Raw genomic sequence first — 60948 nt, 5'->3', positions numbered from 1 at the left:
TGCCTTAGTGTAATTCAACTCGGACCTTAGAGGAAATGGTTCAGTGATAACAATAGACACAGTAAAATTCACAACACTTGAACATGAAATATTGTATTGTATGACGTATGAAAGCATCCTCCATTCTGCTGCCAAGTTCATTCAAAGTGACCTGTTAGATATCATCCAAAGAGAAAAAAAACACTGCCATACAACACTGTACTGAATCCCGAGCCCTGTCATAGTGTATTTGTTTGCTCTGAACTGATCTTTCTAGACTAATTCGCCTCGTAGTTCAAAGGGAAGATCAGAATCTCTCTGCGGTTGTCGAACATCCATGAACTGCTTCACTCTCTCAGTGCCCTGCTGAGAAACAGAGTGCATGTGAAGTGTGAATAATGTATCAAATAGGAGCTCTCATCATGGGTTTGGGTTTTGTTTACGGACCTGAGGGTGAGTCGTGGATCTCCGCTCATTCCATTGATGAGGCAATCTATGGTCAAACAAGGGCAGAGGGGAAGTAAGAGAGGAAGCCAGGATGTCCTGGTACAGGCCGCTGTGTCGTACGTCTTCATACAGATGGCTCTGAGAGTCTGCACAGAGGTGGGTGACATCTTTCAGAGCACATGGAAACACGTACGCAAAACATAAATATGGACAAATACATTTAGAATCCTTAAAATTAAATGCACTTGGAAAACTGCCAATTAGGAGATTAATCAGGAAATACTCAAGTATTTGGCCTCAGGTTCAGACAAGGACAGATTTAGCAGTTCCTGATTGGCACAGACTGCATCATTTTGGATGTGGTGTATTTACTGTTGTCTTGTTTACTCTTTTGTCTCACCCAGCCTGCGCATTTCCTCAGGGTGTGGACTGAGAGGCGGCATGTAGTCACCAGTTGGGTAATAATAATGATGGGAACTTTCCTGGAATGAATGAAACATATCAGATAGCATCAGATCACCTTTGATCGTACATGTAAATGACTTTTCCACATTGTGTTACACACTTGCAGATGGGGTTGCAGCAAATTTCGGTCAAATTATTCCCCCAGTGACCTTTAGAACAATTCAAGTGGAGAGGATAATAGATTTGCTTTGACCTGTTTTATTCTGAACTACCAAAGAAGGCAGAAGGAAGTTTTTATGAAAATAGTTGACAGTGAAGTCTGTGGAAAATAGAGTAATAGGGACATTGTTTAGTGGATGAGATGTTGCTGTATACAGTGAGGACCATCTCCATTGTGTTGGGGTGTAGGCAGAAATCGCAAAACCAGGATAATAATGCTGCATTCACACAGATTCAGGCAGACAGTATATAGAAAATTCGATATCATTCGAGTGGACAAGAGCAGGATGGTAAAAAATCCTTTAACATTTTCCTCCTCGATGGAACTGACAGCCAGATGACACATTAAGAAATGGGTGATCTGGACAACAAGCCGCTAATAATTTTCGTTTTCAGTTCTTCTGTCATTATTGGAAATGAATGACTGACCTAATGATTCAGTGGGAATCAACATTAATTTTATTATTGCCAGAGGTTTTACAGTATGTTTTCGGGGTTGCCCATCTGTCAGTCCGATCCTTGTGAACGTGATATCTCAAGAACGCCTTGAGGGAATTGTTTCCACTTTGGTGCAGTATGCCCACTTGGATTCAAGGATGAACTGATTAGGTTTTGATGGCCAAAGGTCGGGGGTCAATGTCTCTGTGACCTCACAAAACACATTTTTGGCCATAACTCAAGAATTCATACATTTATTCAATTCATATGACATACAAATGTATAATAAGAAACAATTATGAAGTTCAAAAGGTCAGAGGTTAAATGCACTGTGGCATCATAGTATTCTGTAAAAAATCTTCTGGCCATTATGCAATGCCAAAGCTTTGGGACAGCAACTTGATTCGCGGAGGCATACAACCTCAATGCTGTAACTCTAGTTTGATATATTTTAGCCTGTTGGTAAATCAAACTCTTACTTCAGTGCTGTTTTTTGCTCTTCTTTCCATTAAATATCTTCTCCAGTTCTGATACACTGATGCTATAGCAGCATCTACGTGAACATCAAAGGAACAGCTGCTTCTCTCACTGGTCGTCACACCTCAAGTAGTTCCTCATAGGGCACTGATTGGTTGAACCATTGGGATTTGACCACAAGAGCATCGCTTGAAGGCTGTCGAGATAGATCGGCGAGATCACGTGATTAAGTGATCTTGCATACCAGCTGCCTCCGAGGTAACAATACAAAATCACCATAGCAAAATTGTCTTGTGTGTTTTGTTTTGCCCTCCTGCCTTTACTGTTGGACTGTTTGTTTTCCTCTTCCATTCACCTTGTGTTGCCTGTCTACCTAAATCCATGTGAATGCAGCATAAAACTGTGACTATCAGCACTCGCGGCTTGATACAACGACAGGTAAATGAGAAAATAGATTATTTTTGGTAATTTGGCTGAACCAACCCTTACAGGTATGTGCTGTTTTAAATTAGGGGAGAGATAAAGCCTGCCTCTGTGGGGATGTGAGCCTTCATTATACCCCCTCCTGACAGTACGCCGCTATCTATTTTCTTCTACCTCACTCAACAGTTTTCTTTAAGGTTCAGATCCTCGTTGGCCCCTTTAAAGTACAAAATGATAATTCCTCGGCGATCGATGCGTATTTTGAATGCTAATTGTGCGGTATTGATCTATGTTCCATCTCTATGCACAGCTAAAGGTTTCATTAGTTTATCTATCCATTTTCCTTGTTATGGCTGAATTCTCCACTTCCTCTCCTTCACCCCCCTGCCTAACCTCTTTCCTCCCCTCATCTGTTTACTCAGCCTTCTCTGTCTCTGCATATTTTCTCAATTGCCCTTTTCTCTCTCTTTCTCATCCTGCTCTTCCCTTTCTTCCTCCGCTCTCCCGCTCCTCTCTTACCGCCCCGTAGCTCTCGTAGACATTGCTGTCTGTTTCAGATCCAGAGTCGATGAGGAGGGTGCGCTGGGCTGCCGTGTTGATCTTTTCTCGGCTCTCATACTTATTGGAGTTGCTTACAGTTGACTGACTGGACCTACATGGAAGAAAATCACTTTGACTTTTGCGATTCATTTCCCAGCTACTGTTAATCCCCAATATGCTAACACAGATGCAAAACACTCAGCACACATGGCAACTTTTTCTTCATCATGTATCACCCGGTAAAAAAAAAACAGTACCGGTTTATTGCAGGATGGTGGTGCAAGTTTGATGCCGCTAATATAAATGGATATTGACAGAGGATTTTTTTAGTCTTTCTGGCTGTTACAGTAGCTGGGTCAGCCAATGGATCAGGTCTTAGACGTCTTAGAGTGGATTGGATGTGTGTCTCTTTATTACTTCTACTGCAGGGCCTTAACTCACCCCTCCTCATTCTTCTTTCCGTCCAACACACTGCCTCCTCTACCCCCTGCAGGGGGAACAGGAACAGGAGGAAAGAGGCTTAGTGTTAGGAAATTAGAACTTGAAGAGGGGAGCATCATCTCATAAGCGCTGAAATTGATCGGGGCAATAACAGGGCCGCAGAGTGAGAGTGAGTGAAAGACACGAAAGCTGTGAAAATCTATGTAAAAAAACCAGAGGGCAGAGCGAGGTGAGGAATGAAAAATAAAAGATAGAGAGGGGCGAACCTGACAGTTGGACTGAAGAACAAATAGAAAGAGACAGAAGGAGAGATAGGAGAAGGGCATAAAGCTAGCAAATGAGATAAAAGATATGGACGAAATGCAGAAGTGACAGCTGGATGGATGAATGTGGCAAGAGGTAGAGGCTTGGAGGATGAGCAGAAGAGGAGGAGACGGGATAGACGGATAGAAAAAGAGGAGATGGAGAGATGAGAGGAGAGTGAGAGGCTGAGCTGACAGTTGCATCATGGTTCGCAGTCGTCTCTTTTGAGTTTTATTGAGGAATCGGGACGTTATAATGACAGGAAGTGATGGAGGAAAGACTTTCACGTACACGGATGAAAAGATCATCACGGTTACCTGTCTGGCCTCGCCTCTTTTTCCACCTCACTCCAAAGAAGCAGCCCAGTGAATTCAACACCAGCACGACTCCAAACACCACTGTGAACACGACTGTCAAATAGGCTGGCAGCCCACTGGTAACTAGTTCACAAAACATTAGAAACATTAGCTCGATGCATAACAATGAAAGTTAAAGAGGAAGTAAAATGGAAATTCGGAAAGATAAAAACTGACTGAGACAGACCCAGCCACTCTCTCAATTGTCTTTATTGATTAAAGACTAGCAGAGGGGAAAAAGTATGGTTGGGTGCCATGACAACCGCTACTCTCGTAGAGCAAACATTAACAGCCTTGGAGGTGCATACATTAACATGATTTAGCCAAATGAAGCTAGCTGCTGTGCAAACAGCAATTTCCAACTGCCCTTAAGAGCTTTTGCAGGGAGTTGTGATAAAAGACTTACTCTGTGAATCTGAGTCATCATCTGTTGGGACTCCTAGTGCCGGTCTCTCTGTAGAGGGAGAAAGACAGTTACAAAAACCTACATGTCTTGCACAAAACGTACACGCAATTGTAAACAAAATAAAATGTCACATCTATTATAGATCAACAGATGGTTGTACAGTGGAGTTCCTTCAGTGTCAAGCAGGGGTTACTCCAAACTGACCCTTGGTGGTGATGGTCAGTACTGCATTGTTGTCAGCATAGCCACTCTCTCCCATTACATTGAGGGCATTGACAGAGAAGTTGTAGGTGGTGGCAGGCTGCAGGCCGGTGACAGTGAAGGTTGTTGCTCTGGGAGGAAAGACGTCTATGTAGAGGAAACTGGCTGAATGATCCCAACGGTATCTGTTGACCAACAGTTACTGTCAAGTACAGTTCATTGATTATGAAAGTGGGTCATTCTTAAAGGCACAAAGGATTTCACTAAAAAAACAGTGTAAAAAACATTTGTACAGAAACTAGAATGACACTCAGTAGAGCTCATACCTCCACCAAGGACCAAGAGTCCCCTTTAATCCATTCAAGACTAATCCAGTGTCAAACTTGATTGCCCTGTATCACTCTAACAATGACAATAACAGAAAAATGGAGATGGAGTCATAATCTCCATTGTGTTGTGGAAGAATAATGGGTTGATATAAAGAGAAAGAAAGTTACACTACAAACACTATCTCAGCTGGACACCGGGGGTAGTTGCAGGTTTCTATCTCTTCTATTTGTTACCATATACTGAAAAAACACTAACCTCTATCACAACATATTGAAATCTGCTAGATCTGGATTTTTATCAGGATTTTTTTTAAAAATGGTCTACCTTGCAAAAGTAAAGAAAGTGACAAAACATTTCTGGATCCGTCCCCTTAAGTTAAAGGTGCAATATGTAAGTATTGGACATGTTGGTGTTTATACTGCTAGCAAGGGAGCTTTGGGCCAGGACTGGCTGATGCTAGCTTGTTAGCATGCCAACTTCAGTAAATATATCTCTGCAACACAATAAATACGTCAAAACTATCATTTCTTTACTCTCTGTTGATGATTACAATTTTGAATGTTTTCTACTAAAATTCTTACATATTGCACCTTTAATGGGGTCAGGGCTGAGATCAATCCTCCATCCAAGGTATGTGGAAATCTCTTCAGTTGTTTTTGTAGAGAGTGGTTAACAATTCAGCAGTGTGTCTTTTCCCACGAGCAACTAACAGCACACAGGTTGTAAGGGCAGGACTCTAAAGGTAGCAACCAGGTGCCAGATCGTATGAAGCACAACCGAGAGGAGCCATTGTACTAGGGATAAGGGACTTATCCCTAGTACAAATTGTACCCATTCTGCCTTTAAACCAACATCTTACCTGATACGAAATCTCTGCCGCAAACCGCCATTGAAGCCAGGGATCCACTCCAGAGTAACCGAGTCGTGGGTAGCGCCGACTTGCCGAAACGATGTAGGAGGATCTGGGTGATCTGAGGCCAAAAGAAAAGAAGGAATGTGGGAAAAAAGCAAACGCGCTCTTGATTTTGAGAGAGTACTAACAAAGAGCAGAACACCTTCACTCGACAGGTGGATATTTGAAAAGGCTTTAGGCGCTGAGAGATGGAGATAGTCAAGTGATTATATCTGCAGAAATAACACACAAGGCCCTGCTGGCCTATAGGATCGTGCCTCCCCTCCGGCCTTCCTCTCTGCTTCGGAGCGGTTATAAATAGACGAAATGAGTTTACTAAAAGTGAGTGCAGAGCGGATGCTCTTCTGTATAGAAATAGAATGATTTCAGGTATCCTCACATTTCCCATTAGTCATACAATTGTGTGTTTGTAAACACAATCATTCTCATCAGACGTGCACACCAGAAGGACCAGAAATAACTGTTTACATCAGAGACAAATGTTTGATTTGTTATTGTTATTAACTGTCTCACTCATCACATATTTTTATATATACTACAACATTTAATGTTAGGAAGATTTAATGATGAAAATTGATGAAAACAAGCGAATGAAATGAAATCAGGAAGGAAAAATGATCACTTCGGTCAAACTTTTCAGTGATCTTCCAGAGCCTCTTTGTTTTTTAACAGTTGATCTGGTCTTAATCATAGTTTATTCCACCGACTCCACAGAACATCTTTTTGACAACAACAGCTTTTTGCATTTTATTTAAAAGTGCATCACCCCTTATCCGCTCTTTCTTAAGGTTGCGCTTTGTTGTATGAATGACCAGGAAAGTGCAGTGCTCCGGCTGATCCCTCTCAAAACAAAGTGGCTGATTTGTCCAATTTAAGTCATGCAATGAAGGATGAAGCCTCTTGATTATTATCAATATTGTGGACGGAGATCAAAGGAGGCTAACCAGGGCCTTCGGTCTGACACGAGGCACTGCTTCAGTCAGGGTAGCGAAGGGGAAAGTGGATTATTTTGCATTTGGAGCATGCATGGAAAAAAGAAGGGTGGTTTTGGGGGCAGAGAGAGAGATAGTCAAGGAGAGGAGGAGGAGAGATAGTTGAGCAGCAACATAAGAAGGGGATGCTCTGCTCGTCTCTACCTCCGGGCTGCAGCCCAGTTTGCAGAGTAAATAATTCCCACTATCAGCTCCACTCATAAGATTCCAGGGCAAAGGGGTCAGCCTTATTTGGATCTCGTCTCCTTCAGATCCAAAAAGCACCATGCTAAGAAGAAGAAAAAACCCTCTCTTCCTCTTGGGCTCTAAAATGATAAGGAAGCATATAAAATTTATTATCACTGCGTCAGATTAATTATGAATATTCACAGCGCTAAAAAACGACTGGGGAAAAACAGGGCCAATATTGGATTGTATTTTATGGTTTTTACAGTAAACATTAAATGTGTCCAATGATGGCTGTGGGCCTTTGCTGAGAGCACGACTGGGCTGATAATGGCAGTTGGTGCAAGGATACAGCGGTAGCTTCAAGGCAGAGAGGTCTAAGCACGCCGGGAGAGCAAAGCATATCGTTTCAGCATTATCTGAGGGAGAAGTGAAGTAGTGCTACGGGCTAAACGATAAGGTAGAGATAGAGCAACGGAATGAGTTCCTTAAAGGGCTGACACTCAGGAGCAACAACTCTCTCCAGTTTACAGAATTCTGCATGTTCAATGGCCCTCCCACACTATTGTAATGTTGCTGGAAAAGGCTGATAAAGCTTGGACAAAGCAGCACAGACACAATTATTTTGAGATGCTGCCAAATTAGAACCAAAGGAAAAATTTGCATGCTGGTGCCAAGTACGTGATATGCATAATCCCTACATGTTGTGTGCCCTAACCACTGACTTTGATCATTTGCCATTTAAAGCCGCATTGGGTGATTTTAGACCACTAGGGGGCAGAAATACTCTAAAAGAACTGATAACAACACAGGCTTGACGTATAAATACTACAGGTTTATCGGGTTGCTTTAGCAAATAATTACCAATGCCAGTGAATATCCCACATACACTCATCTTGTGGCTCTGGTTTAGTCCGCTAAATCTGGGTCTTTTTATCACTAGATGCTTGACTTTCTACATAATCCACTGCTTTAGCTAGGCTCGCTCACATTTCATGGTGGGCAGGTAGCGTACACGATGCTTGTTTAGTGGAAATAGCTGCCGGCGGTTTGCAGATTTGGGAGAGTTTTTTGGTGAGACTGACAAGACTTAACTATATAGTCCACAGGCAGGCCAGATAACCCCCTAAAAAAGTGCAAAAAGTGGCCAAAAGCAGCTAAAGCTTTGTGGAACTGCAGAGTTGGATGTTAATTCTTAGTGGCTCAGCATTAATATTTTATTATTTCAATGTTACTCCCTCACTAGTGGACACCAGAAATACTGTCTGTTGAATGTACTGTTAATATTTCATTAATCTACACAAAAATCAGTTGCATATTTACATAATTGAAACTGAAATGTCTTCTCAGTCAAATTTCATATTCATAAATTCATATTTACTTCATAAAAAAACAGGCAACTGTTATCAATGTTCGGGACACCAGTTAACTGTTGCGTCTAAGATGTAACAGACAATGTTTTAAGGTGCACTGTGTAGTTATTGGGACACATTCTTAACTAGATTATCTTGCCTAAACAAACTAAATAAACAATTTTATGAGTGAATAAACTGAATGAACAAACTGACCTTAAAGACAACACAATTTCATACTGTTTTACACATTTCTAGCTTCAAACAGTGTTCTGGTCCTTTTTTTTTTTTTTTTTTTTTTTTTAACCTTTCTGAGTTTCTGAATTTATTCTACAAAACTGCATAGTGCACCTCAGGTTTGATTGTATTCTTGGTTTTAGACTGGTCAATTAGTCTTTTTAATCTTAACATCAGGGAATGAGTCATTAAAAACATCGCTATTTGTGAACCTTTCACACAAAAGAGTCATTTGATGCAATTTGAAAAGAATCTTGATACGTTTTTATCATATTGTTGCAGCCCAAGGACAAACCACATATATCTGAATTTGGTGAATATGAAACTCAACTGAAGGATCAAGTGGTCCTTTATGAAATAAGAAAACTCTCTTACATCTGAGGTCAACTAAACCATTAAAAGACCCATTGGATTATCTGAAAAATGCATCACTACAACCCTAAGATAGCGCTCATGAAAAGTTGACCTTTTGGACACATGGTTTTCGCAGGACATCGACCAAGGCTGTTGTGGAGAGAACCTCAGCCACCCAGACACAGAAACCCATACACACACAGAAATCCCCATATATACAGTACTTGTGCTGACGAGCTGGATGTCTAGCTTGTCTTCCCCGAGTGAGTTGCGAGCGGTGCAGCTGAACACAGCATAGTCCAGAGCCGCGCTCACATTAACTACCCGAACTGTGCTGGTGTGGAAGGAGCCCTCCCTCACGGTCCGCTCCTCATACCTGCAGCATGCACGTACACGCACACAAACACACAGAGAAAGAGAGATAAATCCTGAGCAGGCAGACAGCAGGGATTGTGATGTCCTGCAGATTGCACTAAGTCACCCAATTTCACACATCAAAGAAGCATTAAACAGGTATTTGCATAGTGAAAGGCAGAGTATGAAATGCACTAAATCTGGATTTAGTGGTGAAATGGCAAGAAATAGCAAAGGAATATATTATATTGGGGTAAAAATGAATCTAATTATAAGGATTCATCAATATGTAACCAAATGCTGACAGAAGCACTGAAGTTAATAGTGGAAAGAATGACAAAAAAAGAATAATGCCTCCTCTCTGACCTGGGGTTTTCAAAGTCCATGCGAACACCATTTTTCTCCCAGGAGAAGTCGACACGGGGAATACCTTCTGCCTGACACACCACCTCAGCTGTGGTGGTGCCGTCCCCTCTACTTGCTACCTTCTTCCATTGGGCTCCTTTCCGAAGCTCCGGTTTGACTGCACAAGACAAGATGAGCATGGAGGCTAATCACGCAGACACCAGACACAATTGACAGGTACATGTTCCAACTAATAAATCTTTATGTATGTCTTGTTGAATAAATACTACAAACTCACATTGCACCACCAGCTGCACGTCCACAGTGGCAGCAGGTGCTATGCCATTATCGGCCGTGCACTGGTAAAGACCAGCATGAGCCCGAGTCACATCATGAATGGTCAGAAGGCCAGATTCGTCTTCCTGAGTCACCTCTCCCATCTCCACCTCCCCTTCTCCCTGTGGAAGACAGAGTGAGCGGGAATCAGCGGCAGACAGCACCGATCCCTCAATACGCACTCCCCTCCTCCTGGGTGAGGGAGGGAGAGCAAGACAGGTATGGAGAGTGGAGCAGGAAACCATCAGGGCTTGAGGTGGGGATGAGAAGGGCGTCGGGGGAACGAGCTCCGAGGACAGAGAAAGATAATGCCAAGGGTTGGAGAGCCACAGGGAAAGAGAAAAAGGAGGGGCTGTGCAGGTTGAAAGCAGGACACGCAGTACTGCCAGGGGGTGGGTTAGACCGGAGAAGGCATCAGTAGATACAGAGACCACGCCACATTGACGAATGTGCCCTTTAGTCACGCAGCAGTAATGAAAGCTATTTTTCTGGATTTGGGCTGAGTGTGGAGTAGGAAGAGGTGGGGTGGAAGGATAGTTAGAGCCAGTGAAATATGGTGCATCTGTGCATTTAGAAAGGCCGGTGATAAACGGTACAAAAGGATAAAATAATAGAAAGGAAGCCAGATAGAGCTAATATAATTCAGAGATGGCCGTGTTTCTCTCTGTGGGTGAAGCTCTTACCAGAAATTTCCAAGAGAACATGTCGTCTGTAACAGGGTTGGCATCTGCCACACATATCAGGTCTGCTGTTTCCCCCAGCTTCGCAACCACAGGGTCTTTCTCTGCCTTGACACTGGGAGCATCTGGGAGGAAAAACGCGGGACAAGGCCAAGGCAGGAGCAAAGGTTAACAGGCCAACCTGGGACAAATCATTTGCCGAACCATTTAACAGGAATGCTGCATTGCTATAATTACTCTTACACTCGTCTGCCTTTGAACTTGTTCATAACCCTGTCTTAATTGGCCTCTGTGTTTCAGATGCTGTGCCATTAACCTCTCTATATGTTGGAGGATCACAGATGCTTCTGCACCCAAACTGAGAATCAGCCATGTGACCCACAAGGCCCTCCGCTGAGAGCACATCGCCCCACAACATATGGACTATGACAGACTGACCACTTCTCCCTCCCTTGATTCCTCTCTGCTGCAGTGCTCTTCTTCTTCTTCTCCTTCTACTTCACAAGCTTTTTATACTTCCCATGAGTGCCATGTACTCGCAACAATAAGACCATTAGTGCCTACTTGTCTAAACCTATGTTCACACTTGAAGAACAGTAGAGGGAAACACTAGAGAGACACAGACCTCTGGGTTGGTGGGATCCACCCGTGTTGGCCTGCTAACCAAGACCGACGTTGTTAAGTGGGCTACACCGCCACCCATAAAAGCTACTACAATCCTCCATACATAATGAATATCTACAACTGTCAGGCCCAGTCAGATCAGGATGGCGGAATCCATTAGGCATGTACCATGGGCTTTGGTGAAACGGGCAGACCTACATTTTCAACACTTCCATTATTAAATCATCAGTATCGGGGCAGAGGGCCTAGAGCTCGAGGCTGGGCCCGGGGCAGCAGTGGAGGTGCACGGCCTTGCATGGAGGCCTAATTAATGAGGCATGTTTGCTGGACAGGAGCTGAAAGTCAATGTTGTTGTCCGGGTGTGTCAGGGTGTGTGGATTCACAGACGGTTCTGATGCTTTACAGCTTCAAAAATGCTCTTTGTGGCATACAAATTCAAATCCAGTGCATAGTGTGAAGGAAAATTCTGCTCGTTCTCGATATCTTAACGAAAAGAAGGCTACAACAGAGATAAATGATGTGGTTGATTTGTGACCCTGACCGCCCTCAGGTATACCTGCAAATATGACATGATAGAACCTGAAAAAGATTGATTAATTATGAATGGATTGCAGGAAGGTAAAAAAATAAAATAGTTTCAATATTATCTCTCCCTTTGCTTTCCTTTTCAGGATGTGAGGCTGCAGAAATCACTTCTCATGTTTCTTTAAAAAGCTTTTTATCAGTGCTAGCACAATGGTTTATCAATGTCCAATCTGTTTTAATAATATTGTTGCTAGTGCTTTTATGTTATTGTTGGGTGATTTACTCAATTTCATTTACACTTATTATCTACCTCATTGCAGTCCTTAAATGTTTTAAAACTTGGTTCAACAATTTAAGGCACTTTGTTACGTTGTTATGAAAACAGCTGTATGAATAAAAATCATTATCATTATTATTACTTTCATTTCTTTTTCTCTTTTGTCCATTTTCCCTCTGGTAGGTGCTCTGTGCTCTATTTCAATTAAGCCCTTTAAACAATTGTAAATATGCAACAGAGATACATTTTTGATATATGTAGATCAAGTATATTGACATTCTGGGTGTTTCCTTCATTATCCGTGTCAATTTAACAATGGTACTACAATATTTTTACCCTTTAATGATATGTTACACTGATATTAAGAGTTGAAACAGGTTTATGTTTGAAAGTAGTGTCATCCTCATATATATTTAAATTTATATTTAATAATGTTCTTGCTATTAATTATTGAATATATCAAATTATATATTCTCTATACAGTATATTGACAAATATACCAATTATTGTAGTTTTTCATATACTGTATATATATGTATATATATGTATATGTATATATATATATATATATATATATATATATATATATATATATATATATATATATATATATATATATATATACTGTATGCTATGTAATGATCAAAACATCTGTGAAAATAATACAGTTGCACGATACAGTGCAGCCGCCACCTATGTCATCTTAAATATGTACAAAGTAATCTACAGGTGTGAGTATTCATTTACATTTGTTTTGTTTTCATGTTAAGTGGAATCCTGTCTTCAACATAAAACATAAAAGCTCTTGATCAGAGCACACCTGACACATGTGTGTGGGCTGATGTGTCTGCTCATCCACTCTCTGTGTGTGTGTTCTTACACTGAACGTCCAGCGTGATGGAGGTCTGGTCGACACCCTCCTCATTTGTGCACTTGACTGTGTAAACGCCGGCATCTTTCCTTGTCACATTCTTGATCTCCAGTGAATTGTCGTCCGGCCAGTGGTACCTCAGATCCCCCTCTTCACAAAAGCATGAAACACACACACACACACACACACACACACGCGCGCACACACACACACACACACACACACACACACACTCACGCACACATGCAAACCAATGGTAAATTAAGTATTCATTACACGCTCATCAACCGCATGTCCTCTGGCCACCGGTCTCTAAGTGACATCTAATCCTGCATTATTGATTGGCCTGGCTGGATTCCCACATCAAGCCAACAATGGGCTGCGTGAGAGACACCTTCTGTACCACAGCAATCAAAACGTAGTAATAGCTGGGTTTCTACATTCAGGATACAGTCATTTCATGGCGGGGGCTGTGTATGATGGAGCTAAGAGAGTTAACAGAGAAAGGGAGTGGGTGCAGCAGGGCCCCGATGACACCGGCCTCGAGGAGAAGCCAGGTTTAGAAACGTTGTGTTGTATTCAGTGAGACAGCAATCCTCATTTAGGCTGCATACATTAGAGCCATAATGAGAATCACATTTGGCAGGGTCCCATGCTGGCTAACCTGCCATGTTTTATTCAGGCCCTGAATGGCAGAGCTGAGTGCTTACTTGCTGGCTCAGCTCAACTAGGACCTGGTTTATAGAGCCATCACACAGCCCAGGATCACCTTTGACCAGCTTCTCCCTGCGGTGCAGCCAAATGCAGGAGACCTCCTCTGGGTTAGCTGAGACCAGCAGTGGGATGGTTGCCATGTCATCCTCCATCACCTGGACCTGCGATGGCTGCTCTGGACTGAACTCTGGCGGGTCTGACGCACACAAATACAGAGAGAAGAAGCTGGAGTTAGACCAAAAATACACAAGTAGAAAATTCATGCTCACAAAATGACAACAAGAAAGAGCACAAAGACCCACAAAAACATGTTGAGCATGAAAGCGTTAAGAGACACTAATGAGAGTCAAACCGGTAGAAAGCCGACATCCCACCAATAATTCCAGATCTAACCAACTTCACATACTTAGACGACGGGGGAGTAAGGCAACGAGGGAGGGAGAGGGACAGGCATTAAAACGACGAGTGACAGGACTGTTGTCCAACTGCAGCTCTGCACAAACACACAGTGACATTCCTTCATGCTCATACACAGCACCAAGCTTTGAAGCAGTGGCTGGCTGCTGCCTGTGAAATGGCATCAAAGACAAACATGGCCATGCAGCAAAGCAAATGCACAATTAGGACACGCTGCCGCAGAGCTCAACAGACCCACAAATCACAACAAAGGTTTCCAGCAAACAAAAAAACGCACACATACACATAGTGTACGCTGACATTTCTGTGCAAAAAGTAGCCCAGCAAAGCAGCTTACACCCGCGCCATCATGGATCATCATTATGCATCGTTTAGATTTTATGCAAACCACATCTCCTGGTCACTCGCCAGGAAGCAAAAAGGAAACAAACCAAGAAACAATTCGCCCTCTACTTACAAAACACATTTAGTTTGAAGAATGTGTTGGCGCCCTCTGCTAGCACTGGACTGAAGGCCTGGCAAATGACCCTCTGGTTGTGATGCTGTGAAGTCAGGTTCAGGGACAGAGAGCTCTGCACTGACACACCACCAAACTGAGCCGTCTTGGGTGGCTGCTCCACTCCCTGGAACCTAGGGGACACACCCCATCCAGGAAATTCAATCAACAGGGGAGTTAAAGTTCACAAGGCAATCATGCATAGTGCCAAGTGTAACAGGATGAACATCTCCGATACGGATTCTGAATTAGTCACATCATTTTTTCTATCAACACCTGTCATTGTCTGAGCCTGTCCAACCACTGACCTGAGTGGGCCCAAGCTCCAGGAGATGCTAGCCTTAGGGTTACTGCTTCCAGACACACACTCCAGAGTTAATGTCTGGCCCCGACGTAGCTCCGTCTGTTTGGTTGTGATCTTGACACTTACTGCTGGAACTGGAGAATTATGGAGTGAGCAAAAAAAAAAGACACTGTTGAAGGTGCACTATGTAGTTTTGGAAAATAAATTCAAACCCAAAATGTAATATTTACAATATCATTAAGGTAGTAATACAAACAAGAAATATTTTTGTTTTCCATAATTGAATAAACAAGCTGTTCTCAGAGGAAAATAAGGTCTCCAGAACAATGTTTGAAGCTAGAAAGGTGGCAGGGTCCGCCAAATATAAACAAAGTAAAACCACATATCCTTTGCAGGGTTATGGGGGGCTGGAGTTAATCCAAGCTAACACTGGGAGATTGGAAGTCATATGCCCAGATCGTCAAATACCAAATCGGACCTCTGGTGTTGGACCTGAACCATTAACCCAAAGCGTTGGTATTTGTCGATCTTGAAACGAGACTCAACAATGATGATTTGTTGTCTCAGCTGCCTGGAATATCGTGTGTCTTTATATGTTAGAGCTCCAGTCTAACTCACAGTGAACCATGAGCTTAGTGTGGGCAGAGATGGTCTTCTTCGCCACATTTTGGGCATCACAGCGGTAGGTGGCCTTGTTGTCGCTCGCTGTCAGGACCAGGACCAGTTCTTGAGCCACACCACGATCGAAGGACGTCTGCTTCAATGCATCTGGCACGACCCTTCCGTTCTAAAACAGGAAGGAAGGATATTACATGGAGAAGCACTCTAGACAGCTACAACACACACACATTTATACAGTACACACACTCACCTTGAACCAGGTCAGAGTCCCTGTGGGATTCCCCCCAGTGGAGAAGCAGATGAGACGGACCGTGGTCCCTGAGCGAAGGGGGACATCTTGAGGAGGAGCATCGAGCCATATCTTTTGAGGGGGGTCTGTTGTAAAAGGATGAACAAGAGTTTGAAATTTGGGAGATAATCTTTACAGGATTTTACCTGATTTTGCTGACCATTCACATTTAGCAAACCATTTTTAAAGCTGTATTTAGAGACTTTGAAAAGCAGCTGAAGTCAATACCAGAGACAAGAAATATTTTCAAATAGAAAATCTGCACAGAAAGAAAGTCCTCCAACTGGGAGAATAGTCACTTATTCTGTGTCAGTGATTCGATGTCATGAGCTATCGCTGCCTTTTTTTGCATTTCTTGACATTCAGAGTCTAATTACCAATGACCTCTCATGAACTAAGATGAATATGTGTTTGGTAAAAAAATAATTGTGCCAAATCTAATTTTATTCTCATAGTTCACTCACAGTAGACACTGATTTTTTCGACCTGGGTCTTCGAGAAGTGTGTGCCCTTGTTGAAAGCCTCACAGGTGAGTTCTAGCCCGTCCTCCTCCCGGGAGACTCTGTGGGTCATGTTGGACATGGTTGTCATCCCGCCATTGTCTCCCTGCAGACAGAAAGCACACATGGCATTTCAGTGGGGGGGGACAGACAGCCTTGGTCTCTGGCACTCTCACTCTTCGTAAAAAAAAAAATCAGAGAGAAAAACAACCCACAATGGTTTGTGCTGGCGAATACAGATGGCAAATTAGCCGCTGTAATAACTGATGTTGTGCATGGTCTGTGATAAATAAGCATATTCATCTGACTCTTTCTGCTTTGCACGCTGTTATAAATTGAGCAAAGCGTCATTTTGCACCTGCCTGATAGCGGCCATGCCTATGCAGCACATCTGGTTATTAAAGCTATTATTGTGGTGATTACTGTAAAAGCCACAGTCAGAACGACTAACAAAGACACTGGACAGGAGCGTCAGTCTTCATTAACCTCACACTGTTTCAGATGCATTAAAGCTCACACACGGCACACTGAGTGCCTTGTGTAAGATCAAATGAAAATGCTGCTGCCAGATGAATAAAGAGCTTGTTTAATAACGCTCATCTTCTGTGTCAGCTTTTATTCACTTTGATCTTATTAACATACACAAAAGAGGAGAGGAGCTGCAGAATACTCCTTTTGGAATCGGCTGCTGATTCATTTGCGAGGCTGCAGCAGGGCCTATTCAGACTCTGCTCATGGTCATACTGTTTTTCTTTCATCTGAGAAAGTTCACATGAGGTCACATTTCATACTGGGGATTCTTTTAATTCAATGGGAGGCATTTTAAAAGTTTTTTGTTGGTGCAGTAAAGGCAAGCTTGAGTGAAGGGCAAAGCTTTTGCACTTTATCTGTTATGCTTTTTGCCTTGTGTTCACAGAAAAAGAAACAAAAACATGCCCTTTTCCAGTATCCTCTTTACTGGCCAGCATGATCCCCAATTATAACTCATTGTGTGCACTGTCTCTTGCTGGCATCGCTCTCTTCTCTTTGCCTTCTCCTCAGATACTGTAGATACATTTCAACTTTGTCTCACCTCTTCCATGGTTACAGCAGACGTGTTGAGCTCCTTGTAGCCTAGCCACCAGCGGATCTGGACAGGGGGATTACTGGAAGTGGCGTAGCAGCTCAGAATCAAGTCCTGCCCCTCGATGGCTGTGAGCTCACCCACCAGCTTCACCTCTGCGGGCTCGACTAATGTGCACGCACACACGCAAAGACATGTCAGTAAAAATATTGTGCCGTGAGTAGCACATTCAACAGCTACCTATTCTGATCACGGTGGCAGCGCAGCTATTTTCGGATGTGAAACATTGAGCTGTATCAAGGGGGAGAGGGAAAATCACTTTGAGTGGCAACTTGTTTTCTCAGGAGGTTTTCAGTGTGGTTTCTAAAGTCTGCTTCGTTTTAACCACAGGGGGAGACGGGGTACAATAGCTGCAGGCAAAGTGATGCAGCTGCATAAAGCCTTCAGGGGAATACAAAGGCTGGGGACTGAGCAGGCAGACACAAGGAAGGATGGGGTCATGTATGTAAATCTTATCCCACATGAGGCACAGGATGGGATGCATTTGAGCATGCCACACACAAAGACTGTTGAAATTACGCAGGTGCCGCGAGGTAAAAGAGGCATATTCATATTACACCGGTGAGACGTATTCTGTGCCCTCAAGCCTCTGCCAGTGCCTGGAGCATAGTCAGGCAGTCAGCGGCTCATTTTCAAAATCCCTGAATGGATGACTGGGAGGCATGGCACCAGGGCCTTGGTGAGGAAAGCACTGGAGTACCTTCAGCCACCTTTACATAGCATGAGCAAGAGATTTCTTTTAATTCAGAGCATATTTACATAAAATAGGAGCATTAATCGCGCAGCATTTAAAGCTCTGACTTACATTGTCTGGCTCTGTAGTGGAAATCAGGCTATTGTTAGGCTCAACGCACCAGGGCTGCTGAATATTAATTCTGTATTTGTTTTATTGTTGCTGAAACAAACATTTTATATTCAGAGAGAAAAGTATAATCTATTAACCATGGGCGTTACTGTCGCACAAAGTGTAGGCTTTACTGCCTCAGGACTGTGCATTGAAGCAATTCAGCTGAATTAGTGTAGCAGCAATGAAAGAGCACGCTCTGATACTAATCTGGAGGCAGTGGGAAATATGGGCTGCAGCCATAATAACCATTAGTTTCATTAATGATATTAGCATTAGAATTTATGCTGGGACAGCAAAAGAATTGGTTTTTGGAGGTAAGACTCTTATTATATTCCTCTGCCTCATGTCCATATCCTTAATAATCCATCGCTTTGAGTCCTGCCAGGGCTTTGTGTGTGTAAGTGTGTGTGTGTGTGTTTCAGTGCAGTGCACGATATTATGCATTATTTTCACTCACAGAGCACAGTGATTTTGCGGCTCACAGACAGAGGGGATTGGGACACCAGATTGACGCTCTCGCAGCACAGCACTGCCTGGTTGTCCTCCGGGGTGATCTTCAGGCGGAGGGCGTTGCTGGACTTCTGCACCACGATGTCCTCCTCCCAAATTGTAGACAGAATTCCACCATTCTGACATGAAGATGTACACATGAAAAAGGCAACATCAAGAACATGTTTGAATATTTGCAAGGCCCCCATATGGTGAAGTACAGAAGCGACTAACAATGGGATGCTTCCACTGCAAGTTTTCCAACTAAAATAGCTCATTTTGTCGGTGTGACAGCCTGCTTACAAAGCCTCCTTAACAGATGGTGCAGAAGATTTACCTTGGTCCAGTGGAGAGTGGCTAGGGGGTTTCCACCATGAGACACGCACTCCAACACAAGCACTCTCCCCGCTTTGACTTCCTCTCTCTCCAGACCCACAATAACTGGAGGCTGAGGTGGGACTGCCAGGAAGCGAGAGACAAAAATAAAAAATGGACTTGACAAATGGGAATAGCAAAGGGGACGATAGAAAACTAAAGAGAAAAAGGTGAGATGGGAAGAGAAGGGATGTAGTCACTCAGGGGAACAGCAGGATAGAGTGACCATCAATGGGACGACATAAAAAAGAAACTGCGCTGCGATGAGAACGCTCTCTGCAATTGAGTGGGAAGCATGCCTATTTGTAGCGACAAGGCCAATAAATTGGGCACATTGAACATGACTGTGGGATAAGAGGTCCAGATCTGATGAAAGCATTAAGTATTAAGCGAGCAGTGAGCTGGATCAAGTCCATAAAGCAAAATAACAGATGTTCAAACAGTAATAAGGCAACGTGAAATATGAATAAATTACAACCTCCTTGAATAAAATATATACGCAGTAAATAGGGGAGGACGGGCCTTTGTTATTGCAGCAATCAGTTTCAGAGAGCCGTCTGCAGACCCTGGGCCAGTGTGACAAATTGCCACCTTGCTAACAATCTGCCTGGCTGAAAATGGCCACCGCGCTGGCTTTGATGGGCTGGCATGCTGAGTAAGACTGCAGCGGTGGTCCCAAGTTCTGCAACATTAGCACTTAGCACAGAGCCCGCGTTGTTTAATACCAGGCAAAGGGATGGAGGGGAAAGGAGGAGTGCTCACGGTTATTGGTGATTGTTAAAACAGCAGCGGCGGCCTCTAATGTGGAGGAGTATAGATAGAGACAACATTAAGGTGTCTAGTCAGCCCGTGGATAATACGGCAGCCGAGCTGGAGGCTGCAGAAGGTGTCAGCAGCCACGCTCCACTTTAATCAACAACATGATTTAGGCCCCGGAGAAGCAGGTGGGTGGACTCTCAGGCCTAAACAATCAATTACTTCAACTGATCAACAGACTAGAAAATACTAAACCTACTGTAGTAAACAGTAGCTGCGGTGTCACACTGTTTGTGGATTTAGCGGCGATGGCTTTCATTGTTACCTCGCCAAATAAGAGGAAAAACGAAACAAAGAGGCACAGAAAGCAAGTGTGTCAGCTCACCTCTGTGTGCCGCTGTAACCGTTTTATTATATAATGTCAAGCGGTTTGTGATAATAACATGAAAGAAAAGGCAACAGCAAGTGCCTCCCCCCCTGCCTCAGTGGAGTCTAAATTTAATTTGAGCTGATGAGCACAAAAGTTGCCGGGTTAGTTTTGCAGGATTCATCATTATTAACGGCGGTAGCCTTAGCTTCGCATATTAGTTATTATAATACTGTTAAAAAATTCAGAACTTGAAGCCTCGCTGATGTAATCCATCTCAGTTGGTAAAATAATTGGGTTATGTGTTTTGGTTAACATTGGGGAAATGAGACTGAGGGTGTAAAAAAGGTTACGATTACTGAATAAAATAAATCTGAGCTAAACTAATTCAGAATTAATTGTAGTGTTGGTGCATGAATTTACATCGCGGACACTTTTACAGTAGGAAAACAGCCTGGACCTCCTGTTTTGGTCATATCAATCTCAGTCCACCAGGGGAAAGCTTTAAGAACTGGAGGCAGTCACACTCATGTTGTCTTGAAGTAGGTGTGAGTTTGCCTTCAGGTTCAATGTGTCTCCTCGGACCACTAACGCAGACTGAGTGCACAAGTCCGGATACCCTTGGGCCTCCCCGAGGTTGGGTTCCTGTGCGGTTGAGTGTGTTTGTATGCCAGTGTGTTTTTGTTAAACAGAGAGGGTGTTGACTGTCACTTTACAGACAGGTTGAGACACTCACAGTACACACTCATGGTCACTGTGGTCTCCACAGGCCGGAAAAGGGCGGGGTTGTTGGCGTGACATGCCAGCTGCCTCCCGTTGTCAGAGCTCAGAGCAGTGACCCTTCGAGAGGAAACAGAAAGAAAGAAGAAGAGAGAGGGATAAAAGGCAGTTCAGACAGAGTCATACAAAGTGCTAAAGCTCAAAATATCACAAAATGATAATGTCCGGCCACCAGTGGAACAGTTATTGTGCAATATGTAAGAATTTTAGTTTAAAACATTCAAACTGTACTGAAACGATCAACAGAATATGACGAAATTACAGTTTCGACATTATGTCAAAGAAGTTTATGTATTGTGTTGAAGAGATATCTACTGAAGTTAGCATGCTAACCAGCTAGCTGGGGGCCTGAAACCTCTTTCTCCCAGCGATCCAAAGCTCCTGTGCAAGTGGCGTAAACACCAACACTCCACTGGTAGTCCAGCTAGCTGCACTGCTAACTGGGCTAATACAATAACAGTAGCTTCAGTCACAGATGTGAAAAAAATGAAAATGTGATTAAAACTACTTGTTCTGCAGTAAAATGTCCCCTGTTACTGATTCATTATTATATATGACGTCATTGGATCATTATTACTGTTGTAGCTGGTGGAGGTGGAGCTAGTTTTAACTACTTTATGCAAAAAGTGTCTTAAACTTGCATTCCTTCTAATGGCCAGCAGGGTGCAACTCCACTGGTTTCAAAAATAAGTCTGATTGAATGTAAGCTTATGAGAAAATGACCCTACTTCTTACTTGATTTATTACCTCAATAAACTGTTTCTTAATGAGTTTATAGTCTCAATTGCTTGTTTCAAAGCTTTGTCAACACAGCATAATCATTTTGTCCCATTTCGAGTAAAATAAACAATAAAGCAGGGTATGCTCTAGGGCATCCTCAGGTTCTCGGTGATATACAATCTGTATCCTCCCCACCATGACGGCGACGGCTGTAATGCCAGACTCAAGACTTCAAAAATGGAAGCCCACAAATGTAATGGATATCACCACAGCGGGTTTACAATTACTAATAACTCACAGACATCTGAAGTATGACAAGGAGTCTCAACTAGACTCATATTTCCCAAAAAGTTGTGAACCCCAGCTTTAATCTTACACCATGTGTGGCATGTCAATATCTTACCCTGCGATTTTTTTCCCTTAATTTTCTCAATTTATACGTAAAAGAATTTTTATAAATCTAGTGGAGTAAAAAGTGCAATATTTTTCTGTGAAATGTAGCGGAGTCGAAGTATCATTTAGCAAAAGATGAAATGACTCAAGTAAAGTACAAGGCCCTTAAATTTGTCCTTAAGTAGTGGACTGGAGGACATTTGTGATGCACATTGAATGAGCCACTTGTCCCTGCAATGCAGTGCATTTATTCGAAGCCTAGTTTGCTTCTTCAGTGTACGTCTTCTATATCAAATTACAGTACAATGTCAAGCGTAACAATCACACATGGCCCACTGCTGTGTACGCTCAGTGTGAATATGAGGAAGAAGCATCAATATTGCTTAAGGCCTTGGCTGTTCTGCAATAGAGCTGAACAACGTTGCAGCTCCTCAGTACCAATGTTATCTCGGGATATGACAAGAGGTTATTATCTCTGACACAGAGGAGACAAGCAGGATTAAAGCAATCTATGGCCCTGTTTAATGTATAGGCACCTGGCGAACCGGCGAGGATCGGATCTGTCTCGCTGCTGGAATGTAATTTTGTGCATTTGACAGAAGCTAATTCAATCGCACAGTGCCAAGTAACAGTTCGCTGTGTGCAGAAATTCATTGTACTCGCTAAGACAGAAGGAGAAAATAAGAGCCGGGTGAAAACAAGGGAAACAAGAAACAAAGACAGGCTCGGAGAGATTGAGCAGGTTGGTGAGGAGAATGAGTCTGGCAGGCAGGCGAACACATACGTTACTTCAGCATGCGTGTTCAGGAGCTTATCCTTTGAGCCAGACATGGTGAAAGACTCTGCACCTGTCAGCTCGACTCCATCTGAAAGACACAATGGGGGGAAGGCACACAAAAAGGGAGAAGGCTGTGTGTAAACTTGTTCACGTGAGACGGAAACATCGGTGTTATGGAAATGGTAAATACTGGGATATTATGTTAGAGGTGGAGTATCTGTACGTCTAAACCTGTCTTTGAAATTAAATCAAATCAGTGTTATGTTACAATATCAAAACAACAAAATGACATTGTGCTGAACACAATAAAGATGTATATTTCAACAAGAAAAAACAGCACATGTATCAGCGTGTATCTCAGACCTACTGCACAATGCTGTAGATAAATTCACACCAAGAGAAACAAATAGAACATCTCTCCCTCTCTGTTTGAGCAATATACAGTATAATAGGTGTGACGGGGGAGCAACAAGCAAAAAGAGAAAATGAGAAAATTGCAGTTGTTTCTGTAAACAACTGGGAACTTGTCATACACTCACTGTACATGTAATTGTAAAGTCAGTGGAAATTGGAAATTCAAATGTTCAGGCTATTTCCTCCCACACAGAGTCTGCTCCTTTCAACTCTGCTGTTCGAAGAAGTCTTTACTGAGCTTGAATGTTACCATATGCAGTGTTCTTATGTTTATGCATTCAGCTTGCGACCTGTGGAGATCCAAGAATATAAAACAACGGAAAGGCTGCTGCCCTCAGATCTCACCCGTCTGGCTGACCATCTCTGTCACACTCAGTGCAGTTGAACAGGTGACTCACCTTTAAAAAGTGTGATTTCCGCCACAGGCTTTGCATCAGGGGCGACGCAGGTGACCGTGTATTTCTTCCCCGCCACCCAAGGTGTTGCCATGTCCATCTCGAAGTATGGCTTTGAAGGAGGAACTGAATGAAAGAAACAACAGCTCAAGTTGCATATTTATGGTAAAATGGTAAATGGACTGTATTTATATAGTGCTTTTCTAGACTTAGCATCCCCTTACAGCTCTCATACACTGGTGGCAGAGGCTACCATGCAAGGCGCCATCTGCTTATCGGATAACCAATTCATACGCATGGACACAAAGAGCTACTGGGAGCTAACGGGGGTCCAGTATTTTGCCTAAAGTCGCTTCGACGTGTAGACTACAGGGGCCGGGGATCAAACCACCGACCTTACAGCTGGAAGATGACTGCTGTAGCTCCTAAGTCCACAGTCAGATTGTTTTGAAATGAATACAAATTACATAGCTTTTTGTAATTAGTAACATAATCAGGCTTGGAGAGCAACGGAATACACTTGACAGGTGTCTCACACAACATCACTCTGGTCTTGAATTAAACCAAATACACAAATATGTATGTATCCTTACAGAATACATACTCGTTAAAAATCAAATAAAAGTCATCTTATTGATATTTCTTATCTCTATTCTTCATTTGCATATGTTTGGTTAATGGGTTTATTTAAAAGTAATGGAAAGTAATCAAGTCACATTGTGATACTTGGATTACTACGTTTTTTAACAGGTAATTAGTAACTGTATTGGAATACATTTTTAAAATAACCCTCCCAACTCTGAGCATAATGCATTCAATTACAAAAAAATGCAATCTAGTCAGAATACTTTTGGATTACTTCCAAATTGATCATTGAAAATATTGCACCAGATACTAAAAAAGGGCACAGCCACATGTTTTTATTAAACATCTAAAAACATTTTCAATGCAATTCAAATGCATTTTGCTTATTCAGCATTTACAGTTAAAACAGAAAACATTAAAATACTAAAATTATCAACAGATTATGAGGAAATAACAGTATATTTATATATATATATATATATATATATATATATATATATATATATATATATATATAAGCTCCTGTGCTAGCTAACATTCCGCCGGTTCTCTGAACGCCCAGTCCAGACTTCTAGCTACATGGCTAACTGAGCTAACTAGCTACCAGCAGCTATAGTTAGCTGCAATTACTGGTTAGAGTACTCAAAAACAGTACTGGCACAATCTACAGGTATACTGTGTGTATTCTTCAACACGTGAGATGCTACTTTACGATATTTAACTATTTTAACTACAATCCAATTAGGCATTTTTTCAAATGTAATCTGGTCTTATTACAGTTCCTTTTTGTAATCTGCTTACATAACCCTGATTACATGTAATACATTACGACCCAACTCTGTTTATCTCATAACTCTAATATCCATCACACTAATTTTGGGTTATTGGAAGCAGGCGCTATCGCAGATGGATATTAGCTTATGCAACGATATGATAATAAGGGCTGGTAACATTTGGGAGTGACTGGAATGTCATGCTGTCAGCTTTTGAGTGATTTACTACAGCGAGGTTTGATGTTCTGTTGAGTTAGAATACAAATTGTCTACACGAGGAGAATCAAGAGATGAAATAGTGATGAAACCAATCCAGCGCTAATCTATCATAGCAAACACCAAACACTTCTCTTCTCAGATCACCCCCAAGCTAAATATGTGCTTTCTAGATCAAAGCAGGCTTCACTTCTCCACTGTTCTACTCTACAATCCTTTTATCTGACCATAAATAGGAAATTCCAGGAAAGAAAAAAAAACAAAAAACACAGCTTTTAACACAAGGGACTGAAAATTGTTTGGCAGGAAATTGAGAAATCTGTCACCAACTAATCATCAAAGAGATTTCTGCAGATCTGTGAGCCATTCTTAAGCTAGACTATCAGTTCAATCATGCACGTGCCACAGAAACCTGAGCGCTCATTGTGCCAGCTTTAAGAGAGTAGATGAGCCCGTAGAATTAGAATCCATGTTTAAGGTTGTTTTTCTTTCATCAAAGATCAAGTGCAAAGGCTGTCTGAGTTCAGAAACAGAACAGGGTGTCTGCAAGTACAGGATTGATACATGCGTGTGAGAGAGACATGAAAGACTCTGGAGGAGACGTAAAGAGACACGGCAAGAATGAAAAGTGAGTGTAAGACGGGCTGCAGGGGCAGGTAGATGGCTGCTGTTGAATATCTGAGATAAACCCACAGCTAATGTGTGGGTAAAAAAAAAAAAACAGCTGGACCACAAGCAGCCACGCCAGCCAGCCATTTAGTTCCCCTCCATCTCCTTTGGCACATTACAATCAATGCCTGGCCACTAGGAGGAGCTGTTGCTGTGTGCAGAGTCGCCCACTGGCTCCAGTCTGCTATTGAGACAGATGAGATGTGGCTGCAGCTTCAAACTGATTTAAAAGAAGCAATTGAATCTGTGTGGACTGTGATGGGTTACCCAGAGCACTGCAGAGGCGCGCGTTGCAATAATGAGATGCATTTGTTTGTTTTTCCCCCCTCTTCCCTGAGAAGATGACTGGGCCATGCATCTATTGACAGCCCCTGCACTCTCAATCTACTCAGGCCCGCACGATTCACATAGGCGCGCCACTTGTTGTGCTCGAGGAGAGTCTGGCAGCCTAACAAATCCTAAAATAAGAATAATGATATGTTCGCAAATGAGGCAGGCAGGTATCTAATTTTTCCCTCGCTCGCACATGCTGGCCCGTTCCTCTTATCTCTCATTCACTCCATCATCCCTCTCTCCAGCAGCCCGGGCCCCTCCACCTCTCCACCCCGCCCATCTCCCACCCCCTTTCTCCCCACACTATCCTTCTTGACCACTGCAGTTAAACTGCAGAAGCGCGCGGGGGGGTGGGGGTGGGTGTGGTGGTGTGTGGGGGGGGTGGTGGTGTGTTCCAGCTTGGACTGGGAATTACAGCATGCCATCCATCACATCTGCAAACCATGTGACCCAATCAGCCCAGTCAGGATGAACTTACACGAGCACACACATTTGTACAAATGTGATAGCACATGTGGACGACAACAAAACACACATCCTATTCAATTTACCAGACATGCACTCAGAGCAAGGCACAGACAGCAAACAAGCTGTTCTCTTAATTAACTCCTTGTGCCCCTTCTTTGTCTACTTGGCTGTCTGCTTTTTTATTTTCTCTCTCTCTGTCTTTCTCTGTGTTTCTCTCTGCTTTCTAGCCCTATCTCTCTTATTAAGGTACATACCTGTATATGAACACAAAAATAGATAGGCATGCAAAGACTTGCTCCTGACGCTCAGACGAGGAACAGTGAGCCGCAAAATTCGATTCATTAGACAAATACAGACGGATGGATGGATAAGGCAGATAAGAAGCAGATTAGCAGACACACATCAATATGCATAAGCAGCTCTTTCCACCTATCTTTCTCTCTCATTCACATACAGATGCACACACACTCCTTTCTCTCCCTCGCACACAAACACCCAAAGATGAACTCGAGTCTACAGTGCATGCAGATTTGCACGCACAAACACACCGACACGGGCGAGCGAACGTGCAGGCAGAGCGACATTCATCTCACTTCACTCTCAAAAACAGGCGCCAGTGTGTGCGCACAGTAACATGTGATACTGATTCTCTGGAAAACATTGGAGAAGGCCCAGAGGATAAAACAGTCTCTTAAAAGCTTATTATGCTGAATTAAGGAAATAATGGAGAGTGGAAGATCAGACTTCTCAACACCAGGCAGACACAACTCATCGGTTTTATCTCTGGAAGACAATGATTGGCTAAATCTACATCCACACACATGCACGAGGATGTATTTTTATACTCGCATGTGCATGAAAACACATTCACACACGCGTTGTAGGTCTCAGGTGTGTGATCTCTGGCAATGAAAGCCTCTAAAACAGCACTCTCTTTCAGCTCTGTCTCCCTCTTCACGTCTGCGTCTCCATTAACAGAAATTATTTCACACGCATGCAAGGCCTGAACTGACTCGAAGGTAAATCTACCTTATAGCAGAGAAACAGAACATCTCAGTTGTCTCCTTTAGTGTCTCATTTACCATTTAGGAGAGCCTCATGTGGTAATTGTACAGACCCTGACACTGTAACATCAGTCTGGCGCTGTGATATGCACACCAGTGTACAGTATAACACACCGTCCTCTGATGGGGGTTATATCTTGGGCAACTGTCAGAACTTTCCGTGAACGAAGATGAATAAAGTCACCATGTTCTACGTTGCTTGTGCCCCCATTTATAAGTTGTTCCATTATTCATAACAGGGAATCATAAAATGAAGGCTCATTATATACTCTTCAAGTGCTAAACTCATTAGCTACCGCAAAAAACCTCACCATAGCCCTGGTTCCTAAAATGTCCTCTAACCTCCAACCAACACTGATAATAAGCTTACACACATGGGCACACTCACTCACACACACATATCTCTCTAAGACCCGGCTATGGCAACTGAATGAGTAACACAGTCTAAAACCAGAACACATCAAATGACTGTTTTGAACGTTTGCAGGAGGCATCTGTACGGGCGTGCAATGCGGCGAGGGAGAGAGTTGTTCATTAATAGGATTAAATGCTAAGGCTAATGGTATAAACCGAGACACAGGATGTGTCAGGTATGTGACGGGCACAGTGCGGGGTAAGTTTTAGCAGAGGAGGGGGTTTCAGGGGAGGGGGTAGAGGTTGTTATTGTCATGGATTACTCACTGCCACTTGATCTGCCTATTGCAGTAATCCCCTATCTAAGCTCCGCAGGAAGGCAAAAACACACAGGAGTTATGTTGCACCAATGGAAATGTCTTGAAAACATCTCTTTGTAAGCCCATGGATGGGGCTTATTGACATTTTTCCCTCCATCTCCGCTACTCACTGCCTGTGGTGATCCATCTTGAATTAGCCAGTCATGATAGCACTCCCTCTGACCCAAGAATCCAATTATTTGACCAGCAATCTCTGTTTTGTTTTCACATCCCTACCATCTTTCCCCCCTCCCACTGTATCTCCCTCGTAAAGAGTTTATAGTGTTTTGATTTGATGCAGGGCTTGATGGGATATGGCCACGGCTGACTGGCCAGGGGTGTGGGGCCTTGGGAGCTGTAGTTCAGTGATGGAGAAGTCCGTGGGGAACTCATCAGAGACAGTGCTCTTCAAAAGGATGCACAGTTTCCAGTCCCAGTTCAGCACTAACAGGAGATTGAATTCATCAGCTCATTATAAAGCCCCAGATTAGTCACGTATTTTGAATCAGTTGAGTTGGTGGTGTGGAACAAATGACCCTTTAGGACCAAGGCTGCGGAGTGCTTTTTAAGTCAGTCGCTTCACTCTTTGCCCTTTGCAACCGTACAGCTGCAAATGTCCATCTCAATCGGTCAACAGCTGGATAGTGTTCCCCGGACGCTGAACAAAAACACCAGCTGAGGCGTGTGGAAAGGATTCAGATGTGAGGATCACAGGGCAGCAGTAGGTTTCAGTCATGGTAAATACGACTACCAGCAACCGCCTGATGCAACACGAACATAATTCCCACACATTTTGACCTTTCTCGACAAAGCCGAAAGCAATTTGTGTTGACTTTGTGCATGTGGGCGCACATGCAATAGCCTTCTCAGATGTGATAAATGTGGGAGTCAAGCCTGCTGCGGCTGCAGGTGTAGGCCTGCTGTAGGACATGAGACTGCTGCAGTGTAGAGCAGAACGTAGCCATTCAAAGGAGACGTCTGCGGTCTATGCCTCTTCCTACCCCACACCACCCGCCATCCCTCCCACCGACCCATTGATGTCAGAAAAACCTGCCTTCTTCCCAGAGGAGAGTGAGGCGGCTAGAATTGCCCCGGCAACACTCCCTCCCCTCTGAAAAAAACCCTCTCCATGGTCACCAAAGAGAAAGCCTGAAAGCGAGGGAGAGAGGGTGAAAATGTGCACCGGCGAGAATGGGGAGGGGGATGTAAGTAAATGAAGTGCGCCTGGAGAAGAAAGGTTCTTTTAGAGTCCTTTCCTTGCCACATATGGGCTTGCTCCCACAAGCAAGAAGGGAAAGGGAGAGTGAGATACCGGTTGTTATAGAGCAACAACAGGTGGTCCAATGTAGTCGCACAATTACATCTTTTCCAGCACATGTCTGAGTGGGAACTTTTCAATCACTCCTGTTATAATTTATTCCTGTGCGAGGCAGAGACATGGATCACCCCGAGGCTGCCAGGGAATCCAGGCTCTACTGATACTTTATATTGTGCAGCTGCTGGTTAGAGCCACAGACCTACTGGAACATGTGGGGATGACACAGTGCTTGTTAAAGGAATAAATACTGTCCGAAAAGTTGGAAAAATTGCGACTTTCTTCATGGTTCATGCATGCTTCAAATGTGATTTGCGCTTGAAGGAAACCGCTGAGCTCTACTGTGCCAAGGACACTTTCAATTTAGTCCCTGTACTCAAGTGTGCGACTGCCTTATGTTAAGCAAATTGAAGCTCTTTATCAATAGAAATGAATATTTAACAGCTCTTTATATGCTGATTACTGGTCAAGAGGTTGTGTATGTTACTGGAGTACTGAGGATGCTCACTGTGCCACATTGTTTTGTTACTGTCTGACCAAAAATACATGTTTATGAGACCCCAGCTCACTTAGCACGTTGACCCAGGCTGTACTGGAAATGATTGCTCCACTGTCCTCAGAACGACCTGCTTGACATTCGTAGAGGGTGTCATCTTCCAGTTGTGCTTTTTCAATCTGAAGATGATACTGTCCTGGAATTGACAAGGAGAGATTAATTACGTTTGTGACACATTATGTTGTGATAAGGATGTGCTCACTAAATACATGTATATAATTACAAAGAGGAGGGTTTCATTTAGTTTTTCTTGTTCACACCCCACTGAATACAACACTCGCTGTTCAGAGTTGTGGCATGTATATCGATAAGTACCTCCTGCAGGCCCCGTTTCTTCTGTGTTGATTTCAGAGTGTCTGAATTACAGGCAATTTCCAACTTGGGAAATGGGAAAATTAACAATAAAAGCAATTTGTACAATGACATTGGCATTTCAATTCAGTGCAGTAATATTCTCTACGACTGACGTATGGCTGTTTGATTTGATTATAAATAGACTATTTTCGTATTTCTGTAAAAATGGAAACATCTGACTCGCTGAGAACCTCCTGCTGCAGGCATTTCCATTGACATGCAAGTGGTTGTCTATACTCATAGCAGAGGCATTTTGTTTCAGAATGAATTTCCAGTATGGTAAATGAAATCCAATCTCGGATTCACAACGCTGACTGAATAAACTGTCTATTAATTGATGCCAGGCAGAATCCTCCTCTCTCTGTCTCTCTTCTGATAGTCTGGTACGCCAACAGGGCTTGATTTGTTTGATGCATTGCCATAACCTGTGGGGATTAGATGATGTTCAGTGTTGGTTTTCCAGCTCCTGATTCTCTGGCTCAGAGCCTACTAACATGTGCAAAATAGTATCTTGGTCTGACAACCGCCCAGGCCTAAAAATGCATGTGTCAAGTAAGCTGGCAAGATAATTAACACCAACCAGAAGCAATTTTCACATCTAAGTTATCATTGAGTGCAGGGAGAGAGAGACATTGAAGTTATTAATCATATTCCTCTTTCCTGAAATTACTCACAAATAGTGCAATCAAGTTGCAGAAAGAGTGTATTTATGGTAGGGGCGATGTCGGATGGCTGCAACGAGATTTGCTTATTTGTCCATTACCCTGTATTTATTTCAGCTAGGGCCTTCAAAATTTTGGGATACAGTATATCTGCATAGCCATTATGCCTGCAGTGCATATTATATATAGTATATTCTCTCCTCTGCAAATCTGCATTTGTGTATAGGCCCTAAAGCTGGAAACACATATTGTTACGTAATTGGAAAAGGCTAGTCCCATAGCAAAGGGATTGGGAAGGAGAACAGCCCAATCGCCAGGATATAATTTTAGCAATTAACGTTTCTGCAAACCACAGATACTACCAAGATTCTAATTTGTAGTAAACGTCCCATATTATGTTCATATTAAATGCTTATTAGCTGACTTTAACATCAGGAGGGGACAGTGGCAACCTTTAGTACAGCCAGCAAGGCTACCAAACGGTCGAGTGCAGTTTGACTCACAAAAGTGGATATTTTAAAGGACGACTGTGGATATTTCCATTCATTTTAGTCGCGTCAAAAGCAAGTGTTTTTAAGGAGACCTGGGGTCATTTTCAGAGGTTTTTGTGATGACCAAAACTGGCTATTTTTCACGGGAGGTCAGACCATCTCAAGCCATGATTGTGCTGACAAAAACATGGTATTTAAAGCCAAACCCTGATGTTTTCCTAACCCTGACCGTGTGCTCTTTGTGCCTTAACCATAGCAGAGCATAAGCACAGTATTGTGACAAGACAGAAATACAAAATTCAACCTAAACAAACATAAAGTTGCAACATAAAGACCTCTGTGGTTTTTTTATCATCTATTTTTGCGATTGGGATGAGTAGAAATCTAACTAGTGTCAAGGCTGTTGATCTTGATTCAGACAACTTTTTTCCATCATTCAGTCAGCAGAGTATAAGCTCAGTTTCTCATAAGCAGGCAGTATGTAACAGTAAATATTCCACCATTTAAGACCAGACCCTTTCCAGTTTTTATATCATCCAGTTTGCTGGTGCTAATCTTTTACACCTTGTACAAACTGATTGAATGTTAAGATTGTGCAATGAAGGCTTAACTGTTTCTCAATCAAGAGTGAAAGCATCTACACAATGTGACAGGCGCCAACCAGCTGAAGGGTCTTTATCGCATCTTTTTCTTGCTCTGTTCGGTTTTACATACTTCAGGGTCAACGATATTTGGGCCTGGGCCTACAACATTCATTTAGCTTGATGACAACTTAATTTGCAAAGACGTTCTTCTGTCGCCAACATGCCACAAACAAGAAATATCGGCAAGTGGTCAAGTTGAAATTCATGTGTGACTTTTGTTCACAAATTTATAAATGTTTGATGTTGATAATAGTTAGCTGTTATTAATTTAAGAAAAAATATGCAAAACTTGCTGTGTATGTGATGTCATGTGAACATGAGTGTTCATTCATAATTGAATTTTGCCTGATTGACTGGCTGCATGCCATGTATTACAATTAAATTGCACCTTGTGGACCAATCACTGAAAATAAATTCTCATTTAATGCTTTGGTGCCTTGAACAAGCTGTTTTATCTGTTCTGCTGTGTGTTTGTCTTTACAATGCACATTGTTACGCACAAATGCATGAAATCCCAGATCTGGGCTCACGTCCATACACATTTACATTATCGCTTTGGTTTGGGGGTAAACTGAGGGTGCTACATCCACTGTAAGTGCGTGTTGAAATCAATGCTGGTTTTCTCCTGTGGCCGTGTGATTTCCGACTTTTTTGAAGCATCGATAAACATCAGTGACGGTGACAATCAGTGAAAACTGTTGGAGTATCAAGTGCAGTCAAGTGTCATCATAAATGATTTTGCTCTTTCCGTGCAGCGTAAAGTGATTGCATACATCAGTCTGTAGTTGCTTTTCCTGATAAAGTGTACCTGCGCTGATGGCCATTTTATTCATGAGTGTATGTTGGAGTGTTTGACAGCTTGTGTGTGTTTGTTTTCCTTATGTTTGCGAGTAGATATTCTTATTTAGTAGTAGCTGGGGTAAAAATAGGCCCTACCTTGTGTTATACCTCTCATAATTTGCTCACTGACAACCAATCAGCTGACAAACAACTTTTAAGTGTTTTGTACGTTTGTTTTTCATGTAAACTCTCTGCATTATCAGCATGGACAATGTGTGCATGGGCATCTATGCATGTCTCAGTGTTTATGTGTCGCTGGCGGTAACCCACACTGTGAAACAGTGAAGTGCGGCTTGTCGAGTTGCGGGCTGATCAGGAACAGATGCTCTTCTCTTACAAGGGATTGTCTTCTAATTGGCTATTACTTTTTATAGACTGTGGTGCAGATTCTGCAACACACTTTATTCCCTGCCACATTCCACTGATTTGCTGACACTCTGTTGCTTTAATTTAATTTTTTTCTGCCTTTACATGTGAGTGACAGTGAGGGGGACGAGTGAGAGGCTGTTAACAATCACATCACCTCCTCTGTCCCAGATGCTCCCTATATAGAGAGCTACTGTGCCATAAGGTTCTTGTAATGTCTGTGTTGCTTTATTACAGTACTTTTGATGCTATAGCAACAACATAACCTCATTGACTTTTAGAGTCGTCAACACCAGGTTTCCATAATTAAAACAATATGACCTGCATTTCACAAGAAAATACTTCATTTATCCTTTTCTACATCACAGTTGCTCATCTTGAAGGCAGTTTTTCTTTTCTTTTTCTACTCAACTGCATCTCCTGTTGAGTTGAGTTCATCATTTCCATGAGATTCTTTATTTTTCTGCCAAACTGTCAAACTGAAAGCCTCATTCAACCATAGGCAATTCATGATAATAAATTCTGGTGTCTTTTTAGTGATGCTTTTATCAAACAAGTTCATTTATGTAGCTCGAATAGGTCCATCAAAGCCCAATAGGCTGGAGACCTTATTCCCTGAGTATCCCTGTTTACCTCTCTTGGGGTTTCCAATCATGCTGTAGCGTTGAAAGCCTGGCAGGCTCCTCTCAGGTCCCAGGAGGAGGCCATCTTTCACCCACTGCACAGTCCCTGAGGCCCGCAGCACCTCACACCTCAACACAGCTGTGGCTCCCATCCGCACAGTCAGGTTCCTGGGCTCAGTCCTGAAGGCCTGCTGGGCATGCGTGCCTGGAGACATAAAAGGAGAAGGAGGAGAGGAGTTGGATCGGAATGGTGGAGCGGGGAGGGGATGTGATGGGACTTAATGTAAAGAGGAGGAGAAGAACAAGGGTTGAGTATGTCTGAGGAGTGCGATGGAGGAAATAAAAGGAGCACAGGGAGCATGACATAAACATACACCACAGGGATGCAGTCTTGTGGTCTTTTGTCTGAGAAGGCGCCCCACAGTGTCTGGCCACATTATTCATCCTGGCATATGTTTTATTGATGGGAAACTGCAGTGATACGGCCCTGAAAATGAGTCAATAAAGTAATTACTGCGAATTAAATCCCCCCTCGGCCATGCAGATAGGGTATTGGGAGGAGGAAGAAAGCATGGGGTATCAGAGACCTCGTTCACCTGCGGTTTTTCTTCAATGTCGATGTCCCACCAGCTAATTCCTCCTGGGAAGAGTAATGATTATCACTTTAATCCCCCTTGTTTGTCATAGGTGGGGTTGGCCATCCTTCAACCCGGCTCTTGGGTGACATTCTGTGGCGCAGTGCACTTGAGTCAGGAAGGTAACCTTAATTCAGACCACCCACGAGCTACTAACACTCGGGCTAGGATTATATGATTATTAAACATGGAGGTTTATGAATAAATTCAGTTCAAGTTCGAGTCAATTGCAACTGCATACTCCAATTAATGCTTAATATCAAGGTGTGAATCTCGTTTAAACAATGCCCCACAGAGAAGCCAGCCTGATTCCGCTATGGCTGTTTGAATCTTGACCTTCATTGAAGCAATGACCAAGTTGTTTGTGAAGTGCATGCTCTGTTGCGTCTGACAACATGAGTGAGAGGCAGAGCTCTCAGATCAAGGCTGAACCAGTCACCTCACGTCAAATATGAAGGGCAAGATTGGCCATTACACAGGATGCATACAAACAACCAAACACAGAGGCACATTAGCATACAGTTTACATAAATGAATACTCAACAGTGATCTACAGTGGCTGCAGATAGAGTATCACTGTATTATTCAGAGATATACCATACCAAAATGTAGAGATAAGACTCGGTTTTCATGTGTGTAACTTTTGAATGAGGAAATAACACAATCTTTCAAGATTAATTAGCTTAGCAGTCGATAGTGCTGGCTGGCAAGCGGGTACCGACCATATTATGTCGTCACTACAGACAACTGATTACGTTAAATCAATCTGTGTCATATTTTGGTACCTAAGAGCACTTCAGGGTAAGAGACCAACTTAAAGAGAAAAAGGCAGCTGGTAGAGGGGGTTAGACCTGCTTTTTGAAAGCAGAACAGCAGCTAACTAACGCTTTGTGCAACACTAAGCTAAACCGTTATAGTTTGCTATAGCCAAGCTAGCGCACTGTGCTTGTGTAAACCAAGACTATCACATCGCAGTGAGTCAGGGCAATGGCAAGCTGACTAAACTTTTCAAAACTCGACGCAAACAACACTTGTTGCAATATTTGTTCAGCGAAATGGCAAGGGTAACATGTCTAACTTGAGGAAACACCTGGTCACAAAATATACAGTATCCAAAACGCTGAAGAGTGTAGGCCTACTGTGTTTGATAGCCTGAAAGCCAAGTTGCTCCCTAGCAGCAGCCGCAGCTAACATTAGCTCATCCGCAGCCTGCAGTGAAGAAGTTGAACCCTCCATGGACGATGAAACTTCATCGACATCTTTGGGTAATGAATTAGCTAGTTGTATAAGTTGTTGTTGGAGATAACTGGGCTTTTGTCAAGTTGACGTTCGCTTCGCATTTTTACTTGTGTGAGCCAAAACTAAAGACGCTGGCATCTGTTTGGACTCAACGTTAGCTTTTACAAATGAAATTACGTTTTTGTTTTTACAGAGATAGCGAAGTACGTTTGGTACCGCTGCGCCACCAATATCATTTCAAATGTGTACGGTAGCTATAGCTGAGTCAGTTAACTAAATGACTCTTCTCTGTTTGTGCTACGGGTACTTTTAGCTTACATTTTAGCATGTCACAGATAAACATTTCAATGGTTGTCTCACAAACATAAAACAAGAAGTTAATACCTCATTAGGAGACGTGTTTGTTGCTGCCAGTAATGACATCTTTGAACCATCTGAGTCACTTGAAATAAAGGGTTATATGAGGTTTTAATGTTCTTTTGTTTTATCATCAAAAATGTATTATCATGAATAGTCATTTTTGGGGCAAGTAAAGCCAAGGCAGGTGATAATTCTCTGTGACTTTGTTGCTGCAAGTGTCCCCTGTCACATTACAAGTGTTTGACCCATACAGTTTTAAGGGGAGGAGGAAGCAGGTGTATTTTAATGATAAACAGTTTGACCTGATGTTTCACACGTGTAAACAAGTAATAACATGAATGACTGCTCAATTCCAGTTCAGTGCCTCGGTAAGCCATTCCAGGACGCAAGCATGCACATTCCCTGCATGTGCTGGAAGTGCAACACCTAAACAGAATGCATCCATCATTAATTAATGTTATTAATTATACCTGTGCTTTCCTGCTGTAACCTGTCAGAATGTCTGCCATGAAATATTGATCTCCATTCGTTATTCAAGAGTGGATGTCTGCAATTATACATGCATGCTTCCCTGCCCTTATTTCTACATTCATTTTGCCTTCTCTAGGTACAGAAGGCACCTCATATTCAAATATTATCAAAAGGTATTTATTTGTCTGTTGTTTGTTTAAAGCTAAATCTTCCTCTCCTGTTATTAGGTAGCAGTATATGTGATCAGCATCATGTTGTCCACTATACTGTCAACTGACTTAGGGTTATGTTTAGTGAACTCCTTGAACTGGAAGTCATTGTGGTAATCACCATGGAGACTAGTAGGGCTGTGCATATAATACCAATCGGAGAAGTGAAATTATGCCTGTGTTATTTATTTCTGTATAAACTATTCAATGTCAGAGGTGAAAATGGGAAGAACATACCCAGTGTATTAAATCTGTCAAGGTAAACATGCACAGCACCACACAGCTCATATTGGATAGCTTTACCTTGAGCTAAGCCAGGCAATACAACAACCGCTGGTAGAAAAGTCATCATGGTCACATAGAATAACCCTATCTGCCACGCTACAATTTGAGCAGTAGTCGACTGAGGTCCCTGTTTCTATGAATAAATTGGTTAATAAAATGTTCCTTAATATTGTATGAGGTCCTGTTAATAGGGAGGATGGTAAGTGAAAGCTGCTGAGATCCTATTTGACTAGGAAATAACAGAGGCAGGTAACAATAATCATGTTAGTAGTTGGTCCTGTCAGAGACGCAATTAAAGAGGAGATAAACCACTTGAAGTATTTTGAATAGAAAAGTCCATAATTCCAGAGATCATCTGCTTTATAACAGCTGAACTGGCAAACAAAAACCTAAAGGTGCAGTATGTAAGAATTTTAGTTTAAAACACTCCTAATTTCCCAAAAATTATCAACAGAATGTGAAGAAAAAACTATTTAGATTTTATGTCAAAGATGTCTATGTATTGTGTTGCAGAGATATCTACTGACGTTAGCATGCTATCCAGCAACCCCCCGTGCCCTCGTTCTTTTTCCCAGCGGTCAAAGTCTCCTGTGCTAGCGGCGTAAACACCCCTGGTAGTCTGGCTAGCTGCACAGCTAACTAAGCTAACAAGCTAACCGTAACTACAGTCATGGATGTTTAAACAGAATACAGTTAGTACAGCAGCAGTTAGCAGTTACTCTGGTGATATGTTGTCCCGTATATGTTGGGAGTATGAATATAACAGGTAGTCAATTCTTACGCATTGCACCTTTTAAACCTGTTGTGGTTGGAAAAAGAAGTTGGTGTCGTGACACCGTGTAAATTCATAGCAGAAGTATGACCTGTGGGGAAGAGTGTTCTAACCTTTTTGGAGGCAAAAATGCAGAAAGTTGTTCTTTTAAATGATTTTTGTGGCTTTTGTGCCTTTATTTCATAGGACAGCTCAAGATTGTGACAGGAAAGTGGTCAGAGGGAGGAGGGACGACACGCAGTGAAGGGCCACGGTACGGGCTGTACGTGGAACGTCTGCTCTACTAGGTGAGCGAGCTACTGGGGCGCCCCAAAGTCACCAAACTTTTTAAGCAGTATTTATCAGATTTGATGGGCGATTCTATACATGCAGTTTTTATGTCCCGGGGACCATTGAAAGTGAAGTAATGGCTCTCTCCGAGTGACTGTTCTGCGACTTGCTCAGATGCTGGAAAAGAAATATGTGAAAGGAGAAAGGTAAATAGATGCCACAGTAAGCCCAATACTGCAGGAACGCTAGTATCTTAAACAGGATTTTCATAGTATGAGATTAGGAAGGTTAACTGTTCAACATTTACAGTACATGCATCACTCTAAACCTGTGTGGCGTTATTCAGTTAAGGCTTTAGTAAAGTCAAGGTCCCCGCTGCTGAAAGGCCTGAACACATATGGGACTTGAAAAGGCCACAGTTACTGTAATGATAGCACGGTGGTGACATTTGATTCTCTTACCCCAGATGAGACAGAGAAAGGGTAGAGCTGAAGGAGACGCAATCCATGCTGACAACAAGTCCATTTCACCACTGACACCTGACCTTCGACAATCCTGGAACGACCATGGAAAAAAAAAAAACAGCGTAAGAAATAAACACAAACATAAACTCTGTGACAACCACAAGGTGAAGATAGGTACGTGCTTCTAGGAGACATTTCTATTATGTCCAGCAGCGAAGCTACTAATTTAAATAAGCCTTTTCACGTTTACATTTTCGTATTCATTTTCAAGGTTCGACTTCCTGCAACGTAGTATAGCTTGTGTTTGTGGTACTATTTACTATTCACTTCAGCTAAAGTCACAAGCTTTTGCGTACGCATGAGTACAACACAACAAACGTTTTAAATGAATCAATCTATTGCTGCGAGGCATGTTAAAAGTATTTATAACCATCAAATCAAAATCAGAGTGGTACTTGGAGTGGAAATCAGTTTGACATGCATAATCTGTGTTTTAGATGGGCAGTAAATGTAGAAGAAGTCTGTGCTTGAGTGGTTTGGTTAGTTTTAGTCTCCTGATGAGTCACAAGGGCTGCACAATGCCCTCAGGACTGTGCATTTGAATTTGTGGTAAGTTGTTGTGAAGACATCTGTGTGGCCTCGTTTCAGCTTCTCCTCCCACAATAATTCAGGATCAGCTGAGGGAGTGACGAACAGAGCAGGTATGATCTCCCGAGAGTCCCGAAAAAGGTCAAAAAGACAAAATTCTCAAGTTGATTTGTAAACCTGCAGTGCAGAACTTTTGTCTCCCCCTTCTGGCAGCGAGAGCAATTACACAAATGCTGTTGCTGTGCTTATGACACCACGCGTATTTGCTGTTGCCCATCTCTCTCTGGGATCACTGCCCACTGCAGCTCTTTGCCAGTTGACATAAAATGCATCCCTACCAGTACGCCAATGCGGAAAGTCGCCTCAAACTCCAGATTTAAAGGTGCATTAACTATTACGTTTTTTAACAATCTGATGTAGTCCATCAACTAATTACATCGGTACTATAATTGATCTGTACACCTGCCAACTTTAAGCCCTGATAATTAATACGTTCCCATAAAATCCACGTCTTACTAACATTCATGTCGTACATGTGCCTTTACTTTGAGGACCACTCGCTGTGCAGCTAACCGAGCTAACTAGCAAATGGCTGCTACATTTACCAGCAATTAGCTGTTAGGTGATATGCTGCCAACTACTTCTTTTGGAATATGAATTTGACCGGTGGCAAATTCTTACATATGTTACACCTGCTGCAAAATACAGAGATTATCTGGCGGTGATAGGCTTAATCAACAATGTGTGAACTCGTTTGACATGGGCTTGAAGGTAACAGGTTTTCATTTATGTGAGAATTTAAGCTGACAGCACTCAAAATGTAACTACAATGCTCAATAGAATGTAAAGAAATACTAGTTATGATGTTATGCCTTCTACATATTGTTGGAAATCTATCTACTAAAGATAACACTGACCAGCTAGACCCGGTCCGTCACAGTCAACAACTCCTGCGCCCGCCTAGCTGCTCGGAGCTCCCAGCGCGAACCATTAGCTGCACGGCTAACTAAGCCAACTAGCAGATGACAGCTACAGTTAGCATCATTACTCTGGTGAGATGCTGCCCCCCTCTAGTTTGGAGTATGAATTCAACGGGTGGCCAATTCTTACAAATTGCACCTTTAATGTCTTGCACTGCAGCTTTAAATGAATGGAAACCAATTGCTGCTTGAGCAGGATATGAAATATGAATCTTGGAGTGAATAGAGAACAACCTATATTCATAATTAGTGTCAAGGCAGAATGTTACGTTTCCTGATGTAAATGACCCCTTCACATTATGGAAGGTCGATCAGAAAAGTCGTGCAGATATTCTCTTTTCACGTGTAGATGTACTGTATGTATAAAAGTGTGATCGACAGAGGGTCTTGCCGTGCTCTTGTTGTGAAGGATCCAGTTTAGAATTTAATCAGTAGGCCGTGCTGTGGGTCTGTACCCACTGCATCCAATACTCTTTTTGACCTGGAAGAGCCCTCTGTGGATTTTAAGTCAGTTTGTAATCACTTCAATTTATCTGCTGCAGGAGTGGAACAAATAATAGTGATTTACTTAATTGAAAACTAAATATTTTCTCATCTGAATAGACAAAATGAATTGAAGGCAACAGCTCTTTGACGCATCTCCCCTCAGTCGATTAGTTGCACTCCAACAGGCTTTGATAAGAATTAACTCACACTCAATTATTTTTTTTTCGCTCGCAAAACATTTGTGTATTTCAGAGCCCCCAGTATACTCTTTGAACACACAAGGGCAATTATTTCCCTCTTCAATGAATAGAAAATCTTTTCTGAGGTTAAAAGTGCCCGTCTTCTCTTTGTCTCTATTAATGCTTCATGTTGGTAAACACAATCACAACCATTATAGTCTGCATAATGTTGACACTTTATCTCAAAGGCTTTGGAATTTAAAGTCATCCATCCACTGAAAAGAAGAGCTGGGTTTCCTTCATTTGTCTAGTACAATGAAAAAAGACCAATTTTGATCTGTACCTTTGGGATTTTTTGGGAGCTCAAACAGCAGGTATTCCCTGCAAAAAAAGGGGTTTGGCCGGCACAGAAAGGCTCATGAGTCACCATTTTCATTCTCTTACTGAAGGCATACACAACCTGCCTGACCTCCCCACATTCCCATTAGTTAGCCAAACCTTGAATACTTTAAAAATACAGTGAGTCGCAAGCATGTTGCTGAAACATGTTTATTTTCCTTGAATGGAAACTCTGGTACGTTGTAGCATTTGTGGAATAACTGTGATGTGACATTTAACAGCTGCTCAAAATGTAAAATTAGATAAATACCAGACTGAACGACAATTTAATTTGTCTTCAAATATAAGAAAACCCCATATTTCACAGCGGCATTCATTGCCACAGGTTTTCTCTTTTTTCCCTGCCCTTGTTCTTTACCAGCTTCTTACAAATGCAAATTAGGAAGTTTGATTTGAAATTTGATTCGCTTTCAGAGACAAGGCTGCCACTCTCCCCGCAAGGGCATTAGAGGTAGCTGAACCATTCAGCGTGACCCCGACAGGTAGATTTTTAATGCCGTCTTTCATAACATCATCAAACGACTCAATACACTCAATCCTGGACCAATTTAACGTGAAACCCCATGAAATCAGTCAATGTGCAGAAAATGAAGTTTCAACCTCCATGCAGCCATCCAATTCAGACGTGGTCCTACATCTTAATACCGACATAACTTCTCACCAATCTAACCAGTTGCCTGTGGGTCTAATTACTGTAGCTTAGAGAAGCTGCGTTGTGAGCCATTACTGCTTTAACACTGAAGTGCTGATAAAGAGGGTTTTCTAAAAGATGCAGATTAGATTATCAGCGAGAATCTAATCACATCCGAATCATTGATTGTGCATTAAAACATGGCATTCTTTAAGCAGTCTGATTAAGACCCGGATGGGAGTGCTAAACACTGACAGACCAGACCTCAGGTTCAAGGATAGACAGGCTAAATCATTTACTATCAACCTGCTCTAGCGGTTCAGCAGCTTGACAATGTCCAGTGCAGATTCAAGGCACTCAAAGAAACCCAAGGTAGGTGTTTGTGTGCTCGGTTCCCTTCAGCTCACAGTGTTCGAGTTTACTGGATTACTCTGACTTCGCTACACACACTCAAACACCTGCTCTCCTCAGGAAAAAGTTGAGAGACAGAGAGGCAAAACCTTCTTTCAACCTCCACCAACTCAAGCGCATCTGCCTGCCTAGGGTGCACAGAGAGAAAGAGAGTGAAGCAGGCAGACAGAGAGGGGGGTACCTCCTTGTAAAAAAAAAAAAAAAAAAAAGAAGAAGCCAAAAATCTTTGAATAGGTGTGTGGATTTGCATGAGAGAAGTGGAGCTGTGCTTACCTGTTGAGTGACGCCAAGGCTCAGGAGCGTCTTCCTGATCTACAGATGGCTCTCTGAACACAAGTGAGCAGCGGAGATGTTAAAGAATGCCAATGGGACTCCCCCTTCTCTCACTCCTTAGTCTAAGACAGAGGCAAACAGATGAAGAGAGGGGGAGAGGAAGCGGCGGAGACTGAAGAACGAAGAAAGGTGCGCATATGAAAAGTGTCGGTGACGGTGGTTACAAGCGGGTCACCTGAACGGGAAATAAATGCCAGAAAACAATAACAATGCCATGGCAATTCAAAAGATTCAGAGAATTTTTAATAGTTTGACAGCCACACTGCAGCAAAGTGTTGGACCTCTTGTCTCAGTTGCAGCAGAATTGATTTAATTAACTCAAACAGCTTAATAAAGTTGCAGCGAGCGGAGGAACACGGCTGCAGTTTCTTTCTTCCCTGCCTTCCTGGGAAGTATTCATAGATCCCATTATTTAGCATTTCACTGTGCCGGGTTGGAAGGAGCAGCGCAGCCACCAAAGATACAGATGCGACATGGACGTCTTCACAGCTGCTAGTTTGTAACATTTACTCTCATACATAATGAATGGAATCGGGAGTATCCACATAACTGTATTTCCCACACTGAATACTCCAGGGGTGATGTGCTCGGCTGCAGAGATGGAGACAGAGACAGGCCAAAGAATTCACTTTCAACCGAGGAATATTTGATTTGATTTTTTTTTTTTTTTCAAAATATTGCCTCACCCCCCCTTCCCCCCTCCACATCTCCCTTTAGTCAATTATATACTTCCAACTGAATGGTGGCTGGAGAATACCACCATTTGCTCAGTGGAACATACTGAAAGCTCTTCTAGCAAGACAACTTAAAGGTCATGTTTATTTTCCACGTGCATGTATTTTTCATTTGATCTGCTGATAGTCCACACTTGTGCTCTGGCTCCATGTTGACTGTATGGACAAGCTGTTTGCTCAATACAAAAGCAGTTACGCTGCTGCATCTGTTGTTCCACCATGGGTCAGCCATGCAGTAATGAAAGAAAAGCCAATGTCTGTAAAAGAAACTCCCACATTCGTTTCGCAGGCAATAAAGGATGAATGATAATGACGCACACTCCTATTGTGGCACAGGACTGTAACCTGATGTTGTGCATGCTGCAATGGCTAGTGTCCATTGTGTGTGTGTGTGTGTCTTTGTGTATGTGTATAGGCAGTGTGAGTGGGTGTGTGTGGCCCAGATGTTAGCAGCTGGGTTGTGTAGTCGGAGCCGGCCCCACAGACAGTCATTAAGCCCAGCAGCCCGGGGCTGGAAGGTTAATTCCCCTGCCTGGAGGGGTATGTAGGTGGGAGGCAGGAGGAGGAAAGGAGGGAGAGAGGGAGGGAGGGTGGAGGATGAGGAGGAGAGGCTGTTGCAGAGGGGAGAGGGAGGGGGGGGGGGCAATGGGAGGCGAGGGGGCTGTGAAGCTCAGCACTCAGTTCACACAAATAGCACTGTCAGCAAGAGTGGAGCCGCTCCACTGCCAGACGAAGGAAGAGGAGGGAGAGAGCTGGGGCCTGACAGAGAGGTGGTGAGGGAGGGAGGGAGGGAGGGAGGGAGATGGACAGAGGACCTGAAGATGAATGGCGAGTGGGAGAAATGCAGGGAAGAGGAGGGGAAATACAGTAAGAGGGTAAAAAGAATTCATGTCAGGAGGTTGGACAGGCAGAGGGTGAGATGAAGGGGACACGGACGGGTAAGGTAATGGAGCGAGAGAAACGGATGGAGGAAGGAGACAGAGAGGTACTGTAAAATGGGCTGCGGAGTGATGAATAGAAGACGAGGGAGGATCAGGGGAAAGGGGGGAGATGGGAGGAAGGAAGGCTGACATGAAGAGTTGTTTTGAAAACCAACAGGAAGTCTACTGACTCAGACCAGTGTGGCAGGGAGAGCGAGGAGGAAGATTAATCAAAGAAAGCAATAAGCACTACGGTGGAAAGCAACACAATATGTGGAAGAGGGAAAGATAGGGTCATGTCCAGGAGATTGATTCAGATATGTGGAGTAGGAGTGAGACTGCCTGGGACATTTTTTTGTGTGTTTGAGTTCCTGTGCATGCCTGTGGGTGTGTACAGTATTTGTGCCGAAGGTGCACGGAGTAGTGGGCTTATTTCAAGACACAGTATGTAACATTTTTGCATTAAAAGTGCAATATGTACACATTTTAGTTGAAGACATAAAAATTAATTAAAAAAATATTAAAATGATCAACACAATGTGTAGAAATAACAGTTGTTTGACATTGTTACGTCTATGTATTGTGTTGCAGAGATATCTACTGAAGTTAGCAAGTGCGGACTGCTAGCTGTACAGCTAACTGAGCTAACTAGCTAACGGCGGCTACAATTAGCAGTTACTCTGCCCGATAGTTGTTTTCAGTATGAATTCGACAGGTGGCCAGTTCTTACATATTGTACCTTTAAAATGTCTGGACCTTTGTTGTACATTTGGTTGAGTCGTGTACTTATTATCCCAAATGTTTTTTAACAATCTTCTTTCCAGATAAATCCATAATTTTACTCAAGATAACGGTGTGTTGCATTTGGTCGCACTAACTTACGGGGAAACATCAGATGATATATCACAGAGTGAGGAAGGAAGTCAGAATCCAAAAGTGACTCAACGTAACACGAATACATAAACTCATCCATTAATATTTCTGCCTGAGTCATGTAGATACATTTTCATCAGCAAGAAGACATATTATGCTCATTTTCAGGTTCATAGTTTTATTTTGGGCAATTATGAGAATAGGTTTACAAGCTTTAATGCTCAAAAAACACTGCCTGATCTGTCTGGTCAGCTCACACCTTCCTGAGCCAGCACCTCTCACCATGTCTCCGGTCCGCTCCATCGTGTTTTCAGCTAGTCAACTACACTTCTACCTTGAATTTGGTGTAAATTATGCAAATGTATGACATGGTGATGAAGTGTGATGTCAAAATGTCACAGAATTACTGATGAGGTGTTTCTTCAGGAGCAGTGTTTTCTGTGGGAGAGAAGCACAGACTTTGAGTGTTTTTTTTTACATGCACAAGAACCTATATAACACAATGAAGGAAAGAAAAAAAACATAAAAGCATAATAGGTCTCTTTTAACAATAAAGACTACAACTTAATTAACAATTTGGCAGCTTGGATTCTGTCACTTGTCAAAATAAAGAAAAAAAATGCTTAATTATAGAATGAGAATATGACAGCTTGGAGTCAGTAGCTTACAGTCTAGACAGGCAGAGATGTTCAACGCCTGACATGCGATCCACACCAAGAGAAGGGCTTAACTTCAGCACCCACAGTTCTTAGGAAGTGGTTAATTTAATGAAAAAAAGCGGCCTTAGTAACCCTTCAAGACTTCTGAGGGCTCTGACAAAGGCCTGCAAAAATTGTCTTTGTGCATCGAGCTGGAGCGTATTACATCCACACTCTGAGCCTCGGCATTAACTACAGCCATCTGACCTGATGATCTGATTGGAGCCCTGGCTTCTGTTGCCTGCCACAGTACAGCTGCCATATCAGTGATGCTTCTGTGTTCTAAATCTGTAGACAAGGTCAACATGTTTTTTTTTTTTTACCCCAGCCAATCTGGCTCCCAGTTGAACACGGAGAGAAGGAGATTTAACAGGCAGCCGCAGACTGGGAGCATGCATCACCGGAAACCAGAAATGACAATTACAGGCATCACTAAAATAACGGTCGCAAACAGAGATAAGAGGACTTTCAAAAAGTCTGACAGCATAGATAGTTGCTTAATCCCCTGCAGCGGCACTTTCTTCAAAAGTCTGTTATTGTGATGAAGTCTGAATAGGGACATGAACTTTGTCCCGCTTCTGCTGGCAAGTTTGCAAGAAGGGATTCTCAAGTCGCTGTGCTGTGGGTGACCTGTAGACCAAGCGATGCCGGAGCATGTGGAAGGACATGTATCGGGGTTAAGACGGATTTTGGAAAACCCAATTAAACACACCGACACACTCTTTTGCCGTTCCTCCTCAATCCCCATCCCTGTGTCCCTTTGCATTTTGGCAGCAACGTGGAGTTCAGAACTGGGCGTGTATGCGTGTGTGTGTGTTCAAATGTGTGTATGAGTCAGGATGGATGGAGAGGCTTGAGACAACCAGCTGTGGTGCCCAGATTGGGGAAGGATTATTTCCCAAATCTCCCCCATTTACCTCAGCTGCCTAACAAGCTCCTACATAACCATGTTAATTCACTGATATTGCAACTCTGATTCCGCTGTTAATAACAAACAAACACTGTCGGCCAATCAAATGAGATTTTGTTGATGAGGTTCGGTACAGATCTTTGTCTAGGTGGAGTACAACATGAGGAGGCTTACTGAGCGTGTGTGAGAGGGGCTATATTTGATAAAAATCTTAATCAGACAAATAAACAGCATTAGATACAGGGATATAACTGATGGCTGCATGATGCTAATTCAATTGCAGTAACATTTCGATAGACTGTAAAAATAAAACCAGCCCGCCCTCAACAGAAAAATGCACATTTTCATCTTCTGTGCATTGCAGCTTAGTACAACGTTTCTTGTTAGGCAGCGACCTCTAGTGGTAATAATGTTGGGAGCTAAGGAGGAAGTCAGGTGATGTAGTATACAGAGCAACATCTGCTTATGGGGAAGGTGGGATGGCTGGATGGTTTAAACACACTCAGATTTTCAGGCCTTGCGAGGCACGATCACGTGATCTCGCAAATGCATCTTGCCAGGTTTCATTAAAGTGGTTCGACCAGTCAGCTCCCTATGAGGAACTCTTGGCAGCTACGGGCTTGGTATAGATAATAGACGTCCAGCGAGAGAAGGCAGTGTGTGGAAAAAGGAATGGCGGCTCCTCAAGACGTTAGCATGGATGCAGCTATGGCATCAGTTATATCAGAACTGGAGAGTATATTTCACTGAAAGAAGAGAAAGGAATGCCACTGAAAGCTTTTCTTGATGGCAAAAGATGTTATTGCTTCGGTGGTAGCGCTGTCCTATTGTTGATCCGACTGGTCGAGGTTAGCCCATGACAGATGGTTCAATCACCTGCCAAGTATTTTTTGAAAGCGCCTGCCGTTTTCAAAACAGTTTTGGCGCATCAGGTGTCCCGTGTGAAATCAAAAGTCGAGGCTGACCAATTTTAGATTATGTAGTGTACTTAAAGGGGCTCTATGTAACAATTTGGAGCAATTTACATGTATTAATCACTTTTTTATTGGCCACATGTGAGCGGATGTGCCCTTCCCCGTCTCCCTCGACTGCCTGCACAAGCCTATAGACGTTTCATTTGAGTTGTTTAATGCCGCTTGACTGTGGATTTCTTTGTGAAGGACTGATCTTCTATCAGAGAGCAACAGTAGCTAACGTTAGTTTAAGAAAATGAGTGACTAATGTCTTCCCACATCCCAAGTTCCACAGAGCCCCTTTAACTAATGTCAGGTACGTAACATAACTGAAGTAAGCGTACTTATTATAACCCAAACTATGGTCTTTTACCACACCTTTCACAATGTTGATCAGGTGACAACGAGGGCCCAGTTCGCCTAGCAATAGCAATCAACCTATTCAGTCGTTTAGGTATGAGGACTTGTTAAATAAATCACTAAGTTGCCATTGATCAAACCAGGGCCAAGGAAGTAGCAAAAGCAACAACCCCCCCCCAAAAAAACAAGGAATCTCTGGCAAAGGGGAACTCTTCATCTAACAGATTCCTGTGTGAGCTCATGAGGTCAGAGGGCCGGATTGGATCGCTGAAACAATATTATTAGGTCAGTGAGGGGAGAGGAGCAGGGTCAGATAATAAGACTCAATCCGATGGAGTGAAAATGCATGGGAGGGAAAGTGCTGACGCCTCCCTCGCTCTCGCTCATCCAATTCCCAGCGCTTACTCTGTGCCACTGATATTCATGCCGAGCTGTCCGTCCACGGCCCACAAACTTTAACGTTCGCAGTCTCCACCACCCCATCTATCATCCCACTGTGGTGATGGACGAATGGAGAGCAAAGCAGGGAACACAGTAACGGGTTGGGAAGGGAGCGAGCGAGGAGGCATAAGGGGACAATATTGAAATTTGAGGTCAGAAAAGACAATTGTTGTATCCACTCTGGTGTGTCCCATTCACTTATTCAGAGGCACCTCATCCATGCACAATAAATACACACACACAAACATATGTGCATGGAGGCACACACGGACAAACCCACACACACACACACACACACAACACCAGAGCTTCCTATCACAAGCAATTCAATATAAAGATACACAGAGCTCAGGCAATAACCTGATCCTGGCGAGAGATGTTATAGGCTTTGACAGGCGGGCTGAGCCACACAGCCCAGGCTGTTCTCCCAGTGTCACTAACAAAACAGAAGGATTAGAGGATGAAACTGAGCTAAATCTGGGGAGCTAAAAATGAGGGCAAAAACAAGGCATGGAAAGAAACAATATTGAACGGATCCAAAGCAAGCCTTTAACAAAAGCTATTAAACAATAAAAGGCCACTTTAATAACAAAACCCTTGTGTTCTATTATTTATGTTCTGCTGTCCACCCACATACACTGCACACGCACAAACAAATGTGTATGCGCCTCTGCACACATATTTCTACTTTTATATCTTCTGTGAAAGAACCTCCGTAGACTGGATTCATTCCTCTACCAACCATTAACCATAACTCTCACCACTGTGGCTTTAACTATAGTGAGCCGAGGTCAGCAGTAATGTTCCTTCCCACCTCTCCCTCACGGCACTAGCATTACCACAGAGGTGAGGATTTGGCAATTTTTACCTCAGGAGAATAGTTTTTTTTTTTCCCCCTTTATGACTGAAGGTCAGGAAGTGCAGTTTTCAAAGGAGTGATTCGATGATTCAAATTCAGTTTACATTTTTTGTGATTACCGAGTGAGAACGCCTGCTGGAGGAGCTTTGTCACGTCGACCTGACACCCAAGGTAAAGCTTCTGTTAAGATGGGTTCTCAGTTCAGCAAGCATTATGTATTGAACGGACAATATGTCTTGAAATGAGGGCAACAAGTCAGCGTTGTCGTCTGGAGGTTAGACATAGTCTAGCAGATGGCCAGGTCATTTTGGTTGCTGAGTTGAAACTAAATCTGCTGTTTTTTATCGCAAAGAGTGGCCGTGTTTGTCTTTTGTAAAGAATATTATTCTGCTTTTTGCAATATGATGCGTAGGCAGCAGACTGCAGGAAAAAGCAAGAACTTTAAATTAATTAAACATGATTTATTTCTTTAAAAGGTGCAATATGTAAGAATCCTCCTTTTGTTGAAATTATACTCCAAACAAACAGCGGGCAGCATATCGCATATACAGTAGACCATATTCACATAGTGGCTATTTTCCTCTGACATCACACTCAAGGTGGGAAGCTCAAATGTCAAACTGCTGTGTTTTAGGTTGCAACATATGTAAAAGTAAGGTATTTGACAAATTGTTATCATTTCAACCGAAAAGATGTTGGATAGTGAAAATACACGGGGAGATCGGGCCATATTTCAATGAAAAACAACATATTTGATAGCCCATTAGCTTCTTAGACAACAGCTAATGTTAGCATTCCACCACTTGCTCGCTAACATTGCTGTTTCATGGTGTTACAGGATATGCTAGGAAAGGCGTCAATTAATTCTAAATAACAACGCACATCTTGGACATATTTATTTTAACCTGAAGGTGGAAACACACAAACCACCCCGGTGTTGCTGGACCTAGGGCCTCATCTTTCTCTTGATGATTTAAGTTAATTTTCAAATGTTTTTTGTTCAAATGTTGCTCCTTTAATAGCTGAATTTACCAAAAGACAAGTAATAACAAGTAGGAGTGGTAGAGAGTGTTTGAGTCAGCTCCACTGTTGTCACAAGTTTTTTGTACATGGTGTTCTGGCTCTTACTCCTCATTACAAGGATGTTGACTGTGAATTCACATCAGTAAGATTTAATACAGCCAGTAAATAACGCTAGTAAACCATCTATTGGCAAATATGTAGGAAATGCTCCTTCCATATCCCTGTAGCTGCAAGAGAAAGAGCTTGCCACCTGCAAGTGTGCCTCATATTTTATCGACTCTGTCGTCAAAAAAAAACAAAAAAACTGACCAACTTTTATTTTAGCTGTGCTGGCTCACAGCGACAAGGCAAAAAAGTCAATAGGCCAGTGCAGATTGACCTGCACACATACCGAGCCAATTCATAACATAAGATGACCAAAGCACAATGCTGTTATGGTCAAATATAACATCAGACACATTATATGTTTTACAGAACACATTTATTTCTCTCCTTCTTTTTGTTGTATGTCTTAAACCACAAAGCTATCATGACAATTTCCAACAGAGCAAAGACTTTTGTGGATCCTTATACCCTCAAACCCTTCAACCCTACCCTTTCCAACTGGTCTCTTGCAAAAACCAATCACAGGCCAAAATGACCTCACCTCACAAATACGTCCTCATTCTGAAGGCTCAAACTGGTTCTCACAGGGATAGAAGCACAACAGCACACAGACATAAAAAAAAACAAAAAACACACCACACAATCAGGCCTAAATACACCTCTGCCAACAGATGGGCTTATGGCTTTGTTGAGGTGGAGTTGCCATGCTGCCCGTCCCATTTTCACAAAATCCACTTTAATTAACATATCAGAGCTCCAAACGAGGCTAAACCTCTTCTCTGCAAACTGTAATCTGCCCAGTTTGAACTGGCCAACCGTAGAGCCTACATGATAAGGCTTGCCAACCGAAACACAAGGATAATCCAGTTATACCTGCTTATACGGCGGACAGCAAAAAGCACTGATCTGACAGGCTCTCTCTGAAGTGGTGGAGCTTGCATTTTTGATCTAACCAAAGTGTTTTGATTTGCTTATATCACGCAGCTCGATCTGATGGGATTCTCTAAGTCGTTTTGGCCGCATTATCTGGCCTGTGCCTCACTTGCACAATAAGATTAAATATATGGACTGCTACTGGTTTGCAGAGCATATGCTTTTCTTTTATTCTCCCCTTGTGCCGTCTTCCAATTCCTCCCATTCTGTCATTTTGGCCTAATCATCCAAACTTTATCCACCCTTACATCTATGTTACTTCATCCCTCATACAATTTTCCTTCTTTCAAGTTTACTCTCCGAAACATTATCGCACTCCACTTCCTGCCCTCCTTCTGTGGATCTATTTTGATCTGGAGGTGTCACAGGAGCAATGGCAGGGTGACTGTGATTTCCTCCACCTGCAGACTCACAACCCCCAGAGGACCGCCAGGGAAAGTTGAACGGGCCAACAGATGGAGACTATTGTGAAGGCAGGGTGAGGGGTAGAGTGTGGCAGCAGCGCCGCAAGACGTGGGGAGTCGTGAGAGTGTGCGTGTGCACGTGTTTATGAAGGCTACACTTGTTTTTGTGCGTGTGCAAGCATGTTTTGTGTATGTGTGCGTTTGCGCCTTTGTGTTTGTGTCTGAGGGGAGGGTGTTGGCGGGAGGAGGCGGGGGAGGTGGGGCATGGCGGTTTAACACAAGATGTTTGAAATCTGTTGGCCTGACGGCGTGTCACAGGACTGCTTGGTTAATAGAGTCTCCTGGAATGTCCTCTCCTGCAGTTTTAATGAACCCCAAGCCAAAAGGCCTAATGAAGCGTGCGCCGTTTGCCAAAACAGTCCCTCGGCTTGACCTCCCCTGACCCGCACCACTCCCACGCCACTTGAGGGTGGGTCTCCATGGTGACCGACCTAAAGAGTCCACTGGGCCGAGGTTGTCAAAGGGGACAAAGGAGGAAGTTAAGTTAGAGAAAAGCAAGCAGTTAAGACAAAAGACATCAGCACATGTGCCTGCATATGTTTCAGCAGTTTAAGATTTTAAATGTCGCATATTTCCGCTTCTCTTTGTTATCCTGACAAAAAAGGCCAGTTAGCAAAAAGCTGCTTTTTCCTGGCCAAGAAAACATTTTTCTTAACAAGCTCTTCCCCCTTGTCAGCATCCCAAAAGATACACACAAACACAAGTGCGTGCACACACACAAGTTGGACCTCATTGCAGTTTAACTATTCTTTGTTGGAGCCGAGCAAGAGCCTCATTATTCAATAAGTTAAGACTATAACGCAGGCAGTGTTGTGTGTATTCGAGAGGGATGCTGGTGTGTGTGTGTTGGTGTGCGCGTATGTGTGTATGCATGTGTGTTAAGTATGAGTTAAGGACTAATAAAGTGCAAGGCACCTAATTAAACAGTCTTTGTTTATGCTCTATAGCAGTGGTATAAACTCAGCAGGCACTGTACAGGGTGGTATGCCAGGTCGCCATGCTCTCATTTGAATAACTACAGACAAAAGCAATGAGAGAGAAGGGGGCAATCGACTTCAAAAGAAATTCTTGCTTAATTGCAAAATTGTGAGAAAACCAGCAAAGACAAAGGAGAATGAGCTGATTAAAGCTGCATCAACAGTGTTTGCAAACAACATTTGAGTCTGATCTTTTAAAGGTACAGTGAATATCCGTAGGGGGTGCAAGAGATAAATAACATATAATTCCATTAAAAGTCTTTATATTCCATTTCTGACTGCATCATGGCAGGTATGAAACAGAAGAGTGTGAATTCTGTCAAGGCTGAAAATGGACCAAAGATAAACAGTTTCCAGACTGAATAACTTTTGATTAATGTTTTTGTTGTTTTGCTTTTTGCTTCGCTGCTGTGAACTGTTGAAGCTCGGCGCTATGAAGTTAGAATAACAAGCACGGACATGCAATGGTTCCCTTCCAGCGCCGAGCAGATAAAGAAACAAACTGCACATGGATGGTTGGACTTTTTTAATTATAATGTGAATCAGTCCTGAGACCCGTCCACCACTCCCCCAGTGCACCCCCCCTTTAAGAAAACAGGCTGGAAAACCTGAATGGCCAATCAGTGCTGTTCCGCCTGTGCACATTCCTGAATCCAGCACTCTAATAGTGCCATTCATTATAAGCCTTATTAAAATAAACATACACTTTATGCTACAATAACAAATAAGCAAGGCTGCACATGCTGTCATAATCGACAGAATTTATAAGTGCCAAGGAACAGTAACCTGTCTCTTTCTCTGTCTCTTCTCTCCCACACACAAACACATGCCCCCAGTTATACACACACACACACACACAAAACCACACACATACGCACAAATATTGAAATAAAGTAATCAAGGTTATTTAAATGAGTGTGCTGGCTGCATAAACACTGCAAACGGTAAAGAACATTACTGGTTATGCTTTCCTGATCTCCCAAGGTGGTGAGAAGGGGGGTGCTGGGTGGGTGGGCGGTCAGGGTCCATTTACAGACAGTTGTAACCTGAAGAGAAGGTATATGCATGTTTAAAGACCAAACACTGCAAAAAATTGTGAGGATTCGTACACACTGTCTCAATAAACAATATTGACGACATGCATTACTCTGCTTAATCCGTGCAATATCCTTATTTTCACCAGTTTCTGTCACCGATATAAATATTTCTCATAGATTATCCAGGAAGCTTGGTGTCTGAGGATTGGAGATTTAGTGTGATCTGCCTGTGTGTGTGTGACAGAGGGGAACTGAAGGGGTTCATGACTGCTACCAGCTGACATTCCCGTGCAATCCAAAGACTAATTGATTAAAGGGTTATGAACATGTGTGTGTGGAGGTGCTATTGGGTGTGCATGTGTGCATGGCAAATATATGCCATATGGAGGAGGGATTGCACCTCAATTACTGTGAATGGGGTAAGTGTGCTATGTATCTGCGCCGTCTGTTTGGCTCACATGCTATTTGCTTAAATCTTCATAGCCGGGCTTAGGTTATTGTAGGACTCCCAAACAGACATGCCAGATATTTCAACATACGTACAGTAATAATGGAGGCCAGAGTATTGATGTGAAAATGCAAGTCCATTCATTGCTCTTAAGCAGTGTGTGCTATTACAGCTAGATAGATGGACACAAAGACGAACACACACAGCCAGCTTGGCTCTGTCCAAAGGTGACAAAATCCACCTTCCAGCACAAGCTCAGTAATTAACACGTAACATCTTGGTGGTTTCATTTGTACAAAAACTCAGGTGTAAGAACAAGTCTTGTTATCACTGCAATGTTGCAAGGCAACTGGAACCCACCCCGGAAGAAATAATCTTGGACCTTTAAAACCACAGAATGTCATTCTTGGGGTGTTGAGCAATAATGTGTTAATTAGTGAGTTTTGGAAAAGACAGATTTTTGTTACTTTTGTCCAGGCTACACATTTCCTCCCCATTTCCTGTTAATATCCTGTGCTATATTCCTGTGCTTCATATTTAACAGATGGACATGAAAGTGGTATTGATCTCCTAAACTACCTCTTGGCAGGAGGGCAAATAACTTTCCAAAATATCAAACTGTTCCTTTAAATGCATATATTGATGTCTTAAAAAGCAGTTGTCCCTCTGAATTGAAAAATCCCAACTCCCATAGCCATTGACTATACAGTCAGTGTGATCTCATTGATTTGTTCACAGTAAATTAATCAGTCATCATTTTGGTAATAAAGAACTAGAAATTGGGCCCCCTACATTAGGTTGTTTTGCACTCTGCAGATGAAATATATCAGAGAACTCTAACTTTAATTAGTAGCAACTAAAAATGTCTTCAAACAAAAATTCATGGCTGCATTCTGAGAGCATATTTAGGCTGACACTGTGGAATCACTCAATGCTTGCAGAACTTCAGTGCCAGAGTGAGGATTAGGCCTATTTCATAGGGCTGTGTTTTATTGTAGTGAAAATGTGCATTGGGGGCTGCTGCTGGATGAATCGACGCTACCAAATTGAACTAATTGCACTGTTGCCTGCCCAATGGACCCCGTCTGGGACTCAGGAGAGCAAAGAGCTGAAAGCAGGCGAGTACATTACTGAATCCGACTAATTGCTCACACCTGTGCCTGCCCAGTTGACTCTGCTGGGGATTCCAGGGAACGATAAAGAGCAGAGCCAGAAAACATATGGGTGTATCCACCAGCCCGTCCTCAACAGAAAAATGGCTGTGTAGGTCGTCTCTGCAAGCAACTTAACACAACCCATGTCCATGTTTACTGTTAGGCAGCGACCTCTAGTAGTCGCAGTAATTACGACAGGAGGAAAGGAGGAAGTAAGGTCATGTAGTTTAAGTGCGACAATGTCTGCAGATGGAGCCATGGGTAAAACAAACACAGGATTTCACTAAGGAGATCACGGCTTGTGTCACAGGAGAAACCAAAAGTCAACAGTGAGTAGAATTTTAACTTACGTAACAAACAACGCAATTTGATATTACTGTGTTGGTGTGACCAATCATGTTTTTGTAATACTTAGGGAAAAGGCTGGAAAATGCGCACACAGGTTGTTATCCTTTCAAACGTGTGTTTAACATTGTTAAAGGTCAACATTTTTATGTAGACAAATCATTTTGAAAAAATAATACATCTACAGAGCTTGCAGAAAGATGCAGAATAAGTCTCTTTTCCTGAAAAAGGTTACATTGTGAATTCATAATTTTACAATGTTTGTCAGGTCCAAAATTACTTTTGTTTATCTCTGTGTAAGAATTCTGATGAAGTTCTAACAAGGTTTGTCAGCCAATAGTATAATGGCGTTGGTATCACGTGGTATCAGCATCAAGAGTCTAGGTCGTCACCAGTTTGTGGAAAAGAAATGCATAAAAATGGCTGATTTCTACAGGATGTGACCAGCATACTGTAATGCCCTAATGTTAGCTAGCTAGCATTAGTGACATTGAAATAAGCTAGTGTTAGCGGCAATGGCGTTAGTGGCATTGGCATTAGAATTAGCAGCGTTAGCGTTAGCATTAGCTACAACAAACTGGCAAACTGGGTCCTACATGCTGTACATAACCCACTCCAACACAATATCTTGCTTTAGATGTGTTTGTCACTGTTTCATAGGTTGAAATGATGGTCCTGGAACAACATTAATTATGATGTTCTCGGAAAATCACCAAAATGGCAATATCAGATACACTATGTACGTAACATAACTAACAGGTATTATCACCCAAACAATGATCATTTCCTTAAACATAAACATAACCAAATAGTGATCTTTCCACAACGTTAACAACGTGAACAAAGGTCTGCTCCGCCTGTCGCTAGTACTCTCCAACATTCGTATATGTCATTTTAGGAGTCACCGGCAATCGACCTATTCAGTCGTTAAGGTATGAGAACATGTTAGCAGACACAGTGTCAGGTTCCACTCAGTACGAGGAGGGTGGCTTCGGAAGCGTATGTGCTGCTCCCTTTGGTTCTGAAAACTAGCCAATCCACGTGACATCTGTGGTCACCAGCTCAAATACCCAACCTCAGCCACCTCTCTCTTGTCTCAAAGACAATAAAAAGACCCCAAAGAGACATGAGGTGACTGCTTAGGTGCAGACAGAAAGAAAGCATTGACGTTGGACGACTAAGTTATGAATTAGACTGTTTCCAATTTCAGCGCCGTCTGCTTTCAGTTACCTGAAAAGTGGAGTACCACTGGGAGGACATTATATGGAGGTTACAGCACATAAATAAAGAAGCAGCTGAGATGTAAATCCTATTGGAATGGAGTTTTATAACTCAAAGCAGACAACAGTTACATTTACTTCTGGAAACTTTCGTGGAAATCGTTTTTATTATCATGTTAGATTGTGCTTTATAAATACTACATAATTAAGGTGCTTTAATCATGTAGATTATTATCTTTACATTTAAAGTGAAAACAATAGAGAAGAGTTGTGCGAGGAGAGGATAGGAGAAAGAAGAGTGCAGAAAAAAAACGAGGAGTGTGCTGAGATAGCTGTTGTCTGACCAGAGGCTTCCTGGGCAGAGCAGAGATGATCTCTGAGTCTCTCAGCATGAGTTCCACACACCCTTCACCACACAAACAGCGTGAATCCTGTGCATGTGCCTTGTGGCTCCCACACACCATGCCTTGGAGAGACGCACACACAGTGAAACACAAAGCATCACTCCTAGCAAGACCTCAAACTCTGGCCGATATGTAATCCACAGTGTTCTCATTATAATCACCAAAGAATTTGTCTTCATCCGGAGGCAAAAACAAACTATACGCAAAAGCCCTCTTCATCTTTACAACTTTTTCCATTCAGAGCGATCATTGCGAGGATGATGCCGTTCCTTATGGTCTACACAGAAAACATCAAATCAGAAACATAAAACAGCTGCCCAGCTGTATGTACTGTAACAGTGCTGCAGCTTGATGTCAGAAAAACCCAAGCAAACAACATCTACCTCCATGCATTCATCAGCTTTTCAGACTTTTACCGGCAGGAAGTGACAGTTATTGCATTCTGCTTCACTTTCCCCTGGCTATAATACCAAAAAATGTGTGTAAATATGTGCTTACACAACTCTCACTGTGTGTAACCACCTCTTCAACTTTACTGTGGGAGCTAACATTTTATCCTCAGCTTGGAATTTATACATCAGCAGGCACCACACACATCCAGACATCATGTTCTCTTTTTAAACAACTGTGTAATTGTGCGCCTTGTGGGCCTTTTGTTGTTTTTGACCCCACCTTCATTGTTGCTACACCTTCTGATTGTACCTTGGTAAGGTTAACCCATCTCTCAAGGGGAGTACTGTACCTTATGTACAAGATATAACAAAGAGAACACCATCTGTACAGGTTTGGAAGAGAGGAATGTTTGTGTATGTGTGTGAGTGTGTGTGCTCATATATCTGAGCACGAGGGCACAAAGCCATCCCCTTATGGCCCATTGTTTTGGAAGGGTATGACTCTTGCACCCCTCCCTTGGATGTTGGGGGAATAGAGCACAGTCTGGCTAATATTTAACTAATGACTGTGCCTTCCAGACTCGACCGCCCTCCTCTCACCAACTGCCAGACCTGAGCCATCTCTGCAGTGAACGTCACTGAAGTGTGGCTGTGTGAAATAGAATGTGGAGGGATGGGGCTCTGCACAGTATCAGGGGAGAGGGGGTACGGGAGAAAATAACTGTTGGAGAGCCCATAAAGGAGCTGTGAGTGAGAGAGAGATGGATGCACACTGTTGTGTGGGAGGCCAACGAGTCCAGCAGTCTGAGAGAATGCCATATGCTACCTTGAGGCAGGCAAAGTCTAGCAAAAGGCGAAGGAGAAGCAGAGTTAGACAAGAGTGGCTGGCTTCCATCAGCACTGATATTATATGTGTCTGGCCTTCACATTTCTCATCAAGGAGTACATTTATAGATAGAGGCAATGCTGCTGAGGGGAAACAAGACAAGGGGGCTGAGGAAGGCAGAGGAAGGGAGGGACGGAGATATGGAGAATGAGTGAAAAGGCATAATTAGATGGAGCTTGTGTTCATCAAGTGGGAAACACAGAGGAGAAAAACAGAAATCTGTAAGGGCAAAATAACAAACAGAGTGGAAATTAAGGGGAAGTCGGGAAGACAGGGAGAAGTGAAGGGGCAGATAGATATAAAAGATTCAGCAGGGCTGATTATTGTTATGGTGCCACCAATGTGGACTGAAGCCCCCGGTGCTGCCAGGCAAATGTAGTATTAGTCACTTCAATAATTAATCACCCTGGGAGCATGTCGTTGCAGCCATGCACTGACCCATTTCTCTAACGTTTTTCTCAACAGTAACATACCCACAGAGCCCCTCTTCTTCCGTACCTTCACTGAGTAAGGTGGGGGTGCAGGCCCAAATCCTCTGGGTCAAGCCTGGTCATTTATTAGCCACATTTCTCAGGAGAAATAAAAGCAATCTTGCTGCTCTTCTCAAAGGCTGGAAACCATGCAGGGAGACAGAATAGCGGCCTCGGCTGTGGCCCAATGGGCCTTTGCTGACTGTCTGTCCTGGTGAAATATGAAGCCCATATGTAGGACGGCCATCTGAAAGAGAGACCCAACAGGGCTCCTTCAGGCTTTGATGCTCATCACCACAAAAGCAGATGGCTCTGTCCTGGTCTTAAAACTTTTTCTGTTACAACCCCCCCATTTCTTTTATCCAATCCTATCCGGCCTATTAGCCCCCTGCCTGTCATGGTCTAGCAGCCTATGCTTAGCCCCCAGGGGGCTTCCCGAGCTATGGAATGAAGTCAAGCTTCCCCATTGACACAGGTCTCACTGGATAGCTTTGAATAGAAGTCAACCGAGTGAAAAGGCATGTTTTAGAGGACAAATGGAATAAGGTGTTGGGTTGGATCAATACTGCAAGGTTGTTTGGACTGGAAATGCTTTGCTCTCTGTGTGCACAGACAAAGAAGCGCTGACTGCAGGTGGCAAAGAATTTTTCTGGACATTGGGTAAAAAGTAACAAAGGGTGTTTAATGGAAGAGAAACCTGCATGCATCTGTCTGAAAGATTGTGATCAAAGCAGAGTGATAACCCGCTGTGTGTCTATATGTACTCCTGGCCTCTTAACTAAAACAGGCAGAATTTGTCACCAAGGTCCAATCCAAACCTGCGTGCTGCTCGCACCCAAGCAATTTCTGAACCAGAAAGGCAATCAAGGACTTAAAGGCAGACACAATGCAAATAGGTCTGAAAGCCCATCTGTAGTAATCCAACAGTCCCTCCTGCACCAGCCTGCTCTCCGTCTCAGCCTCTCTGTGGCACAAGCCAATTAACTGTTTGATTCAGAGCCGGGGATGAACACCCTAATTGATTACATGGCGATAGTCGATTCAATTATCAATTTGGGCACAAAAAAGCTGAGCAGAGATGCACAGCCCGGAAGTTTGCAGAACGAGTTCTTCAGTAACTTGGCAGCACAATCGCTGCGTATGTTTGTTTAAGTGCAGGAGTGAAAAGTAAAGAAGGTAGGCACAGAAGC

At 42.9% G+C, this 60948-nt stretch overlaps 1 protein-coding gene across 1 annotated transcript; it reads right to left on the bottom strand.

Moving 5' to 3' along the window:
• Nucleotides 1-252: 252 nt before the first annotated feature.
• nphs1 (NPHS1 adhesion molecule, nephrin) lies at nucleotides 253-39206 on the bottom strand. Its single transcript, XM_073485453.1, has 29 exons — nucleotides 39143-39206; nucleotides 34451-34645; nucleotides 30474-30596; nucleotides 23772-23894; nucleotides 22966-23047; nucleotides 21025-21128; nucleotides 19128-19249; nucleotides 18759-18930; nucleotides 17404-17561; nucleotides 16296-16437; nucleotides 15793-15917; nucleotides 15540-15708; nucleotides 14926-15055; nucleotides 14579-14751; nucleotides 13760-13900; nucleotides 13000-13140; nucleotides 10697-10818; nucleotides 9976-10135; nucleotides 9699-9855; nucleotides 9203-9354; nucleotides 5825-5936; nucleotides 4639-4820; nucleotides 4435-4482; nucleotides 3990-4112; nucleotides 3370-3415; nucleotides 2897-3040; nucleotides 827-903; nucleotides 427-572; nucleotides 253-342 (listed from the first exon to the last, which is right to left on the bottom strand). Exons 1-29 carry the CDS (start codon nucleotides 39204-39206, stop codon nucleotides 253-255), a joined length of 3723 nt encoding a protein of 1240 aa, XP_073341554.1.
• Between the last annotated feature and the right edge of the window lie 21742 nt (nucleotides 39207-60948).

The sequence above is a fragment of the Pagrus major genome, chromosome 17 (genome assembly GCF_040436345.1).
Source record: "Pagrus major chromosome 17, Pma_NU_1.0".
Taxonomy (NCBI): Eukaryota; Metazoa; Chordata; class Actinopteri; order Spariformes; family Sparidae; genus Pagrus; species Pagrus major.
Note: the sequence above shows the minus strand (reverse complement) of the source record. Positions and strands in the feature narration are given on the sequence as shown.

What these genes read in the sequence shown, in the direction of transcription:
- nphs1 (XM_073485453.1), bottom strand. Translation starts at nt 39,206, where the DNA reads ATGGACTTGTTGTCAGCATGGATTGCGTCTCCTTCAGCTCTACCCTTT. An exon ending in GGACTCTGACCTGGTTCAAG is followed by an intron (nt 15,709 to 15,792) that starts GTGAGTGTGTGT and finishes TTCCTGTTTTAG; the next exon opens with AACGGAAGGGTCGTGCCAGA. An exon ending in ACTGACCATCACCACCAAGG is followed by an intron (nt 4,483 to 4,638) that starts GTCAGTTTGGAG and finishes CTCCCTCTACAG; the next exon opens with AGAGACCGGCACTAGGAGTC.